The 72,089-nt window shown below is 45.5% G+C and overlaps 1 protein-coding gene across 1 annotated transcript; it reads right to left on the bottom strand.

The window, feature by feature from the left end:
* Positions 1 to 38,400: 38,400 nt before the first annotated feature.
* LOC309567701 (F-box only protein 44-like) lies at positions 38,401 to 66,846 on the bottom strand. The gene is made up of 6 exons (XM_082273141.1): positions 66,753 to 66,846; positions 62,970 to 63,223; positions 55,736 to 55,862; positions 47,846 to 47,941; positions 41,108 to 41,243; positions 38,401 to 39,499 (listed from the first exon to the last, which is right to left on the bottom strand). The coding sequence occupies exons 1-6, from the start codon at positions 66,779 to 66,781 to the stop codon at positions 39,317 to 39,319; spliced, it is 825 nt and encodes a 274-aa protein (XP_082129267.1). The 5' UTR covers positions 66,782 to 66,846; the 3' UTR covers positions 38,401 to 39,316.
* Between the last annotated feature and the right edge of the window lie 5,243 nt (positions 66,847 to 72,089).

Below are 72,089 nucleotides of genomic sequence, written 5' to 3'. Positions count from 1 at the left end.
GGAGGCTAGGATCTAAGAGACAACAGCCATTAATATTTTTCAGTGGCTGGACAGTATGTAAGCAGGTTGGTTAGGCTGCAATTTAAAATGGAGTGATGAGGCAGGTCTTAACTTGACCTATATATTACATATACATGCATAATTTGAGAGACAATAGCCACACAAATTGTGCAGTAACTGGGGAGTGCCGCTGCAGAATGCAGTAAGCATCATCTGCCACCTGAAGCTACATAAAAAAAAAACACTATAACCACCCCAAGTCTAGCTGTCTGAGCCCTGTTTCCAAGTGCAGCAACCACTCCCCTATATATTTTAGTGGAAATCTTCTAGCCTTTGTTGCCCAAGAGTGGCAGATTGCTATCCACAGGATTTATTTGCTGTATTTTTTCATTATATTTTCAGATTATTATTTTTTGTATTTTTTTGTATTGATGTGGTAGTTGGGCTGCAAATATGTAGGCACATCTGCAATTTCTCTGCTTTGCCAATATAATTTGCCATGGCTGCAGCAGCTAGTTGTATTAATTGTACAGTAAAGTAGTATGCACTAAAGCAGCCACACATTTATTACCCTATTACCAAAATTGCCTTTAAATTTAGGTAATTCCCATAAAAAAAAAAAAAAAATGCAGCCCTAAAATGAGAGGTAGAGGTTCTTCACGCATAGGTAGTAGGGTGTGAACAGGTTCTGCATGACAAAGTGGTGGTTGGACTACACTATCTAGATTCCAGTGTGCATCGGGTCTTACATCTGTGTTACTGTCTAATGTGACCCTTACATCTGTGTTACTGTCTAATTTGACCCTCATATCTGTGTCCCCATCAGGGTCTCCTTGCCCATTTGTGTCCCCATCAGAGTCTCCCTGCACACTTATGGCCCCATAAATCTCCCAACCTGTTTGTGTCCCCATCAGAGTCTACCCACAAATTGGTGTCCCCAGCAGAGTCTACCCACAAATTGGTGTCCCCATCAGAGCCGCCCTACACATTTGTATCCCCATCAGAATCTCCCCACACATTTGTGTCCCCATCAGCGCCCCCCTCCCCCGTATATTTGTGTCCCCATCATAACCCTCCATACATTTGTATCCCCATCAGAATCTCCCCACACATTTGTGTCCCTATCAGAATCTTCCCGCACATTTGTATACCCATCAGTCTCCACGCACATTTGTGTCAACCTCACATTTCCCCCTCATATCAGTGTCCTTTACTGCTGTAAAGTGTGCCTCTGAAACAACTAGTAACTAATGATTGGCTTTGGTGCAGATCTGCTGCACCTCCCGGCAGGCTGCATGCAAAATGACATTGGTAAAGGACACTTCCCCCTCTCATCTGTCAGGGGGGTGTTTTTGTCCAATGGTTTGACCATCCTGTTGGCTATGGTTACCATCTTATTTTTCTCCCCCTGGTGGAGACAACAGGTAATTTCACACAATACAAATTCATGGAATTGAATTCCGTGTTCTTATATTATATAAGCCTATTATCTTTTTGTAAATTTAATAATAGTTTAATCGAACCCCTATGGGTAATTATCCAAGAAACACTTCAAGCTATAGCATATAAATTATATCATAAGGATGTTTTTTTCCATCAGACAACTTGTATATGTTATTTTTTGTAACGATCAACAAACGATGATAAGTGGGGTACTCTGTATTGCTTTTATTGATTGTTAGTCCCTATTTATGTTTTGTTTAATTGTAAAGAAAACTTATTTTGAATTAAAAATATAATTTTGTGTAAGTTGTGCCTTAAAAATCCAGCCATTATTTTCTTAAGATGTTGGTTCCGTGATATTAGGGATGAGAGCTAAGGAGAAAAGTGGGACTTTAAAAGAAACATATAATATGTATATGTCTCCATCCCTGTATAATGTATGAAAGGTGTTTTTTTTGTTGGGACTTTAAATGAGGTATGCGCAGCATGACTAAGTAATGAGTCAGAAAATGAATCAATGTATCCATTTATTTGACATAAAAATAATAAAAACAGTAGATCAACATATTGGTATTGAATGGTAGCAAACATAACGAATACACTTAAACAGTATATCCATACATCTTATAAAGACAGTGAATAACAAAATTACATTGATCCATGTGTGAATCAAGGACAAATATATATGACATGTTAGCACACATATGCAACAAGCTGCACAACAGTATAGCACATTGCGACCAATGGTGGTAGGACATAAATCCATGTTGGGGAAAGATGATGAAAAATCAGGGTAATAAGTAAAAACAAGAAAATTTAATTGTATAGAACTGTAAAGGTGCATCCAAATATGCCCAACACATTTCATGGTTAAAGAACCCTTCCTCAGGGGAAGATGCATCCAAATCTATAAAACAATGCATAGATATGTAAATAAATATTGTACCTAAAATATAAAAGGATAATATGTAAGGAAAGGCGAGGTAGATGGGGGGAAAAGAGAGGAAAGAGAACCCAAGCCCTCACCCCCAAAAATACTCACATACCATGGAGTATGGAGACTTGGGGACCGCATGCTGCAAACTGCTCAAAACGCCTATTCCGGGAACTGTGGTATGGGGACCGGTCAAAGCCAAAAACGCACACAGTGAATCCCCAAAGAAATAAGGGATAAGATGAGAAGTAGGAGTGATGGTTCAATGGACTTCCTTACTGAAAACAAATAATAATGCGACTAAGTAAATGAAAATAATAGTAGTGAACAATGATGGAAATCCATCACCAGTGTGAATGAATCCATAAGGCAGAGATATGCAAACTGTGGCCCTCCAGGTGTTGCAGAACTACAGGTCCCATGAGGCATAGCAAGACTCTGACCTCCACGAGCATAACAACCAGAGGCAGAGGCATGATGGGACTTGTAGTTTTGCAACAGCTGGAGGGCCACAGTTTGCATATCCCTGCCATAAGGGAAAGGATAAGGCATAGGTGTGCAGTAAAAGATAATCCAAAGATAGCCCAGTAACAGTGTAAAATGAATCCATAAAGCATGGATCCTCAAACTACGGCCCTCCAGCTGTTGCTGAACTACACATCCCATGAGGCATTGTAAAACTCTGACATTCACAGTCATGACTAGAGATGATGGGAATTGTAGTTCCTGAACAACTGGAGGGCCATAGTTTGAAGACCTCTGTCAAAGAGGAAAGAAAAAGGCATGGGTGTGCAGTAAAAGATAGTACAAAGATATCCAGGCAGAAATGCTTACTTAGTATAGCTAAGTAGACAAAATTGAAGTCCAAATGTGCAAGATACAGAGTAAGTGCTGCCATAAAGACTGAGGCACACCAAGTGAGGGGATTAAATAAATGTGGTGTGCTGAAAGGGTCCCGTCCAGCTTCACGTAGGCGTGACTTAGAAGGGAAGAAGGAACGTCAAACACTAAGGCGGCGGTCGCCGCCCATAGGCTGACGTGCATCTCCCATGTGTCATCCTAGGTGGAAAACACACACGGAGGTGATGGGACATCCGAAGGGCATCACGTGCACGGCGTGACGCCGATGATCCAAAGTCGACAAACAAGCACACATTTCATTGTCAATTTTAAGAAGTCTTTTTCGATTTGACTTTACACTGTAGTATCTTACAACATTTATGAAAGAAATCAATAGATACCCACTCACATGAGGGAGGAAGTATAGAGGCACATCATAAATAGAAGGTGCTTCCGTGGTGCTGGTGAAGTTGGTACAAGGCTCGTGCTCTCAGAGAGCTTGAGAAAGGAGTGTTGCGGACTCTCTATGGACTACCGCTCACACTCTGAAACACGTTGCGTAATCTCCTCCCGGTGATCCACTTTGGGCGGGCGCTGCATGTCACGCCACGCTCCAACACTTGCAGACTGCTACAAGTCCTCCCACCATGGACCCGTGGGTCTGACCGCTGTTACAGTCTTTTCTGATGGCTCCCCGAAGTACACCTGCAAATCTGTCGTGGCACACACAGTTTGAGAATCACTGCCATAGAGGAACCATGTTTCTCTTGACTTCTTCTCCCTCTGCAATGCCGCTGTGGTTGAGTACCACCTGCAGTAGAGAAAGTAGAGTGCACCTGCCTACAAGGGTGTGCGGTGTTTTGGTGCACATGATTTCTACATTTTTTTTTTCAAAGAATGCAGTGAGGTGCTGAGAAGAAGCGGCAACAAATGATCGATATGCTCTAATCAGCCCAAGCTAAAAGTTATAATAAAAAAGAGAAAATGAATCACGTCTGTATCCAGTTATCTCAAAACAAACAATTCAGCCAAGCGCTCACTCCGAAGGGAAAGACTGGCGTGCTGCTCTCCTTAGGCAGGGAACTCCAACATGGGTGCTTGAAAGAAAAGTTAATATTTATTTGCATCTGCTGTTGATATAACCAGCTCTGATGAAGGGAGCTTGACTCCCGAAACGTGTTAACGGTCCCATCTACAAGGACATGTTCCATTCCATGTGTGGTGGATTCTTGTAATGCGATTTTAACACTCTTCTTGTCTGTGAGTATGCATTTGGCATTTTATTAAAATATTTTTTAAATGGTGATCACGGGTAATGCACTAGGTGTTTGCGCCTCCTTTTTCTTTTCTTTCCTGTATCCAGTTATATCAATAGAAGAATTTACAAATTTGCAGACACAACGACTATGGTAGTTATAGATATCCTCACTTTATAACAACCGAAACCCATAAAACCTTGTATAATAACTTCATTCCAGAGCTGTGGTAAGTAATGTGATAAATGATTAATGTTCACTGAGTTCCATGTTCAAAGTCCAAGCTCAAAATATACAGCATTATTGCAGTGTCAATGCACATCGGACTGGACAAGACAGAGATTGTCACACTCAGTGAGGTAAGTATCTATTGGTAAATGTACAGATCCAACTGATACAACTTGTGATTTTTGGGGCAGTCCAGATCACCAACCAGCCATTTTGGTAAAAGCAGTCTTTATTTTTCAAAAAGTAAAATTAAATTCGGCTTACTTTCAGCATGAAAACTAACAGTACAGTTTATATTAACCTCATGTACATAAATGGCTGGACGGGACAAGCGTCAATTTGGGAAGGTGTACACCATCCAATGCGGGAAGGTGTATATCCTCCTGCGTCAGCCGCTTGTGCGCGGCTCCTAGAGTGTGCAGGGGCGTACTCTGTGATTGCTGTGTGTCTCAGACACCGCAGATAAAAGAGTGGGATACAATGAAATTGGCCCTGTACCATGTGATCGTTGTGAGCGTAGTTGTAAATGTAGGCCACATGCCTGCAGCCAGTGGTGTATTTAGGTTTTGTGCTGCCCTAGGCCTGACTAAACTTGTGCACCCCCTAATTTAAATATGACCCACCCTTCCTGTAAAGGCCACACCCCTTCCTGTTTATGACCCACCCTGTCATCTGTATACCACAGACCATAACTACAGTCTATCAGTGCCCATCAGCATAGCTTCATCAGTTCCCATAAGTTCAGCCTCATCTGTGCAGCCTTATTAGTGCTGCCTCTTTACTGCCCATCAGTGCAGCATATCAGTGTGGCCTCATCAGTGGTCACCAGTGCAGCCCCATCAGTGGCCACCAGTGCAGCCTATCAGTGCCCATTAGTACAGCCTTATTTCACGGGATTAGTAAGATTACTCTTTTAAGATAATTGGACTTGTGTTTCCTGAAAACTGATTGTAATTATAGGATGAATTCACTTATTTGTATAATAAATAGGAAGTCCATAGTCATTATACAAATAATGAAATATTTTTTTTGCTGCCCCCCTGCAAAGTGCCGCCCTAGGCCTGGACCTTGTTGGCCTAGGCCAGGATACAGCACTGCCTGCAGCCTTTGAATAGTTTCCTTTCACACTATGGTGACATTGTACTGCTCTCTCTATTGATCAGAGACATTGTCTGCTGCTCTGATGACACCTTATGTCAGCGCCAATGTCTGTGATCAATAGCCACAGCAGTACAATGTCATCACAGTGACACTGCACTTCTCTGGTGATAGGTATAAAAGATGTAGCACCCTCCTAGTTAGGTGCTAGGTTCAAAGCATTTTTGTGCTCCTTCTGCTTATCAGGGGAGCCTGATCTATTAGGTTGCCTGTTGCATGTTCCCATGTGTGATTCACTGGGTCTGAGGGAGTGTCCCCACTGCATCCAATAGGGCGGCCTGTTGGACAGCGGAGGAAACCTAGCCAGTGACACATTGGCTTTTGTGAGAGTCCCAGTGGGAGGGCACTATTGCAGTGCATCCTGGGATTGCTCATAAAAGCCGGGGGGACATGTGACAGGGCGTCTTTGGCGGGAAGCAGAGTCCCAGGAGGAGGCTGACGGCTGTCTCTCCTCCTGTTGCAAGAGGAAGGTAGTAATAGGCGGTCAGCCTAGTGAACCAAGTGTGGAGCTGAGCTGCAGAGGATCCAGTAAAGCTGACAGTGAAGCCACTGACAGAGTCTTCTGGGGAAAACAGTGTCCGTGAGTACCAGGGGACTTGCCAAAGGGTCTGCCCAGGAAGGGGGACCACTCCAGTGAAGTCAGAGGCTAACGGGTCAGCTCACACAGTGTGTCAGAGTAAAGGGGGTGCTGTGTAGAACCCTGAAGAGTAGGGACAAAGGGGGTGCCAAGTAGGACACTGAAGAGTGATTCACAGTACAGTGCAGTTCACCTAATTCTTCTTCACTATAGTGGCAAGGTGAAGCAGCGGCCTTACCGCATTCAGCTAATCAGAAGTCCCAGCAATTGTGCATAATTGTTCAGTTGGAGTATCCCACTCATCCCCTCTCCCATCCCAGTTCTCAAATAAAACAACAAAAAAAACAAGACCTCTGGACTGTTTTCTGACTGATACAAGCACTTAGAATATGCTATACAGGCATACCCCGTTATACATACACTCACTTTATGTACACTCGCGAGTACAGACATACCCGAGAGTGTACGTAAAGTGCCTCGCAAGTATGGACATTCCCGCACCGCGCAGCCGCAGTATAGCCTGGAAGAGGCGGAGCTGCCGCCCGGAGTTGTGAGGCCACTAGTGAAGTCTAAAGATGTGCATATCCCCCTGCTTAACTACACTATGGAGATTTCTTTTTCAATTACATGCATACTATACTCGGCAGGAATATCCATCACCTCCTTATATGCTCGGATATCATTAGATGCCCATCTCTCTATTTGTTCTGGTGAGTGGGTTCACTATTGTTTGGAATACAGCACCAGCACTTTTCTATGAACTAATCCTTCAACACGGTTTTCCAGTTGAAATGTTAAGGACTATCATTTCACTCAGCATTTTATTTATTTGACGTGTTAAGTTGCTAATGCATTTATTCATTTCTATCAGCATTGTGTTGCACATTCTATAGATATTGGAGGGATACCTTTGTACCTATAGCCAGAGGATATATTTACCACTATATTTATAATCTTTTTACTATGTTTATTTTAGTTAACAATGCATTATTTACAGTGCCTTGCGAAAGTACTCGGCCCCCTTGAACTTTTCAACCTTTTGCCACATTTCAGGCTTCAAACATAAAGATATAAAACTGTATTTTTTTTTTTTTTTAAGAATCAACAACAAGTGGGACACAATCATGAAGTGGAACGAAATTTATTTCAAACTTTTTTAACAAATAAAAAACTGAAAAATTGGGAGTGCAAAATTATTCAGCCCCCTTAAGTTAATACTTTTTAGCGCCACCTTTTGCTACGATTACAGCTGTAAGTCGCTTGGGGTATGTCTCTATCAGTTTTGCACATCGAGAGACTAAAATTTTTGCCCATTCCTCCTTGCAAAACAGCTCGAGCCCAGTGAGGTTGGATGGAGAGCGTTTGTGAACAGCAGTTTTCAGTTCTTTCCACAGATTCTCGATTGGATTCAGGTCTGGACTTTGACTTGGCCATTCTAACACCTGGATATGTTTATTTGTGAACCATTCCATTGTAGATTTTGCTTTATGTTTTGGATCATTGTCTTGTTGGAAGACAAATCTCTGTCCCAGTCTCAGGTCTTTTGCAGACTCCATCAGGTTTTCTTCTAGAATGGTCCTGTATTTGGCTCCATCCATCTTCCCATCAATTTTAACCATCTTCCCTGTCCCTGCTGAAGAAAAGCAGGCCTAAACCATGATGCTGCCACAACCATGTTTGACAGTGGGGATGGTGTGTTCAGGGTGATGAGCTGTGTTGCTTTTACGCCAAACATAACGTTTTGCATTGTTGCCAAAAAGTTCGATTTTGGTTTCATCTGACCAGAGCACCTTCTTCCACATGTTTGGTGTGTCTCCCAGGGTGCTTGTGGCAAACTTTAAACACTTTTTATGGATATCTTTAAGAAATGGCTTTCTTCTTGCCACTCTACCATAAAGGCCAGATTTGTGCAGTATACGACTGATTGTTGTCCTATGGACAGAGTCTCCCACCTCAGCTGTAGATCTCTGCAGTTCATCCAGAGTGATCATGGGCATCTTGGCTGCATGTCTGATCAGTCTTCTCCTTGTATGAGCTGAAAGTTTACAGGGACGGCCAGGTCTTCGTAGATTTGCAGTGGTCTGATACTCCTTCCATTTCAATATTATCGCTTGCCCAGTGCTCCTTGGGATGTTTAAAGCTTGGGGAATCTTTTTGTATCCAAATCCAGCTTTAAACTTCTCCACTACAGTATCTCGGACCTGCCTGGTGTGTTCCTTGTTCTTCATGATGCTCTCTGCGCTTTAAACGGACCTCTGAGACTATCACAGTGCAGGTGCATTTATACGGAGACTTGATTACACACAGGTGGATTCTATTTATCAGCATTAGTCATTTAGGTCAACATTGGATCATTCAGAGATCCTCACTGAACTTCTGGAGAGAGTTTGCTGCACTGAAAGTAAAGGGGCTGAATAATTTTGCACGCCCAATTTTTCAGTTTTTTATTTGTTAAAAAAGTTTGAAATATCCAATAAATTTTGTTCCACTTCATGATTGTGTCCCACTTGTTGTTTTATATCTTTTATGTTTGAAGCCTGAAATGTGGCGAAAGTTCGAAAAATTCAAGGGGGCCGAATACTTTCGCAATGCACTGTATATCAGTTGTGCATGTAAATGGACTACTGGAATGCAGTACATGCATTGAGAAGTGAAAAAAAGGTATTGCTTCACTCTAAGTACATTTTCGTTTTACATACATGCTCCGGTCCCATTGTGTACGTAAAAGTGGGGTATGCCTGTATTGTCAAGTTGTTGCTATGGGTAATCCGTAACCAGCAGTGCCCACAGAAGTAGTGCTTTTTTTTTTTTTTATACATACTGTCACCGGAGCAAGCGTAGTGTCACTATGGTGACATTCAGGGCCGCTGATATGGGGGACCACCAGTCCTCTTGTAGGGGGCCTGAGCACACAGGGGGGCTCACACAGAGATTGGGGATTAGTGACAAACGACATTTGTGTCTCTCTTCCTCCAGCAGATAAAAGCTTGTCTCTCCCCCTCTCCCTGCTGCCAGCTTTCAGCTGCTGGAGGAAGAGAGACACAATTGTCATCTGTCAGTAATCCCCCTCCCTGTGTGCTCAGTCCTCTCAGTGCTGGCTCTAATATTATCTCTGCTAGGTGAGTTTGTTATATCTGCAACTTTGTTTCTCTCCCTGCAGTTCTTCCTATACTCCTTGTCCCAGCCTGTATATTTTTTTCATCTCTCTCACTCTTTGTCCTCCTGACACAGTCACAGTTAAGCAGCTGCATTCCCATGGGGTGAAGAATTTACTGTTACACCTGTTCCATAGCTGCCTTTAGCTGCAGTTTAGCTGCAGTTTAGTGGGCTTTATGTAGCAAGGCTTCCCACTCCTCTCCCCCGGACTGCTTCCTGATCTATGCAACTTTGCTTCTTCTCCAATTCACTGTCAGTTCCCTCTGCAAATGTGTGTATCAACTCCTTCTAGTTAACCATTTGCTAACTGATCTGGCAGTAGTAAACTTCATTTTTTATCTAGTATCTACAGGTAAGCCTATAATAGGGCTTACCTGTAGGTTCACCTGTGCCTGTAGGTTCAGTGAATATCTCCTAAAGGTAGCAACCAGTGATAGCACCGGCACATGTGTACTGTCCTCTCAAAGGATGACATACCACCCACTGAGAGAGTTGTGCTGTGACCATGACTCCCGCGTGAGTTACATCATTGCAGTTTGGCCAAACGACTGGAGCCCAAGAACCCAGAGAGGCTGGAGAGATCTGTTTTTTAGGTAAGTCTGTCATATTAATATTTCACCAAAGCACCCCCCCCCCCCCATCTTCCCAACAGGTTTTAAAAAAAGTTTAAAAAAAATATAATTAAGGGTTTATTCCCACAGATACCCTGGCTGTGTGAAGGAGGGGTTTGGGCTGGAGCCACCTGTCATTCTATGGGGATGCAGCCCCTGTATGAACACAGCCTCAGGCTTTAATTGGACAGGTGTGCAGGTGAGCGGCCCCCAAATGCACACTGTCTGTGTTCGGGCCGTACACCTGCATCTCCACACCTGTCAAATTAGGACCTGCAGTTGTGTTCTTACAGATCCAAGTGGCTCAAACCACATAAATGAACCCCTGACCCACACTGCACAGACCACAGCACCCATGTGCATGACCCCCAACACCTCCCCCACACACAGAGATTTATTTATCAACTCGGTTTTATCTTTTAGATTTGGCAGACTATTCTGTGAGTTATGTTGTATTCATGTCTGCTAATAATGATTTTATTATATTTTTATTGAAATATAGCTTTAATATTTTCTTGGGGGGGGGGGGGCCTGTCAGTTAGTCTGTACGCCCCCCCCCCCCCGGTTTCTATCAGCAGCCCTGGCAGGGGAGGGCTGGCAACCTTAAGCCTGGGGGGCAAGTCCGGTCAAGTGGCCCGTTGAACTACCGAATCAACTCACCATCCATGCCCAGCTTTTTAGTGGGACTGCGACATTGCGACAGACAAATCTGACACAAAGTGACACTTTTTGGGGACCAGTGACACTAATCCAGTGATCAGTGCTAAAAAATGCACTGCTACTGTATAAATGACAATGGCAGGAAAGGGGTTAACACCAGGGGTGATCAAGGGGTTAAGTTTGCTCCTAGGGAATGCTTTCTTACTGTGTGGGGGATGGATGTACTAGAGAAAATAAAAAGATCTGTGTTTCAGCTCAGCTGAAACACAGATCTCCATCTTCCTTTGACAGAACAGCCGTCTACCTTGCTTACAAAGGCAGACCGCCGTTCTGTCATTCTCCTGCATGATCGCAGGTGACCTGCTGATTGGCTCCCACTGTGTCGCGTCCCCTAGAACCCGTGCACAAAATCACGCATTGGTATGTGATTTTGCACAGCCAGGCCGCCCTGCCACACTATATATGCGGTGGGCGGTCTGGAAGTGGTTAAGCTGGATGGGTGGGTCCTGTAGTCCTTCACTAGTTGGGGGGATCGGGGGTGGGTGACACATGCTGAGCTCTGAGGGGCTTATGCTGGGACCTGTAGTCCTTCACTTTTGGGGGGATTACATCCCCAAAAGCAAAGGACTGCAAGTCCCAGCATGAACCCTGGCTGAGATCTACACATGTGACCTCCTCCTTTGCGGCCAGCTTACGCTCCCATGACACAAGGGGGAGCCCTAGGGGACCTCAGGGACCCAATACCTTTAAAGAGGTTGTAAACCCATGAAACTATTTTTTTTTTTTTGCTGCAACCTGAAAGAGAAACCCATAATGAGCTAGTATGCATTGCATACTAGCTCATTATGAAATACTTACCTTAGAACGAGCCCCCGCCGTGCCGCCCGCTTACCTGTATGATGGGCGACATGTCCAGTCGCCCGTCTTCCGGGATCGCGGCATCCGGCCATCTGATTGGCCGGAGCCGCGGGAGCCGACGGTCACGGCACCGGACTCTGAAGGAACGGCACCAGCGGCCGTTCCTTCAGAGCGCATGCGCCAGTGACGTCACTGGCTGCATGTAAGGTAAATATCTCCTAAATGGTACATGTTTAGGAGATATTTACAGTACCTATAGGTAAGCCTTATCATAGGATCACCTATAGGTACAAGTGTCAGAGGAGGGTTTACTTCATCTTTAAAGAGGTTGTAAACCCACCTCACAAACTTTTACCTATAGGTAAGCCTATATTAAGGCTTACCTATAGGTGCTATAAATATCTCCTAAACTTGCACCGTTTAGGAGATATTTAGAGTACATGCAGCCGATGACGTCATTGGCGCAGGCGCTCTGAAGGAACGGCCACCCCTGCCGTTCCTTCAGAGCTCAGGCGCGGGAGTGATGTAATCGCGCCTCCGGCCAATCAGATGGCCGGAGGACGCGAACCTGGAAGCAGGACGGTCGGACATGTCGCCGTCCTGTCGCTAAGGTGGCGGCACGGCGGGGGCTTCGTTTTAAGGTAAGTACTTCACAATGAGCTAGTATGCGATGCATACTAGCTCATTATACCTTTTTCTTTACAGGGCTTTTTTTTTTCTCGTTTTTTTGGGGGACTTTACTTCCTCTTTAAAGAGGAAGTAAACCCTCCTCTGACACTTTTACCTATAGGTACTGTAAATATCTCCTAAACATGTACCGTTTAGGAGATATTTACCTTACATGCAGCCAGTGACGTCACTGGCGCATGCGCTCTGAAGGAACGGCCGCTCGTGCCTTTTCTTCAGAGTCCGGTGCCGTGACCGTCGGCTCCTGCACGACGTCACCGCGGCTCTGGCCAATCAGATGGCCGGATGCCGCGATCCCGGAAGACGGGTGACTGGACATGTCGCCCGTCATCCAGCTAAGCGGGCGGCACGGCGGGGGCTCGTTCTAAGGTAAGTATTGCATAATGAGCTAGTATGCGATGCATACTAGCTCATTATGTGTTTGTCTTGCAGGGTCAAAAAGAAAAAAAAAAAGGGTTTACTACCTCTCTAACTAGCCTGTATACAGCATGTATATTGATGTCTAGCTGCTCCTGGCTCTAAATACTTGTCTCATACCTGTATAATACAGGTATGAGACAGGTATATAGTGGCAGGAACAGCTAGACATCAATATACAGACTGTATACAGTGCCAGGGGGTAAGTACAGGGAAAAAATGCTCCACATGTTGTCCACACATCACATGACACTTTTTTTTTTTTTTTTTGCCACTCACTGGAAATTCTTCTCCGAGTCCCGACCACGTCCTCACAGATACTGTCCACCGCAGCAGCCAGCAGGTAACTTCACTTTAAATCTGGATTGCCGATTTGCCGCCGTAAGTTTACCAGGCCAGGCCAGCCCTCTCTTCTGCATCGGCCCCATGTTGATGGATGGAGGGAGGAGCCGGAGGTGGGTGGGGCCGAGCGGCTGGGGCCAGTAATCGGCGCGGAGGACGGCTGACCACGGCGCTTTGCATGGGTCCTCCTCTCTGCTCTGGAGACCGTGACGTCACTGGTTGCTAGACGTTAAGCGGTGATCTAGCAACCAGGTCTCCAGGGCAGGGCAGGGCAGTCGCCGGAACTTCCAGGAAGTCACAGACAGTGTCAGCTGTCAGCGCTGCGTGTGACTAAGTGCCTGAGCGACGTGAGCGCCTCCCATTTTCAATCGAGTACCGACTGACACACAAGATACTGAGCGGCCTTTTCTGAGGGGGATCAGATCGGCCCAGGGGGAAATTGCCACCTTGCCCCCCGGCCCAGCCCGCGCCTGAGCCCTGGTGACATTGTTCTCCTGCAGCGGTAATCATATACAATGTCTGGCTGCTCTGATGACACTAAGTCAGTGTAGGTAGTCATTGTCTCTGGCTGTCTACACTGACATACTGTTTCATCAGAGCAGCCAGCCATTGTACGTGTCACCATAAGGTCTTGTTCATGTCACTCTTCAGAGAACATTTGAAAGATGGTGAGGAGGCATTGTATTGCCTGCTTTAGCCCCTTGAAACCTGCACAAGCATCCTGATTTGTTGTAATAGGTCGATTTTGGCGGGCGCTATGCCTGTTTAATGCAACAAGGGGTATAATTCCCAGCTGCAAAGCAAAGCATCATAGCCACTGCATGTGTGCATCTCCAGCTGCTGCCTCTACAGCTAAAGTGGGGGAGCAACTGGGTGGAAGTAAACCACTACTCAACCACAAGGTTTTACTACCCCCAACCTCATGTGTGAACAAGCCTTAAAGTAGTTGTAAGCCTGAAAGAAATAATTATAATTAAAGTGGATGTAAACCCCATTCATGAAATTTGACCTGGGCACATATATCTGTAGTGTTTACCTATCTCTCTCCAAAGCCCTAAATAATACACATCCTGGGAAATTAGATGTGTAATATATGCTCCTTGAAAGCCTAAAGATGCTCCTTGGATTTTTGGCCCCTCTATGCATCTAGGCTGTGAAAATGTCTCACACATGTGGTATCCCCATACTCTGGAGAAGTAGCATAATGGGGGAAATATAACTTGTTAAAATGACAACTTTGTGGGGAAAAAAATATATTTAATTTAATTTTCCAAAAAATTGGGCCAAAAAAAATGTATAGCTTCTTTTTTCCTTTATATAGAACTTGACCCCCAGAAGGGTAAATACTCATAATGTCAGGGGGTAGAAGAACAGGAATCTTTACTTACCCTATTCCCTATTCCCCACTTCATCCAGCTGCAGAGATGCCCTCTTCTGCTGGAAGCTCTGGTCTGTGAGTAGTTCCTTGGAGCCATGACTATTAATCCTGCATTGTTTGTAGAGGAAGCTGGAGACATAAGTGGCTTACAGAGGAGGCTGTGGGGGACAAGTCCCACTGCTGAATCCTGCTGGAGTGCAAAATAAGGTAAGTATTTACTAGTTATTCCAGCACCCCTAGACTTAATGAGCATTTACTCCCATGCAGTGCTGGGGGGTCCACTGCAAGAGTAGATTTTTTTTTCTAATTAGTAGATAAGCTTTTTTAAAAGAGCTTCTCCAAAATGTTTTGCAAATCTTAATTTAAAAATGTTATATGGAAGACATTGATTTCCATTAAAATGCAAATGCAGAAACCTTGAATTAGTATTCCATGTGAACTATCAGACCTAGTTGCTTATTCTATTGATATAATTCCAAAAGATGTGCATATTTGGGAACTCAACACAAGAACAGTGAGAAACCCTCATAGTGCGCACATCAGGTGTTCAGCCCCAGGAACTCAACACAGGAATGGTGAGAACAGTTCATAATGGTTATAGCAGGTGTACAGACCTGCAAACTCAACACAGAGATGGTGGGAACCCCTCATTATGAGCACAGCAGGTGTGCAGACCCAGGAATGCAGCACAGGGATAGTGGGAGCCTCTCAGAAAAGGCAGGTCATAGCAGTTGTGCTATGAACTCAGCGCAGGAATGGTTGGAACTTCTCATAATTGATACACCAGGTGTGCAGAACCAGGATCTCAGCGCAGAGATGGTTGGAGCTCCTCATAATGGATACACCAGGTGTGCAGAACCATAAACTCAGCGCAAGGATGGTTGGAACTCCTCATAATGGATACATCAGGTGTGCAGAACCATAAACTCAGCGCAAGGATGGTTGGAGCTCCTCATAATGGATACACCAAGTGTGCAGAATCAGGAACTCAGTGCACTCATAATAGATACAGTAGGTGTGCAGAACCAGAAACTCAGTGCAGGAATAGTGGAAACCTTTCATAATGAGGATAACAGGTATACAGACCCAGGAAGTCATCAAAGAAATCTCATCCTCAGAGTCCCAGAAAGATAGAAGAGACTGTCAAACGGTTTAACTCTCCAACCTCCACCAAGTACTAAGGCATAAGTGAACTATACCTTTAATTCATAAATAAGGAAATTGAAAAAACAAAGTGGTTACTGCAGTGGTGTATTTAGGTTTTGTGCTGCCCTAGGCCTGACTAAATTTGTGCACCCCCTAATTTAAATATGACTCAACCGTTACTGTCAAGGCTACACCCCTTCCTACCTAAGACCCGCACTGTCATCTGTAAACCACACCCCTTCCTCTTTAGGCTCTACCTTTTCCTCTTAGCACTCCACCTCTTCCTCTCTGTACATTAAAAGTGGATACCAAGTGCCTACTTGTATATTTTGATGTTTTGTATACCATTTCAAATGTTGTATCTATTATTTTAAGAGATAATAAACGATGTACTACCACTTGTACCTACATGTAAGCCTATAATAAGGCTTACCTGTAGGTACTGTGAATATCTCTTAAACGTACACTATTTAGGACATAGAGTGCATGCAGCTGATGACATCAGCACATGCGTTCTGAAGGTCTGGCTTACAGTGCCAGACCTTCGGAACTCATGCCTCCACCCCAAACTCGCTCATCCATGTCTTTAGGGATCTTGCTTTGTGCACTGGTGCGCAGTCATGTTGGAACAGGAAGGGGCCATCCCCAAATTATTTCCACAAAGTTGGGAGCATGAAATTGTCTGAAATGTCTTCGTAAGCTGTGGCCTTAAGAGTTTTCTTTGCTAGCACTAAGAGGCCAAGTCCAATCCCTAAAAAAACAACCCCACACCAAAATCCCCCTTCCAGAAAATGATTTGGTCCAGTGCACAAAGCAAGGTAAATATAGGTATGGATTAGCGATTTTGGGGTGCAGGAATTTGACTGGCTTGCACTGCACTGGCCTGAGTCCTAACCTCAACCCGATAGAATACCTTTGGGATAATTTAGAGCGAAGACTGCAAGCCAGGCCTTCTCGTCTAACATCAGTGTCTGACCTCACAAATGCGCTTCTGAAAGAATGGTCAAACATTCCCATAGACACACTAAACCTTGTGGACAACCTTTCTAGCAGAGTTGAAGCTGTTATATCTGCAAAGGGTGGTCCAGCTCAATATGGAACCCTTTAGACTAATGCCCCATACACACGTGCAGATTATCTGAAGACTTTTTCCTTCAGATTTACCTTTTCTATGTAGTGCAAGGGCCTGCCGGATTGCATACAAATTGAAAATGTTTAGGTTTGACCTCATATTATATGGTTTTGGTAAGTCTGCAGACAAAAGTCTTCAGATAATCTGCACGTGTGTATGGGGCATAAGACTGGAATGCCATTCATATGCGGGTAAAGGCAAGCGTCCCAATACTTTTGACAATATAGTGTCTTCATACATGTTGATCATATCCTGCCTTATTCTCTTCTTCTCAAAAGAAAATAAATTCAGTTCCTCTAATATTTACTGATAGCTCAGTTCCTCCATGCCTCTTATCAGTTTGGTTGCTCTTCTCTGCACTTTCTCCAGTTCTCCAAACCTTTTTTGTGAACTGGAGCCCAAAACTAAACTGCATATTCAGGATGAGGTCTTACTAAGGATTGGTACAGGGGCAAAAGTATGTCTCTCTGGAGTCTATACCTCTCTTAATACAAGAAAGGATTTTGCTAGCCCTAGAAAGTGCAGCTTGGCATTGCATGCTATTATTAGGTCTATAATCTGCCAGAACACGCAGGTCCTTCTCCACCATTGACTCCCCCAGCTGTTCCCCTCCTAGAATGTATGATACAGGGCCGTCTTTACCAAGGGGCAAACCGGGGCAACTGCCCAGGGCCCAATCTTTATTGAGGGGCCCAAAGCAGGTCCACTATCACCGCTATTTTCTGTCACTTGTAGCACAGAAGCACAAGTGACAGGGCGCTGCTCCTTCAGAACCTCCCTGCATGTCCCCGGATTCAGGGGCAGTGTACTGACAGTCTAGCTCTACATTCAGTGTGACTGTCCAGCACAGTGTCAGTGAGAGTGAGAGAGCAGAGCTGTCAGATCGGAGCTCTGATGTCGGGGATGGGCCGGCTAGATGTGGAGCTCCTCCTCCCTTCCATCCACAGCCAGTCAGCAGGCAGTATCACACCAGGGAGATAGATGCAAGAACAAGAAGGTATGGCTACAGTTAGAGCAATGTCACATGTAATGCTGGTGGGCTGCAGTGTGTTCCGGATATCTGTGTATTCAGGCATTTTGCAGGTTATCGATCAGCCTCCTCTCTCCTCACTCCTTATGTTTTATCTCCCTGAGCTGTACATTGCCTGATACACTGATAAGAAGACGCAGCAGCAACACCAGGAACACATGGCTGTTAACCAGTTCAGGTTCCAATCAGCTAGTTTGAGCTGTGTGTGCTGCATGGGTTTTTATTTTATTTTTGCAGCATTTACTGTTGGTTCAGGTTAGAACTAGTGTTGAGCGAACACGGACTGTATTATTCGTGTTCGTACCGAATAATTGGATTTTTTGTACCCGAACACGGACACGGACACTTTACTGTATGTTCGGGTAAAAATCCGTGTTCGGTCGTTTTATTTCCGGGTTTTGCATGCTTTGGCGCTCTTTTCATGGCGGGCTTTCAACAGCCAATCAACAATCGTTTAACTGGTGTGCCTTAAGCCATCCCAGCCATGCCTGCAAATGTCTCAGTAGCTGTGATTGGCCGTCTGAAGCATGTGACCAAGTCTTTATAAGTTCGAGGCAGCCGCAGCGGCGTCATTATGCTGCTTAGATTCAGGGACAGAGCACACATCAACGTGCTGGCTGCTGATTAGGGAAAGATAGGCAGGAAAAAACCATTTGTGTCCGGATAGAATTGAGGGACAGGTCGGAGTGTTTAGGCAGGGCGAGTTGTAGGCATTTTAGGGATAGAGTCTGCTGAATTATATAGGGTCAGTGTCTTCTACAAACTACAATCGATATTGCTGTGTGGGGGGTGGGGTCTGCACTCAATCCTGATCTACGATCTCTTCTCAATCCTGTTAGGGACAGAGTCTGCTGAATTTTAGGGAAACTGTGTTCTACAAACTACAATCGATATTGCTGTGTGGTGTGGGATTGGAGATAGGCAGGTGTCAGTGATCCACATCCATTTTTCTGTGTGTGAGCTGCAGTGAACACAATCTTTTTGGGCTGCAGTGAACACAATCTTTTTGGGCTGCAGTGAACACAATCTTTTTGGGCTGCAGTGAACACAATCTTTTTGGGCTGCAGTGAACACAATCTTTTTGGGCTGCAGTGAACACAATCTTTTTGGGGTGCAGTGAACAAAATCTTTTTGGGGTGCAGTGAACACAATCCTTTTTGGTGTGCAGTGAACACAATCTTTGTGGGGTGCAGTGAACAAAATCCTTTGTGGGGTGCAGTGAACACAATCTTTTTGGGGTGCAGTGAACAAAATCCTTTTTGGGGTGCAGTGAACAACATCCTTTTTGGGGTGCAGTGAACACAATCTTTTTGGGGTGCAGTGAACAAAATCCTTTGTGGGGTGCAGTGAACACAATCTTTTTGGGGTGCAGTGAACACAATCTTTTTGGGGTGGAGTGAACAACATCCTTTTTGGGGTGCAGTGAACAAAATCCTTTTTGGGGTGCAGTGAACAAAATCATTTTTGGGGTGCAGTGAACACAATCTTTTTGGGGTGCAGTGAACACAATCTTTGTGGGGTGCAGTGAACACAATCTTTTTGGGGTGGAGTGAACAACATCCTTTTTGGGGTGCAGTGAACAACATCCTTTTTGGGGTGCAGTGAACACAATCTTTGTGGGGTACAGTGAACAGAATCTTTGTGGGGTGCAGTGAACACAATCTTTGGGGGGTACAGTGAACACATCCTTTTTGGGGTGCAGTGAACACAATCTTTTTGGGGTGCAGTGAACAAAATCCTTTGTGGGGTGCAGTGAACACAATCTTTTTGGGGTGCAGTGAACACAATCTTTTTGGGGTGGAGTGAACAACATCCTTTTTGGGGTGCAGTGAACAAAATCCTTTTTGGGGTGCAGTGAACAAAATCATTTTTGGGGTGCAGTGAACACAATCTTTTTGGGGTGCAGTGAACACAATCTTTGTGGGGTGCAGTGAACACAATCTTTTTGGGGTGGAGTGAACAACATCCTTTTTGGGGTGCAGTGAACAACATCCTTTTTGGGGTGCAGTGAACACAATCTTTGTGGGGTACAGTGAACAGAATCTTTGTGGGGTGCAGTGAACACAATCTTTGGGGGGTACAGTGAACACAATCTTTGTGAGGTGCAGTGAACACAATCTTTGTGGGGTGCAGTGAACACAATCATTGTGGGGTGCAGTGAACTCAATCTTTGTGGGGTACAGTGAACACAATCTCATACTGAAGGTTTGAGGGTGCTGCCTGTTCCATACTCCCCCTACTCCTCATCTAGCCTTTTAGGGGTACAAACAATAGTAATTGGGGCCTAGTGTGGTTGTGTACGTGTGATATACATACACTTTTTTGGGATCATATTTTCTATTCCGCTATTTAATCAAAAACCTTTGGGGATCAGTTAAATTGGGGGATAGTCTGTGTTGGTACGTGTGAGAGAGATCCACCTTTCCAAGTTGTTGGGGTTCATCTCATACTTCTGAAGGTTTGAGGGTGCTGCCTGTTCCATACTCCCCCTACTCCTAGCCTTTTAGGGGTACAAACAATAGTAATTGGGGCCTAGTGTGGTTGTGTACGTGTGATATACATACACTTTTTTGGGATCATATTTTCTATTCCGCTATTTAATCAAAAACCTTTGGGGATCAGTTAAATTGGGGGATAGTCTGTGTTGGTACGTGTGAGAGAGATCCACCTTTCCAAGTTGTTGGGGTTCATCTCATACTTCTGAAGGTTTGAGGGTGCTGCCTGTTCCATACTCCCCCTACTCCTAGCCTTTTAGGGGTACAAACAATAGTAATTGGGGCCTAGTGTGGTTGTGTACGTGTGATATACATACACTTTTTTGGGATCATATTTTCTATTCCGCTATTTAATCAAAAACCTTTGGGGATCAGTTAAATTGGGGGATAGTCTGTGTTGGTACGTGTGAGAGAGATCCACCTTTCCAAGTTGTTGGGGTTCATCTCATACTTCTGAAGGTTTGAGGGTGCTGCCTGTTCCATACTCCCCCTACTCCTAGCCTTTTAGGGGTACAAACAATAGTAATTGGGGCCTAGTGTGGTTGTGTACGTGTGATATACATACACTTTTTTGGGATCATATTTTCTATTCCGCTATTTAATCAAAAACCTTTGGGGATCAGTTAAATTGGGGGATAGTCTGTGTTGGTACGTGTGAGAGAGATCCACCTTTCCAAGTTGTTGGGGTTCATCTCATACTTCTGAAGGTTTGAGGGTGCTGCCTGTTCCATACTCCCCCTACTCCTAGCCTTTTAGGGGTACAAACAATAGTAATTGGGGCCTAGTGTGGTTGTGTACGTGTGATATACATACACTTTTTTGGGATCATATTTTCTATTCCGCTATTTAATCAAAAACCTTTGGGGATCAGTTAAATTGGGGGATAGTCTGTGTTGGTACGTGTGAGAGAGATCCACCTTTCCAAGTTGTTGGGGTTCATCTCATACTTCTGAAGGTTTGAGGGTGCTGCCTGTTCCATACTCCCCCTACTCCTAGCCTTTTAGGGGTACAAACAATAGTAATTGGGGCCTAGTGTGGTTGTGTACGTGTGATATACATACACTTTTTTGGGATCATATTTTCTATTCCGCTATTTAATCAAAAACCTTTGGGGATCAGTTAAATTGGGGGATAGTCTGTGTTGGTACGTGTGAGAGAGATCCACCTTTCCAAGTTGTTGAGGTTCATCTCATACTTCTGAAGGTTTGAGGGTGCTGCCTGTTCCATACTCCCCCTACTCCTAGCCTTTTAGGGGTACAAACAATAGTAATTGGGGCCTAGTGTGGTTGTGTACGTGTGATATACATACACTTTTTTGGGATCATATTTTCTATTCCGCTATTTAATCAAAAACCTTTGGGGATCAGTTAAATTGGGGGATAGTCTGTGTTGGTACGTGTGAGAGAGATCCACCTTTCCAAGTTGTTGGGGTTCATCTCATACTTCTGAAGGTTTGAGGGTGCTGCCTGTTCCATACCCCCCCTACTCCTCATCTAGCCTTTTAGGGGTACAAACAATAGTAATTGGGGCCTAGTGTGGTTGTGTACGTGCGAGATACATACACTTTTTTTGATCATATTTCCTATTCCGCTATTCAATAAAAACCTTTGAGGATCAATTGAATTGCGGGATAGTCTGTGTCGGTACGTGTGAGAGAGATCCACCTTTCCAAGTTGTTGGGGTTCATCTCATACTTCTGAAGGTTTGAGGGTGCTGCCTGTTCCATACCCCCCCTACTCCTCATCTAGCCTTTTAGGGGTACAAACAATAGTAATTGGGGCCTAGTGTGGTTGTGTACGTGCGAGATACATACACTTTTTTTGATCATATTTCCTATTCCGCTATTCAATAAAAACCTTTGAGGATCAATTGAATTGCGGGATAGTCTGTGTCGGTACGTGTGAGAGAGATCCACCTTTCCAAGTTGTTGGGGTTCATCTCATACTTCTGAAGGTTTGAGGGTGCTGCCTGTTCCATACCCCCCCCCTACTCCTCATCTAGCCTTTTAGGGGTACAAACAATAGTAATTGGGGCCTAGTGTGGTTGTGTACGTGCGAGATACATACACTTTTTTTGATCATATTTCCTATTCCGCTATTCAATAAAAACCTTTGAGGATCAATTGAATTGCGGGATAGTCTGTGTCGGTACGTGTGAGAGAGATCCACCTTTCCAAGTTGTTGGGGTTCATCTCATACTTCTGAAGGTTTGAGGGTGCTGCCTGTTCCATACCCCCCCTACTCCTCATCTAGCCTTTTAGGGGTACAAACAATAGTAATTGGGGCCTAGTGTGGTTGTGTACGTGCGAGATACATACACTTTTTTTGATCATATTTCCTATTCCGCTATTCAATAAAAACCTTTGAGGATCAATTGAATTGCGGGATAGTCTGTGTCGGTACGTGTGAGAGAGATCCACCTTTCCAAGTTGTTGGGGTTCATCTCATACTTCTGAAGGTTTGAGGGTGCTGCCTGTTCCATACCCCCCCTACTCCTCATCTAGCCTTTTAGGGGTACAAACAATAGTAATTGGGGCCTAGTGTGGTTGTGTACGTGCGAGATACATACACTTTTTTTGATCATATTTCCTATTCCGCTATTCAATAAAAACCTTTGAGGATCAATTGAATTGCGGGATAGTCTGTGTCGGTACGTGTGAGAGAGATCCACCTTTCCAAGTTGTTGGGGTTCATCTCATACTTCTGAAGGTTTGAGGGTGCTGCCTGTTCCATACCCCCCCTACTCCTCATCTAGCCTTTTAGGGGTACAAACAATAGTAATTGGGGCCTAGTGTGGTTGTGTACGTGCGAGATACATACACTTTTTTTGATCATATTTCCTATTCCACTATTCAATAAAAACCTTTGAGGATCAATTGAATTGCGGGATAGTCTGTGTCGGTACGTGTGAGAGAGATCCACCTTTCCAAGTTGTTGGGGTTCATCTCATACTTCTGAAGGTTTGAGGGTGCTGCCTGTTCCATACTCCCCCTACTCCTCATCTAGCCTTTTAGGGGTACAAACAATAGTAATTGGGGCCTAGTGTGGTTGTGTACGTGTGATATACATACACTTTTTTTGGATCATATTTTCTATTCCGCTATTCAATAAAAACCTTTCTAGGGCAAGATCTTAAATTACAGAAATATGAGGAGACCGTCAAATAAGGGCCGTGGCCTGGGTCGTGGTGCTGCTGGTAGAGCTCCTGTTGCAAGGAGAGGACATGGTCGATCTGTGCCAGCTACACGCACAAGTGAAACACCTTCCTCAAGTGTGAGTAGGCGACAGAACCTGCATCAGTATTTGGTAGGGCATCAAACGCCCCTAGAAGTGATGAGGCCAGAACAAGTTGAGGCGATAGTAGATTGGTTTGCTGCTGACAGTGCCTCCAGTTCCTTCACATTGTCTCCCACCCAGTCTACTGCAGAAAGGTCAGAGTTGGCACCTGCAGCCAATGTCCAACCGTCTTTCACCTCACCCCCTTGCAAATCAGGCCAGCAGTCTGAGCCCCAAGCCATACAGCAGTCTCTTATTCTTTTTGAGGACTCTGTCAGCAGGGTTTCCCAGGGCCATCCACCTAGCCCTGCCCCAGAAGTGGAAGAGATTGAGTGCAGCGATGCCCAACCACTTATTTCTCAAGATGAGTACATGCAAGGATCATCGCAGCACGTCTCCGATGATGACGAAACGCAGGTGCCAACTGCTGCGGCGTTCAGCATTGTGGAGACCGACAAGGAGGGCAAGGGTGAAGACTGGGTGGAAGATGATGTGGAGGACGATGAGGTCCTCGACCCCACATGGAATGAACGTCATGCAGGTGAACTGAGTAGTTTGGAGGAAGAGGCGGTGGTCGCACAGAGCCACCAGCACAGCAGAAGAGGGAGCAGGGTGCAGAAGCGGAGCGGCCGTGCCCTAGACACTACGCCCGCTACTGCCCAACGCAGCAAGGGAACGAGCGCACCAAAGTCAGCTCAAAGGAGTTCTCTAGCGTGGAAGTTCTTTAGAAAATGTGCTGATGACAGGACACGAGTGGTTTGCACCCTGTGCAATCAGAGCTTGAAGCGAGGCATGAACCTTCTCAACCTGAGCACAACCTGCATGATCAGGCATCTAAGTGCAAAGCACGAGCTGCAGTGGAGTACACACCTTCAAAACCAAGAAACGTCTCTGGCTCATCCTGCTTCCTCTTCTGCTGCAGTCTCGGCCGCTCCAGCCACATCTGTAGTGATACCGGCACCTGCCACCCCGCAAACAGACGATCTGTCAGCAACACCACCACCTGGGTCACCAACAACCATCTCCACAATGTCCCGTGGAAGCGTTCAGCTTTCCATCTCCCAAACACTTGAGAGGAAGAGGAAGTACCCCCCTACCCACCCGCGATCCCTGGCCCTGAATGCCAGCATTTCAAAATTATTGGCCTTTGAAATGCTGTCATTCCGTCTGGTGGAGACGCACAGTTTTAAAAACCTTATGTTGGTGGCTGTCCCACAGTACGTCGTGCCCAGCCGCCACTACTTTTCCAGGCAAGCCATCCCTTCCCTGCACAACCAAGTGGGGGAAAAAATCAGGTGTGCACTGCGCAACGCCATCTGTGCCAAGGTCCACCTAACTACGGATACGTGGACCAGTAAGCACGGTCAGGGGCGTTATATCTCCCTAACGGCACACTGGGTAAATGCAGTGGCGGATGGGCCTGAGGCGGATAGCAATTTGGCGCATGTCCTTCCACCACCGAGGATTGCAGGGCGCTTCAGTTTGCCTCCTGTTCCTAACTCCTCCTACTCCGCTTCCTCATCCTCTACCGCCTCCTCATCCGGACAGCGTAACACCTTCACCACCAACTTCAGCACGGCCAGGGGTAAACGACAGCAGGCAGTTTTACAACTTGCCTGTTTGGGGGACAAACCACACACCGCGCAGGAGTTGTGGAGGAGCATGGAACAGCAGACAAATGAGTGGTTGCTGCCAGCGAGCCTCAAGCCCGGCCTGGTGGTGTGCGATAACGGGCGAAATCTCATAGCAGCTCTGGGCCTAGCCGGTTTGACGCACATCCCTTGCCTGGCGCATGTGCTGAATTTGGTGGTGCAGAGGTTCCTTAAAAACTACCCCGATATGTCAGAGCTGCTGCAGAAAGTGCGGGCCGTTTGTGCGCACTTTCGGCGTTCTCACCCTGCTGCTGCTCGCCTGGCAGCGCTGCAGCGTAACTTCGGCCTTCCCGCTCACCGCCTCATATGTGACGTGCCCACAAGGTGGAACTCCACCTTGCACATGCTGGAAAGACTGTGCGAGCAGCAGCAGGCCATAGTGGAGTTTCAGCTGCAGCACGCACGCGTGAGTCGCTCTGCGGAACAGCACCACTTCACCACCAATAACTGGGCCTCCATGCGAGACCTGTGTGCCTTGTTGCGCTGTTTTGAGTACTCCACCAACATGGCCAGTGGCAATGACGCCGTTCTCAGCTTAACTATCCCACTTCTATGCCTCCTTGAAAAAACAATTCGGGCGATGATGGAAGAGGATGTGGCACAGGATGAGGAGGAGGAGGAGGATGAAGAGGTAACATTTCCAAGGCTTTCAGGGCAGTCATTCGCAAGGGGCTCCGAGGGTGGGTTCCTGCACACGCAAACGCCAGGGACGCAATTGTCCAGCAGGGGCACAGTTCTGGAGGATGAGGAGGATGAGGAGGAGGAGGAGCTGGAGGAGGAGATGGAACCATGTTCACAGCAGGGTGGCACCCAGGCCAGCTCATGGCCATCACTGGTGCGTGGCTGGGGGGATACAGAGGACACGGACCATACACCTCCCACAGAGGACAGCCTTTCGTTGCCTCTGGGCAGCCTGGCACACATGAGCGATTACATGCTGCAGTGTCTCCACAACGACCGCCGAGTTGCCCACATTCTAACTTGTGCTGATTACTGGGTGGCCACGCTGCTGGATCCCCGTTACAAGGACAACGTACCGTCCTTACTTCACTCACTGGAGCGCGATCGCAAGATGCGCGAGTACAAGCGCACGCTGGTAGACGCCATGCTGCTGGCATTCCCATCTGACAGCGGGGCCACAGTGGAAGCACAAGGCAGAGGAGGAGGAGGAGGAGGTCGCCAACGCAACCAGGGCACCGCCAGCACCTCAGAAGGCAGGGTTAGCATGGCCGAAATGTGGAAAAGCTTTGTCAGCACGCCACAACAAACAGCAGCACCAGCAGCTCAGATGGAACGTCTTAGCAGGAGGCAGCATTTTACCAACATGGTGGAGCAGTATGTGTGCACACGCCTACATGTAGTGAATGACGGGTCTGCCCCCTTCAACTTCTGGGTCTCCAAATTGGGCACATGGCCTGAGCTTGCCCTTTACGCCTTGGAGGTGCTGGCGTGCCCTGCAGCCAGTGTATTATCTGAACGGGTATTTAGCACGGCTGGGGGCGTTATAACAGACAAGCGCAGCCGCCTGTCCAGAGACAATGTGGACAAGCTCACGTTCATTAAAATGAACCAGGCATGGATCCCACGGGACTTTTCCGTACCTTATGCAGAATAGCAATGGATGCCGACCTTACCCACCCATTGTTCCATTTTTGCTCTTTCTCACTCTTTTGGGGTGTACCCTCATTTAAAATTTGTGAAAAGAAGCAGTGTTGGCTACCTCGTCCTCCTCCTCAGGGCCAGATTAATGTAGGGGCTATTGGAGCTGCAGCTCCAGGCCCCTACCTTTTATATAGGCCCCGGGTTGGCCATATTCACTGTTACCGCTCTTCTGTCACTTGTAAACACAGAAGTCTGGCTTCTATGCTCGCTTCCCCAGGCAGCACCCTCAGAACCTCCCCACACAGCGTGAAGGCCGGACAAGGAGGGACAGTTGGCGATGCATGGATGTGTTTATGGGCTTCAGAGACAGCATCCCATGTTGAATTAGGCATGCATGGCTGCACCCTTCCTCCTCTGGGTGCATGGCAAGGCACGGCCCTAAGGCCCTTCAAAATCCTCAGCACCAAGCCCATGATGCTGTTAATCCGGCCCTGGTCCTCCTCCACCGCCGCTTCCACCTACACCGCCCATAGGTGTGCGCAGCCTATTGCATTAAGGTGTGCACCCCAAAGTTGAAATACACATGCATGTGTTTGCCAGCAGGGAGAGTAATGTATCGGGGCCATGTACCTGTAGGCAAGGAGAAATAGAGCAGAGCAGGTCCCAGGGAGATCTTTCCCATCTCCTCACTGGCAATGCTATGTGCCCTAGGTGATTAGGGTGTGCCCAGGCACACCCAGCACACCCTGTGCGCACGCCTATGTCACCGCCACATCCACCACCACCTCAACCTCCCTCCTACTCCATATGGGCCTCGTCCTTCAGAGATGAAGAAGAACATTGTTTTATTTTTCTGTTTTTTTTTGTTGTTTTAAGTTATTTCCCTATCCACATTTGTTTGCAGAGCACTTGCCATGCTCTTAATTACGTTTTGCTGCCATTTGCAGCACTCTAGCCCTTTCCTTTGGTGTTTTAGAGCCATTTTAGTGCCTTAAAGTTCGGGTCCCCATTGACTTCAATGGGGTTCGGTGTCCGGGAAAAGTTCGGTAAAAGTCCGGGACACGGACCCGGACTTTTTTTTAAAGTTCGGCCGAACCCGTCGAACACGGACATCTAGGTGTCCGCTCAACCCTAGTTAGAACCCATTACCTGTTTACTGAACTCCACTAATCTTGAGCAGTTAACTGTTTGTAAGACAATTTTTATTTTGGAAATTGGATGTGCTGCTGTCTTCTGTCACTTTTACTGACTTGATCCTGCACAGCTGGTTTAAATAGAGTGGAGCAGCCCTGCGATACTATACACTTTTACATCGGGTTCAGCTGTAAACTCAGTCCCTGACCATCTCTTGAATCAACCATGTCTGCAATCTCTGACCATCTCCTCTACCATGTCTGCAGTCTCTGGCCATCTCCTGTACTATGTCTGCAGTCTCTGACCATCTTCTCTGACCCTCTCCTGTACCATGTCCGCATCCTCTGACCCTCTCCTGTACCATGTCCGCAGTCTCTGACCGTCGCTTGTACCATATCTGCAGTCCCTGACTGTCTCCTGTAGTATGTCTGCAGTCTCTGACCATCTTCTGTAGTATGTCTGCAGGCTCTGAGGCTCTCCTGTAGTACGTTTGTAATCTCTGACCCTCTCCTGTAGTAGGTGTATTAATGTGCCGCTTTACAGTGGTAATATTGTGCAATTAGCTGTAGCAATCAATAATCAGTGGACAGTAGTGATCTGCTGTAATCTCTAGCAACCAATCAGTGATCAGCAATCATGTGCAGTAACCTTTAGCAACCAATTGGCAAGCAGAAATTCATAGTTGCCAACATTTAAAAAAAATTTCCAGGGACACTTTGCAGCACAGCTATCAATTACCACACCCACTTCCCTGAAGCTCCACCCACTCTGCATAATTAATCTCATCTACTTATCAGATTATAGAGTCTACTCAATAAAGAGAGAATTACAGGAAATTAAAAAGGGAATTTCAAACTTAAGGCCACAGTAGCAGAGTTGGAATAAGTCTCCCATTCAGCTGCACTACTTCTGCGTAACATTTATGGGCAGCCTTATGAACAGGCGCTTCCAGGGACAATATAAATTACCTGAGACAGGCTCCTATTTGCAGGGATTGTCCCAGGAAAAAAGGGACAGTTGGCAAGTATGGAAATTATGTATTGTAACCTCTAGCAATCAGTCTGTGAGCAGTAAGGATAGACTGTAACCTCTGGCAACCAACTGTAATCACTGCATGATCTGCTGCAGTAAACTGATTTTGAGTCTACCTGCTATTTTTATGTCCCAAGAACGGGGCCCAATCAATATTAAAGACGGCCCTGGTATGATACATGCATATGTTTAGCCCCAAGTGTATACCTTTACATTTATCAACATCCCGAACATATACCCAAATTCCTATATAATTTACAAATAAGGAAAAAAGTAAACGTTTGAAGCTTGGGGTACACCACTGATAACCTTAGACCTGGGTTTCTCAATTAGGGTTAGGGTTCAGCAAGAATTTTAATATTTATTCTAGTATTTATTGTGATTTCTAAGTCCCGGTTCACACTAGGGCGACCTTTGAGGCGACCTGGTCGCCTCACAGGTCGCCTCCCATAGGGAAGCTGCGGACCCGTTCTAATAGGAGCGACACAAGTCGCTCCGACTTAGAAAAAGGGTCCGGAGCTTCTTTGGGGTGACCAGGAGGCGACCGCCATAGACTTCAATGTTATGAAGTCCGTGGCAGCCGCTCCGAGGTCGCGGCGCGCTGCTCGCACCGCGACATCGGAGGTCGCGGTGTGAAGTAGCGTCGCCCGTATGTGAACGGGGCCTAAAAGTAACTGTTGTTATATCAACAACTTGCTGATCACAAAAATGTTCCATGAGCTGAAGATGTGAACATTATTTCAGGGGTTACCCAAGATTAGGGATGCACCGAAATGAAATTCTTGGCCGAAGCCGAAACCGAATAATTATGAAATGCTTGGCTGAAGGTCGAATACCGAATGCGGTGTTTCGCATTTTTTCCATTTATTTTGCCAATTTTTAGGGGGCACGCTGATGGGCACATTTTATGTTAGGGGGCACGCTGATGGGCACATTTTATGTTAGGGGGCACTCTGATAGGCAAAACAAAACATTTAAATCAGCGTTGCTCTTAACATAAAATATGCCCATTAGAGTGCCCCTTAACATAAAATATGCCCATCAGAGTGCCCCTTAACATAAAATATGCTCATCAGCATGTCCCTTAGCATAAAATAAGGGGCACGCTGATGGCCACATTTTATGTCAAGGGAGCACTCTGTTGGGCACATTTTTTTTCTTTTTTTTTTAAGGGGCACTTTATAGGGCACTCTAATGAGCATGGCAACATATGGCAAAATATGCCAGTCTGCACACTAATGCTTGTGCAGCTACCGTATTCTCCCCCAAATGTGCTCCACATACCTGAACTGCAGCCAGGTCGGAGCCAAAAGCCGCGAACAGGGGGGCGGGGCGTGCACATAGTGTCACGTCCTAGCTCGCTGGACCCAGTGTGAAGGAGCCGCAGTTAGGAGCAGGGGGCGGGACGCGCGCGTGACGTCACACCCCCTACTCGCGGCCGGACAGGACACCGGCGGCGTGTGAGCAGGGAGCCGGGAGCCGCAGTGAGGAAGGGGACTGAAGGACTCCTAGGTAGCGGGCTCGCGGTCCGGGCGGAAGCATCGCGCGGGCCGCCATTTAGTGACCGCCGCTGTAGTGCCTCCGGCTATGTTTACAGTGATGCTCAGGGATGGCGGGTCGCCGGTCGGGACATTGTTTGGTAGGCCTGCACGATATTGGAAAAAAAATATATTGCGATATTTTTTTTTCAACGATATATATTGCGATATTGAGGGACCCGTCAATCCAGCCTTTCTGACCATACAGGGTTAATGTATGTTACTGTAGGGAATGGGATTCAGTGCACACTGCAGCCTTGTACCATAGGGTTAATGTTAGTGACACTGTAGGGATTGGGAAGGATGCTGGGAATGGAAATCAGGAAGCATGCAGGCAGCCTTGTAAATTTTAATTGCAGATACAGGGCACTGGGCAGGTCAGGGTTAATATAGTAACATCAATTACTCAGTGACAGTCAGTCAGTGTCAGTGTGGACTCGATCAGATTATACAGTGACAGACATTCTCTCATAGTGGTGGTAGTAGTAGGCTGGAGGTGGACTAGTAGGAGCCTGGAAAGGAGCACAGCCGCATACATACATTGCGGCACATTCAGGAAGCCAATCACGCCGTGAGTAGCGGCACAGCGGAACCAATCAGGTGTGCAGGCACGCGTGATTGGTTCGCTGTGCAGTTAATCACGGCGTGATTGGCTCCCTGAATGTGCCATTGAAAAAACTAGGGAGGAGAGTAAGATTAACTGAATGTGTGGGGCAGGCTGCAGTGCACGAGTGAGTCAGTGTATGCTCACCGCTGAAGTGTCCTGGCTTCCCCTGCCTAACACGGAAGTCTGTGAGTCCTCCTCCGAGTCCCTTCCCCCTGCCTATGTAAATATCGTGACCTCGGCGATATGAATATCGCCTACGGCCACAGAACGATAGTCGATATCATATCGACTATCGTTCAGCCCTATTGTTCGGCACAAATTTATTCAGCCTTTTTACTTATTCGGCCGAACACCGAAAGTGCTTTTTTTGCTATTTTCGGCCGAACATTCGGTGCATCCCTACCCAAGATCCCATCATTTTTACTAAGAGTTCCTCCAAAGTAAAAAGGCTCAGAAACCCTGCCTTAGACCATTCAGAGTATGAATCATTAATCACTACTCTCTGAATATGGTCTTTTTAGCCAATTTTCTATCCATTTTCAACATGAATTTTCTAAGCCTGTAGACTTTAATATACACATGTTTGAGGAGCTGTTACATAGTTATTCTGGTTGAAAAAAGACACAAGTCCATCCAGTTCAACCAACCAACAGAGAAAAAAAAAAGAAAACCAACATCTTCAAATTGAAAACCTCCATCTACACTATCTGATACCCACAGTTGATCCAGAGGAGGGCAAAAAAACCCCAATAATGCATGAATCCAATTTGCTTCCGCTGGGGAAAAGAATTTCATTTTGAGCCCCAAAAAGCAATCAAATATTCCCTAGATCAACTATACCCAGGGCCGGATTAACATAGGGGCTATTGGAGCTCCAGCTCCAGGCTCCTTCCTCGATATAGGCCCAAAACACGGAGCAACGGCAGCCCGAAACTCGCTTACAATAGCGCTTCCTCTGCAATTCATGTCTATACACAGAAGCTCGGCTACTGTGTTTACATGTGACAGCAATTCTCTTTGGTGGCTGCAGTAAAACTTCCCTGCCCTGCACATGCACATTCCTTTGAGAGCAGAGGAGGGGGTGGGGAATTTACAGAGCCGTTCTGATCTGGTGGTGGTCTGGCAAGTTCTTCTTGAAGCCTGTATGGCTGGTGGAGACAGTAGGTGACATTTTGTACATGGATGTCAGTAGTGTATTAATCAAGCAATTGTGGAAGAAAGAGTAGAATATGGATAGGAGTTCTGATTTTTTTGGCACTTCTAGACAGACCCAGTGTTTTCTGTAAGTGTACAATACTATATATGGCAGGTCTGCCCTAATTCCACTGGTGGTGATCAAGGGAAGATGTACAGGGAGACCCTGACAGGTAATTTCTAGAGTTATAACTGAAAATTGTATTTATTGTGATATATATATATATATATATATATATATACACACACACACACACACACACACACACACTATATTCCATTCCGGAGTGTGTCTGCCTTTCTAAACCCTGAACTCTCTATGTAAGGCACTTCTGAACCCTGCACTCTGTACCTAATGCATTTCTGAACCCTGCACTCTGTACGTAACGCACTTCTGAACCCTGCACTCTGTACGTAAAGCACTTATGAACCCTGCACTCTGTACGTAACGCACTTCTGAACCCTGCACTCTGTAAGCAATGCACTCCTGAACCCTGTTCTCTACAAAGCATACTCCTGAAACCTGTTCTTTCTCTGTGTAGTGCACTCCTGAACCCTTCAGTCTGTATGTAGGGCACTCCTGAACTCTGTACGCAGTGTACTCCTGAACCCTGCACTCTCCCTTTGTAGTACACTCCTGAACCCTTCAGTCTGTATGTAGAGCACTCCTGAACCCTGCACTCTGTACATAATGCACTTCTGAACCTTGCACTCTATGTAATGCACTTCTGAACCCTGCACCCTTTACGTAACACACTCCTGCATTCTATACGTAGCGCACTCCTGAACCCTTCAATCTGCATGTAGGGCATTCCTGAACGTAGCACGCTCCTGAGTCCTGCACTCTGTACATAATGCACTTCTGAACCCTACGCTCTGTACGTAGCGCACTCCTGAATCCTGCACTCTCTCTCTGTGTAGTACACTCCTGAACCCTTCAGTCTGTATGTAGGGCACTCCTGAACCCTGCACTCTGTACATAACACACTTCTGAACCCTGCACTCTGTACGTAGCCCACTCATGAACCCTGCACTCTGTATGTAGGGAACTCCGAAGCCTGGCACCTTTTTGATGCATTCTGCATTCCCCCAGTGGGGGGTGAAGGTTATTGGGAGCGTATAGGAAAGGGGGGGTGTGATTGAGTAGCTGCACACATTCCTTGAGTGAAAAGGGTCGGGACAAGGGGTGGGCAAGAGTGGAGGCTGCCCTTGGCACTGTGGTATCATGTGAGGTGCACATGATAGCACAGTGCTATAGCTGCTAGAAAAAAATCACAGTCTTCTCATGGCAGGGATGGTTTCCCCTGTCCCCCCGCCAGGAAACAAAAGTGAGTGGAAATGTCCAAATTCGGCCTAATTAGCCATTTTCCCTCCCCAATGTCATGTGACTCGTTAGTGTTACAAGGTCTCAGGTGTGAATGGGGAGCAGGTGTGTTCAATTTGGTGTTATTGCTCTCACTCTTTCATACTGGTCACTGGAAGTTCAACATGGCACCTCATGGAAAATAACTCTCTGAAGATCTGAAAAAAAGAATGGTTGCTCTACATAAAGAAGGCCTAGGCTATATGAAGATTGCCAAGATGCTGAAACTGAGCTGCAGCAAGTTGACCAAGACCGTACAGTGGTTTACCAAGACAGGTTCCGCTCAGAACAGGCCTTCCCATGGTCAAACAAAGAAGTTGAGAGCACATGCTCAGCGTCATATCCAGAGGTTACCTTTATAAAATAGATGTATGAGTGCTGCCAGCATTGCTGCAGAGGTTGAAGGGGTGGGGGGTCAGCCTGACAGTGCTTAGACCATACGCCACACACTGCATCAAATTGGGGTGCATGACTGTCATCCCAGAAGGAAGCCTTTTCTAAAGGTGATGCACAAGAAAGCCCGCAAACAGTTTGCTGGAGACAACAGACGAAGAACCTGGATTACTGGAACCATGTCCTGTGGTCTGATGAGATCAAGATAAACGTATTTGGTTCAGATGGTGTCAAGTGTGTGTGGCAGCAACCAGGTGAGGAGTACAAAGACAAGTGTGCCTTGCCTACAGTCAAGCACGGTGGTGGGAGTGTCATGGTCTGCTACCGACACTGGGGAGCTACAGTTCATTGTACATCATAACACATCTCCAAGATGACCACTGCCTTGCTAAAGAAGCTGAGAGTAAAGGCGATGGACTGGCCAAGCATTTCTCCAGTCCTAAACCCTATTGAGCATCTGTGGGGCATCCTCAAACAGAAGGTGGAGGAGCACAAGGTCTCTAGCATCCAACAGCCCTGTGATGTCAACATGGAGGGGTAGAAGAGGACTCCAATGGCAACCTGTGAAGCTCTGGTGAACTCCATGCCCAAGAGGGTTAAGGCAGTGCTGGAAAATAATGGTGGTCACACAAAATATTGACACTTTGGGCCCAATTTGGACATTGCCACTTAGGGGTGTTGCCAGCGGTTTAGACATTAATGGCTGTGAGTTATTTTGAGGGCACAGCAAATTTACACTGTTATACAAGCTGTACACACACTACTTTACATTGTAGCAAAATGTCATTTCTTCAGTGTGGTCGTATGAAAAGATAGAATAAAATATTTATATTTAAGTGTACCCACTTTTGTGAGATACTGTGTGTGTGTGTGTATGTGTGTATATATATATATATATATATATATATATACACACACACACACACACACACACATACACATACACACACACTTTTTTTTTTATTTAAAAAAAATATATATTTTTATATAAAATCTGCATATCTAAAAAGTCTCTACGATACCTATTCCAAACACAGTATAGGAATATAAGAATAGAAATACATAAGATATACAGGGTTTAGAAAAATAAAGTGGTCTAAATTTTCCACCTTAGTTAAATTCCTATTCCTATTTCAGTCTTGGCTAAATAAAGAATTAGAAACAGTGGTGAGTGGGAACAGTAATTATTGAAGACTGGAAATATAGACTAATTTATATGGCACATTTATACTTCTCAATACGTATTTACATATTGAGACACCATTAGACACTATTGAAAAATTAGGACATTTAAACAAATGACATAATTAATATATCAAATCCCACCAGAATTATTTGTATTTAGCTCTATTTAATTGTATGAATTTTCTGATGATTGTATTTTTATTTTATAACTTTGCTAAGAGTTGTTGCTATAATATTGGCTGCAAGTTGGCTAAATGAAACAGTGATTTAGCGAAGACCAAAAATATAGACCAGTTTATTAGACAATATTGAAAAAAAGAATTTTAAATGCCAGAAATAATTATTATTTGGCATTTATAAACTACCAACAAATTATGTGTATTTACCTGTATTTAATTGCACTGAAATTCTTATGATATGATTTTATTTTATACTGCTTTAAGTTATTGCTATAACGTTGGCTGTAAATTGCCTAAATGAAGTATTAAAAATAGAAACAATAGATTAGCTAAGACTGAAAATACAGACCAATTTAAAAGGCAACATTGAAAAATAAGGAATTTTAAATGACAGAATGAATTATTATTTAGCATTTATGAAATCCCAACAAATTATTTGTCATTAATTGTATTGATTTTATAATGATTTAATTTTTATTTTATAACATTGCTTGCATTTTTCATAACCTTGGTTGTAAGTTGAAATAGGAACTTAGTAAATGAGCTAAGACTGAGAATATAAACAATTATATGGCATAGTTATACTTCTTTAAACATATGTACAAATCGCAACACCATTAGTCAACAAAGAAAAATAAGCAATTTTGAATAACAGGCATGATTATTATTTATCATTCATGAAACCCACCATAATGATTAGCTGTATTTAATTGTATTGATATTCAAAACAATTTATTGTTTTTTTAGAGTTATTATATCCTTGGCTGTAAGTTCTAAATGTAGGAAATGTAAGACTCATTGCTTGTAAAAGCAATAGTTCATTAAAACTAAACCGGGTGGATAAAAAATAAAAAAAAAAAAAAGATGATTTTCTTTTTTTTTTTTTAACTAAAAAAAAACAGATTTTTTTTTTTAAAACAGATTTCTTTCTATTAAAATCAGATTTTGTTGATTTATATCAAATGTATTTTATAAAAAAAATATTTTGGAGTAAAAATCTATCTAAAAATAGTTTTCTATTTAGGATACATTAAAATATAGTTTATTCTGAAATGGAGCTTAGTTATGTAGCATAAGGCTGTATATCCTGCAATATTTACATTTTTGGTAAACTCATTCAATTAATCCAAGCTCTGCAAGCTGAAATCACATGCACTGCATTGATGCATTCACACAATTTCACACCAACTACCAGTAAGAATGAATCCTTACATTTAAAGAGCACCTGTCATTTCAGAACCATCATGGCAGCGCCTGTTAGCGGGCATCCACTCACCTGCTGCCACCATGTCCCTCACCTCGTTGTGTCACTGCTGCATCACCAGCCGTCCCATTAAAGTGAATGGGACTGTCAGTAAGTCAACAGCGGGTCAGAGGAGGAGCCACTGTGAGCTAAAGATGACAGTTGCTTTTTAAAAATTATGATTTAAGTCAAGTTGATTAAAATCAAGCCTTTTTACTAGTAATTTAAATCATGATTTAAATCGTGATTTAAATGGACTTGATTTAAATCAAATCCACCTTGTAACTCAATACACACTGAAGCATCTACAGGTGATATGAAATGCATAGCATGGGGTCTAATTGTTTGGCTGATAGAAGGTCAAAGTTCCCAAATGTGTTCCTATCACTATGATGGAGAGGAGGAGGGATACTTGCTACTCCGATGATGTGAGGAGAAAGCTGCAGTTCAGAAAGGTTAGGCGCTTTATCCACACAGTCCTGGGACTGATCACTGCCCCAGCCTGTTAGCAGAAATTATAGATGGCCAGTTGGCCACTTGCAGTAAGAGGGAGACATGAACATACAGTAAGTCACTCGGTATGCATGCTCCACATGTTTTTATATGCGGGAATTACTATTTTGTGTTTGGGGTTAATTCAAAATTCTACAGTATGCTAGTGTACTTTGCGTTCTCTGTTCAGTTGTTTTGCTTCTCCATTACGGTCTAGTAGTAGGCTGGGGAAGGGACATGACCTATAGGGGGCTCTTTCACATGGGCAGCCAGGGGGCAGTACATGAGTAGAGTGGTTTTACCACTCCCCAGCCATCCACCTACATTTTACCAATACAGCCGTATATATGTGGATGTTCTGTTTTATAGCGACTGCAATTTCAAGCCAGCCTGGAGAGTTTGACAGGTAGCACTGATTGTCCAACTCGCCCATTGAGGTTAATGTGTTGCATGCTGCAACTGTGAGCCAAATGCTAAAATCCCCCTTGCAATTAAAAAAAATCAGACATTTAAAGGCAGCAGGATCACCTTCTGAATGCATGCCAGCCACTGCCATGCCGCCCTTTGAAAAATGATCCACCATGGATAGGGAATGACAGAGTTATACTTGGGATTCAAGGATAATGACATTGGCATGTGAGGTCCTATAGTAATGACACACTGACGCTTGGAGTCCCAGAGCTTTGACACAATGACACTTGGGGGGAGCGTTCATTACTAAAACTGGTGCAGCCCTGCATAGAAACCAATCAGTTTCCAGGTTGTATTGTCAAAGCCTAATTGAACAAGATGAAGTTAGAAGATGATTGGCTACCATGCACAGCTGCACCAGATTCAGAGTGCTCCAGTTTCAGAGAATCTACTCCTATGAGTTACAGGATAATCAAACACTGATGCTTGTGATCCCAAAGCAATGATCCGGTGACGATTTGGGTCTCAGAGCAATGACACATTGAAACTTGGGGTTCCAGAGCAATGAGACAGTGATGCATGGGGTTCCAGAGCTATGACACATTAATACTTGGGGTTCCAGAGCTATAACACAGCGATGCTTGGGGTTCCAGAGCTATGACATAGTGATGCTTGGGGTTCCAGAGCTATGACACAGTGATGATTGGGGTTCCAGAGCTATTACACAGTGATGCTTGGGGTTCCAGAGCTATGACAGTGATGCCTGGGGTTCCAGAGCTATGACACAGTGATGCTTGGGGTTCCAGAGCTATGACCTAGTGATGCCTGGGGTTCTAGAGCTATAACACAGTAATGCTTGGGGTTCCAGAGTTATGACACAGTGATGCTTGGGGTCCCAGAGCAATGACACAGTAATGCTTGGGGTTCCAGAGCAATAACATAGTGATGCTTGGGGATCCAGAGCAATGGAAAAGCGGTATTCCAGGTTGTGAGAAACAACAGAATGACAGTTTTAGTTCCAGAGTAATAGTAGAATCACACTTGAGATTTGCAAAGGCCAGGCAATATTTATAGTTCTATGAAATTACATTTGGGATTCCAGAACAATGACAGAATTACTCTTAGGGCTCCAAGGCAATGACATGATGATACTTCAGTTTTAGAGCAAAGGCACAGTGATGCTTGGGGTTCCAGATCAATGGTATGGTGATGCTTGGGGTTCCAGATCAATGGCATGGTGATGCTTGGGGTTCCAGATCAATGGCATGGTGATGCTTTGGGTTCCAGATCAATGGCATGGTGATGCTTGAGGTTGTAGAACAATGACACAGTGACGCTGGGGGTTCCATATAAATGGCATGGTGATGCTTGGGGTTCCAGATCAATGGCATGGTGATGCTTGGGGTTCCAGATAAATGGCATGGTGATGCTTGGGATTGTAGAGCAACGACACAGTGATGCTTAAGATTCCAGAACAAAGACATGGTGATGCTTTGAGTTCCAGAGCAATGGCAATCCAACACTGTAGGATGTGAAAATTGACAGAATGATACTTAGTTTTTTTTTTATCAAGGTCAAAGAAATATGCAGGGTCCCAGTTTTAAGTTGGTGAAGCTCTAGAGCTCACAGGTTTACTGTAATCTCCAACACACAGAGATGACATCATCATTAACAGATTTCGTGTGTCAAACACCTGTTCTCATATTCAGTAAGATCTTCCGGTTCTATGGTGACACTGCTGTTGGTGACTCGAACTCCGTACCAGCCGGCCCAGAACTGTGTGTCCTGCCCACCGTGCTGGAAATATATATAGCGTACTCCTGGCCCGTAGCATCTAAACCTACATGTCATCTTATAAAAGAACAGAAAGAAATACTGAATAAAGAATGAAATGAAAAGGTAAAATGAAAGCATTTATCTTTAGTGATCGCACATTATAAACACATTATACAATAGCTAAAATGCCCTTCTGAATGTCCCTTTCACATTTCACTTGCTGTCTGTTACAAATGACTGTATATCATATACAGATATGCAAATCCCTCTCTGTATGTCAGAAATGACAGTCAGAGCCTTTGAGAAAGTCCATCGGGCTCTATGCGTGAGGTGGGCCGTGATGTATGTAACCACGCTGGACTAGGTGGAGCTGTGCCGCTTATAACGCTGCAAAGCGCATATAGACCTCCTTTAATTAGTGAGTTTCAGTCAAGCAGGTGAGAAGACACCCATAGGTGGGGTGAAGGGCACTGTGGTGATCAGAGGCAATTACTGAAGAGTTTCTGGTGTATGGGACTGCACCCCTTTTTTTCACGGACATTGAATCATTTATTGATGGACTGTATATATATATTTAAAATAAAAGATGGATTCACGTAAATTTATTTTATATATATATATATATATATATATATATATATATATATATATATATATAGATGATTTTCACACTGTTTTCAGATATTTATATATGCACTATAATTTGAATGCACTTAATTGAAGGAGAGCACTGCACTTTTTTGTGACTACAGTATATACTCGAGTATAAGTCGACTCGAATATAAGTCGAGGCACCAAATTTTACCACAAAAAAGTGGGAAAACATATTGACTTGAGTATAAGCCTAGAGTGGGAAATGAGGCAGCTACTGGACCCAACTGGACAACCACGAGACACAAAACAGGGGCTGCGGGCATGGTACAGGAGATGCAGGGCTGTGGGCATGGTACAGGAGATGGTACAGGAGAGGGTACAGGAGATGGCAAGGGCATGGTACAGGAGATGGTACAGGCATGGTACAAATGATGATGCAGGCATGGCACAGGTGATGGTACAGGCATGGAATAGGAGATACAGTGCTGCGGGCATGGTACAGGAGAATGTCCTGTACCATGCCCGCAGCACTGCATGAAGAAATGCAGGGGCTGCGGAGGAGTCTCACTTACCTGTCGGTGAGGCACCTTACATTTAAATATGGAGCCGCCCGGTGCCAACACGTCACCGCGCATGCACCGCCAATACTCGGAAAGCCCGTACACGTTCGGCTATTCCTGGGCAGATGGCGCATGCGCTGTGAAGTGTTGGCCCCGGGCGGCGCCGTTTTTAAAAGGTAAGTGAGACCGTGACTCGAGTATAAGCCGAGGGGGGCTTTTTCAGCATAAAAAAGCTTATACTCAAGTATATACGGTATATAGATTTATTGCATTTTGTACAGGGGGGGTTGCATAGTGGTTCTAGCTGCTTCCTATAGTGTATAGAGTTGAGTAATAGGTGATTTATACATAGGGATAGCGCAGAATTTTTTTTCACATTTAGTCAGATTTAATTCTGCAGGAATGCTGCGATAAATCTACTACAAGGATAAGCCACCTAGGTATTGTATTGCTGCCCATCAGCCTGAGGCTGCATTAACTGGCAGTATAGAATCTCATGGCTTTATAAGAAGTTGTAGCTTTGTCATACCTGCCGCCAACAGGCGTCGCTCCACTGCTCTATGAACACTTTTTCTGGGGCAAATTCCCGTATGGGCGTCTTCTTTTTAGAAAGTAGTCGAACCACCAACTCATATTGACAGCCGCAATCCTTCCTTGCTGCATACCTAGGGAGGGAGGGAGGGAGAGGTTACTGAATGTTAACATGAAGCTTCTCCTCTGTAAACACACAACAGTCTCCAGTTATATAATGTGACTTTTTGGATTTGGCAGGAAAGCTGCATTTGGATGGTTGCAGAGAGTGAAGTAAACTGCAAATCAGACGCAAATTACAAATAAAGAGTACATAAATGTTCTTAAAAATTCCATCACAATGCACGCAGGATCTAATCAGTGTTCCAAAAGATTGGGAGGGATCACCAATGTTTGAACACTGATTATATATTGTAGAGATTGCATAGGCGTAAACAAGTCCGTTATAGCAATGGTACTACATATGTTGTAGAGTAGACTATACAACTCTTCAGGCAGAGTAGGGGTTGGCAACTCGTCAATCATTACCAATCGTTAGCAGGTGAGTGGTAGATCGTGCCCTCAGCTTGCTGACCCGCTGTCCACAGAGCATCAAACACAATGCAATCCTATATATAGTCAGTGGGACTTTTTCTGTAAATGCTGCTGAGCTTGTACCAGCCACAGACAGAGCAGGCGGCTTCATCAGTCGATATCTCCTCTGTAGTTCTGGCAGCAGTCCCAGGTGGAGTCACAACTGTACTCCGCCTTTTATCTCTGCTATTAGGATCTGGAGAGGCGCTAGCAGCAGATAGTAGCCCACAGTAGGGGACAATTAGTCCCCAGTGGGTTCCTGCCAGCATGAAAAAATTGGATTTTTGTACCTACCATAAAATCTATTTCTCCGAGTTAATTGACGGACACAGCGCTCCATAAATCATAAATACTGAGTTATTTTGCCTCCTCCAGGAGTAGGACTAGGCAGAACAAATAACACCTGGCTACGCCCATGGGCCGTCCTCAGCTTGGTATATAACCCCCCTCTCTGCTCTAGGTAATCAGTTTAGTAGCAAGCAGTATTAGAAGTATCAGAATTCCATAGAGGGGTGGGTGCTGTGTCCGTCAATTAACTCAGAGAAATGGATTTTACAGTAAGTACAAAAAATCCCATTTTCTCTTTCGTTCATCGACGAACACAGCTCTCCATAAATCATAACTACTGGGACGTCCAAAAGCAGCGCCAAAAGCAAAATGAGGGGTGGGGAAAATAACCCAAGGCTAAATATACAGTAAGTGCCCTTAACCAGGACACAGGAGCCTCAACCGGGTCACAGGAGCCCCGTCTGAAAAAATAAAAGTTTAAAGAAAAACAACCCTCAAGAGGGAACAGCCCCTCTTAAACAGCAGTGTGCTTTGTGGCCAAAAGAAGCATTCACAGATGCCAAAGTATCTACCTTATAGAATTTTGTGAAGGTATGCACCGACGACCAAGTGGCAATATATCTGCGAGAGCGCGTAGGGGGGTCCTTGTCCCACAAGTAGGTCTTCATAGGGCGTCCGATCTCTCACAAATAAGGAAGGGGGGCCCAGTTCTCGCAAGAAATGTAGGAGCTGTAAAGCCTGCCAATGGGAAAGCGAGAAGCGGCCACCAGACGTCATCAAGTGGGTTAGGGATGGCCAGGCTTCGGCATCAGGAAAATGGGAGGCCTGGAAGAAACCATCTTCCAGTAATTCCTGGAACCTGTTCCTCTCATAGCCAGGAGGGAAAGATGGATTGCCCAGGATCGGAAACAGCGGGGAGTGTAAAGTCAGATAGACCTCTGCCAAGGCTGACCAATGGATGGTCCAATAAGGGGGTGTAGTTTCACAGAGTGGGAGAGAGCTCCATGACACCAAAGGGCTCCAGGAAGGTAGATCGGATATAGGGACAGCTCCATAGTTGACCAAAGCTTCAAGTGGGCGTGTCTGTACCAGTCCACCTACCGGTTTAGATGTGTGGCCTGATAATAGCGCCTGGAGTCCGGCACTGCCACACCACCATGGGCCTTAGGCAATGTAAGGGTACGTTTGGGCAGTCTAGGCCGTTTCCCGCCCAGATAAACTTAGTAAATACCGAATCAACTTTCTTGAAAAAAGTTGCCGGAATGAAGACTGGCAGCATTTGGAACAAGTAAAGGAGTTTTGGTAAAATGGACATTTTCAGAATGTTACAGCGTCCAAACCAAGAATGCAGACCCGTCGCCAATTTGTCAAGTAACTCCTGTATGGAACACAGAAGGGGAGGGAAGTTCAGCCTGAACACGTCAATCAGATTCGGGGGAAGAAGCATGCCCAAGTATTTCAGGCCAGCCCTTTTCTTGGTGCGCCTGTAACCACAAAAAGCAAGTTTGACCTCCGAAAGGATCCAGTAGCTGCCAGATACACCCGAATCGCACGAACCACATCCAAGGTATGCAAAGCAAATTCCTTAGGATGAGCCGGCTTGGGACACAAAAAAGGCAACACAATATCCTCATTCAAATGGAAGTCAGGGACAACTTTGGGCAGGAATGATGGACAGGGACGAAGAACCACTTCATCCCTATGGACCACCAAAAAGGGACTGCAACAGGATAATGCTGCCAATTACGCTACCCTGCGGGCCGAGGTAATAGCCACTAAGAATGTCACCTTTTGGGATAACGCAGACAAGGGAATCTCCAGAATATTCTCAAATGGAGGTTTCTCAGAACCAAAAACACTAAATTTAAATCCCATGGCGGCAAAAGAGACCATATAGGTAGAGCCACATGTAAAGAGTGCTTGGCTAGGGGTCACTGAAAGAAGACTGCCAAGGCGGACACCTGGCCCTTGATGGTACTCAAGGCCAACTTCTGAACAACGCCCCATTAAAAAAAGGTTAAGATCCGAGCCACAGAAAAGGATCGAGGATGAGCGCCAATTGACTCACACCAAGAAATGTACGCTTTCCACGTACGATGGTATATCTTGCTGGAAGGGGACTTCCTCGCCTTCACCATAGGGATCACTGATCCAGACAAACCTCTATACCTCAGTACTTGACTTTCACTAGCTAAGCCATTAAAACCAGCGACTGTAAAGCAGGATGGTAGATTAGCTCTTGGGACAACTTGTCTTCTCTGAGAGGAAGCCCCCAAGGGACGTTTACAGCCATCAGGATGATTGGAGGATCTTCGCTCTTAATTCCTCACAGGAACTGCGGAAGAATCCTGAGCTGAGGACGATACTGGTCTTACAGTGGCCCTTGAATGCCTGCGGCATCTGCCAGAGGAACCCATGATCTCGCCACGAACTTTGGTATCCTCCTGTGGAGCCGAACCTGCTAAAAGGAGCTGCATGTAGGATTGTGCAAACAGAAATGTCTTGAAGGTGGACACCACCAGACTTGTATACAAATCGGGAGAGAGAACTATCTGTGTGACAGCAGCCGGTGAATCACGGCCTGTGGTTCCTGAAATTTGTCCAGAGGAAGGACCACCCTAGTCAGAATTAAAATCAGGCCTAGGTATTTCAATTCCCTGGACAAGGATTGGGGGAACCTTAGGTAGTTCGGACATTACCTGAACCTTTGCAGGAATTAAATCCACACAAGGAGACTTGGTACCTAAAAAGAACAAACTTTCCCCCTTTCTGGGTACCCCCAAAAGAAACATTTCGCGGATCTCCTTGATGCTTACAAAAGAAGTCCAGGGGGCCGGAAACCAGCGAAGATGTCCCCCCACCCCAATAATGGGTGAGGACAGACCTTCATGCTGAAGTGGTCTGGTCTGCGGGTCTGGAGAAGCTAGCTCTAGGCTTACCAGACCAAGGTTGCTTGGAACCTTCCGGGGATGATTTGAAAAATCTATTTCCCTTAGTCTCAGTCTCAGAACATTTTCTATGGGCCGAGAAGGAGGGCCCCCATCTGCTACGAGGCTCCTTCTCTTTTCTGGATTGTGGCAGGAAGGTACTCTCCCCCCTCGTGATACCCTTAATGATGTCATCCAGGGTAGCCCCAAACAGGCGATCACCTTGAAACAGTAGCTCAATGAGAGCTTTCTTGGAGGCTTGGTCTGTGGACCAACTCTTAAGCTACAGCACGCGCCTAATGACCACCGCTGAAACAGAAAGCTTGGACAGAACAGGAGCTGTATCCAAAGCTGCATCACAAAAAAACTGAAGCCCATGGACCAACTGGTCTGCTAAATCAACATAAGTGATGAAGACCTGCTCACCCCCCCAGGCCCTGGCACAAAAGCTTGGCCCATTCAGTTAGGGTCTGAGACACCAGTGCTGAGGCAGAGACTGGCTGCAATGCCGAACCAGCCATAGTAAACATGCTGCATGCCACAGCCTCGGCTTTTCTGTCAGCCATGTCTTTAAAGGACGTGGGATTCCTCTACTGGGATAATGGGTGCTTTATTCAGCCTGAAAACAGAAGGGTCCACCACTGGTGAATTAGTCCACTTTTTTAAAAGTGACTCCTCAAAAGGGTAATGTTCAGCAAAACATTTGGGAACCACAAAGAATACTTTTGGTTGTTACCATTCCTTACAGGAAACCTGTCAAAATAAGGCACATAAGGAAACACCTTTGGAGTACAAGGATCAGGAGGTGTGATATTAAGCCCCCTGGACGGGCCACGTCCACGGCAGCATCAGGCTCAGAATCAGATGAGACAGACTGAACAGGGGAAGGCGGAGGATGCTTCCTCCTGGGCCTTTGCCCACATGCCACTTCCACCCGGGACATTAAGTACTGCAGTACCGCCGTCAGCGCAACCATGGGAAGCTAGGGTTCCGAGGAACCTGCCACCTCCATGAGGGGGGTCAGTGGGGGAGATGTGACCCTATGGCTCCATAAGGGAAGAAAGACCTTGCAGTACAAAAATGTACAAAAATGACCTTCTGGCACCACTAAAGGATCCCCTTAAGGCTCAGGGTACCTATCAGCAGAGAAAGAGATAACAGGGACCCCCAAGGACTCACCCTACCGACCAGAGGAGCGCCGAGAATTCGAACCCAGCATCATCATGGACGCCATCCCTGTTCATATATCCTGGTAACAGAAAGAGGCAAATGCACAGAGATGTGTGCAGGAGAAGCGGAGATGGAGTATTACACAACAGGCTCCTTAAGTCTATAAGTAGCATTGGCTTGGTGGTCATGTTGCCCTAAATCATGGCCTATGTTGCCTTTTGAGAAGTCCAGCCCTGGTGATATACTGTAATTCAATATCATAAATAGGAAAGGGTTGGGATTTTAGATGACACATATGACACAGCTGGTAAGAATGATATACAGCACCCATTTTTTTGTTGCATAGAAATATGTAAGAACATGACATGTTGCAAGCTATTAAAAGACTAAAAATATATGAGCTGACATGTAGTCCCCAAGTCCAGGTTATAAAAGTCGGCATGGGGGATCGGGTGGACGTTTCCTCTGCACATCGGCGCCACGCCTCGTAACGTTGCATGACGTCATTCATGGGGTGCCACTATGCCGGCTGCGTTGTTCCATCAACAGCGTGCTCTAGGTATCTCTCTCTGCCACTGGCATCCACCGCCCGATGGGAGATCTTTTTAGTACACTAGCATGACGATGGGGGGCACATTGTTTGGCGACTTAGTGGTATGTATACAGCGCACATGTTTGGAGTTTTGGGTTTGGTTTTGGCACCTCTTATTTGTGGGAATTTTTATAGACTTTAGTTGGATCTTTTTTGTTTTTACCCAGGTCCCTCAGTGTGTCTGCCTTGGCCCCTTCTTCTCCTCTCTCTTGTCTCCTTCTTAGTGTTTTTTCCTGGCTTTTCTTCTACTTCATTGCTTGGTGCATACTTTGGGGTTTACTTTCTTGCTGGTTTTGCCTCACCACTGTGCACAACCCACCTTCCTGGTTTTTGGTTTTGTGGTACTTGTATACTCTTTATTCACATTCCTTCCATATCCAGTATTGGACTCTTTATTCCTAGATATTATGTTGTTATGCAAGCAGCACTATATATTCTATTAAAGTATACATTATTTACACATTTTTTTAATAGGAATCATTCCACCCTGCTGCACATATCATTATCTACCTTACAACTTCAGGCCCATTTACTCCTGGGTGTGCTGTGTGCTTTGCCTTGATCGCCCGGCTTGCGCTCCCTCAGCTCCTGGGATGGATACTTATGGTCACATCCAACTTCCAACAACATATTTTCAAAACCAGAGCTGTATTGTAAATTGTTTGGGGATGTGGTTGTCTTTTTTTTCCCTTCCCCTCCCCCTTTTTCATTTATTAGATAACATAGGCATCTCTCTATATACATATATATTTTTTGCAGATATGCATCACACGCCTGCTCCTGAGGAAGTGGAAAATTGGTCCATGAAACACGTTGAGCCTGTTTGATGTAGCAATCATACTACTAAACGTTTTACAAACCTTACTACTCTATAGAATTGTGCTATGTTGGTTTTTTATAACCTGGACTTGGGGACTACATACAGTATCAGCTCATATATTTTCAGTCTTTTCATAGCTTGCAACATGTCGTGCTCTTACACATTTCTATGCAACAATAAATGTGGTACTGTATATCATTCTTACCAGCTGTGTCATATGTCTCATGAAAAGTCCCAACCCTTTCCAATGTATAATTCTTTAGGGATGGAGGCGCATGGCATGTATGGCCTTAGGCCTCATTTAAAGTTCCACATTCCCCCCTTCTATACATTGTAATTCAATATCAGGGAATACATTTTTTTTACCAGTCTCTGATGACAATGTCCGGTTGAAAAGTGTCCATAAATTTGCCGCTGTACCCCATTTTCTTCAGGTCAATCAGCTGAGATTTCTTGCAAGTCCTGGAAAGATCAAAATGTTCAATAAATTTTGGCAGGCTCTTCGGCAGCTCTTAGGGTGTCCTGAACTCTGACATAGACGAATGTCTCCTCCATCCAGTATCCATAGGTGTGCGCAGCCTATTGCATTAGGGTGTGCACCCCAAAGTTTAAATACACATGCATGTGTTTGCCTACATGTATATGGCCCCGGTACATTACTCTCCCTGCTGGAAAGTGAAATAGAAGTGTGTGGCACTTCTCTTATGGCAGAGCAGGTCAGGGGGAGATCTTTCCCATCTCCTCACTAGCAAACAGAGCGATAATGCTAATGTGCCCTAGGTGATTAGGGTGTGCCCAGGCACACCCGGCACACCCTGTGCGCACGCCTATGCCAGTATCCATACTATGGAGATTTCCCCATATGTACTTCCCGTTTTGTCTGACCACTGTCACCTTGACAGGAGGTAAGGAAGAATAACGGAGATACAGATATAAAAAAAAAAAAAATCCTGACAGGGATTCTAACCTTTCCCCACTCCATACAACTGCTTTAAAGTGGGAATTTCTCAATCAACACCTCTCTCAATCATTATGCTGCTAACATTAGTAAATTGATAGAAAAGTATATCATATTTACTTGTGTTAAACTTTTTTTTTATTTTTTCAGTTACTTCCTGGTTTCCAGGCCTGGCAAATGATGTCATACATTCCAGGAGTCTTCAGAAGGGGAGGAAAGGAGGAGGTGTTTTCTCAGCTAAGCATACCCTCCTGGCTGCATGCCTGTGTTCTAAAATTTTGTCTGACCCATGAAAATTCCGGACCTCGTCACTTCCGGCTGGTGCGAGCCCCTGTGCGCATGCGCACAAGACATTTTCAAGGTCCGATGAAATTCTAAGACTTAGCGAACAGCTAATTGAGAGGAGGAGGGGCTGAGGTGGGATGCACACACAGCCGTGGTCAAATTGCTGTCACGGGCGAACCAAAGGTGCTGGAGACCCCAAAATGGTATCGCAGGTAGCCAAGACGCTCCCCTACAGCTGATAAAAATGTGGGGTCTCGGGGATGAAAGGGCGCGGAGCAGTGACCCAGAGGTCATACATTAATGCTTACATTACTGCCTAAGCTTAACTAGTCCTAATTAACAGTGGCGTAGTGTGGGGGGTGCTGGGGGGGCCAGCCGCACCGGGCGCAAAAAATCCGGGGGAGGGCGCATCCCGCGTCCCCGCCAGTGTCACTACGCGGCCGATTTAGGGTTTTTATTAATGGAACACCGGCCGACCATGCTCCGGAGACGACTTAAATTTAAAAAGGCGCCGCCCGGCACCAACATGTCACAGCGCTTGCGCCGCCACCGCTGGGGAAAGGCCGTACATGTTCAGCTATTCCTGGGAATAGCCGAACGTATACGTGCTTTCGCGAGCGGCGGCGCATGCGCAATGACGTGTTGCTGTTGGGCGGCGGCATTTTTAAATCTATGGCGCTCAGGAACAAGTAAGTGTGAGACTCCTCCACAGCCGCACTACCTTCCATTATGCGGGGCTGCGGGCATACTACAAGAAATGCAGTGCTGCAGAAATGGTACACCTGTGCCATCTCCGCAGCACTGCATCTCCTGTAGTATGCCCACAGCCCTGCATTACCCTCTACAGTACCCGCAGCCCTGCATTCTCCTGTAAAATGCCTGCAGCCCTGCATTCTCCTGTAAAATGCCTGCAGCCCTGCATTCTCCTGTAAAATGCCCGCAGCCCTGCATTCTCCTGTAAAATGCTCGTAGCCCTGCATTCTCTTGCACCATACCCGCAGCCCTGCATTCTTCTGCACCATGCCCACAGCCCTGCATTCTCCTGTACAATGCCCACAGCCCTGCATTCTCCTGTAAAATGCCCGCAGCCCTGCATTCTCCTGTACTATGCCCGCAGCCCTGCATTCTCCTGTACAATGCCCACAGCCCTGCATTCTCCTGTAACATGCCCGCAGCCCTGCATTCTCCTGTACAATGCCCACAGCCCTGCATTCTCCTGTACCATGCCCGCAGCCCTGCATTCTCCTGTACAATGCCCGCAGCCCTGCATTTTCCTGTACAATGCCCACAGCCCTGCATTCTCCTGTACCATGCCCGCAGCCCTACATTCTCCTGTACCGTGCCGCAGCCCTGCATTCTCCTGTACAATGCCTGCAGCCCTGCATTCTCCTGTACAATGCCCGCAGCCCTGCATTCTCCTGTACCATGCCCACAGCCCTGCATCCTCCTGTACCATGTCCGCAGCCCTGCATTCTCCTGTACCATGTCCACAGCCCTGCATTCTCTTGTACTATGCATTCTCCTGTACCATGCCCGCAGGGGGGGTCAGTGTAGGGGGGTCAGTGTAGGGGGGGTCAGTGTAGGGGGGGGTCAGTGTAGGTGTCAATGAAGGGGTCAGTATAGGTGTCAGTGAAAGGGGGGGGGGGTCAGTGTGGTTGTCAATGGGGGGGTAGTAAAGGGGTCATTGTAGGTGTCAATGTGGGGGGGGGGTCAGTGTAGAGGGGTAAGTGTCAGTGTAGGGGGAATCAGTGTAGGGGGGGTCAATGAAGGAGGGGCAGGGAAGGTGTCGGTGTAGGGGTAAGTGTAGGTGTCAGTGAAGGGGGGGTCAGTGAAGGAGGGGCAGGGAAGAAGGGTCAGTAAAGTAGGGCCAGTGTATGTGTCACTGTAGGGGGGTCAGTGAAGGTGTCAGTGAAGAGGTCAGTGTAGGTGTCAGTGAAGGGGTCAGTGTAGCGGGTTCAGTCTAGGGGGGTGTAATGTTCCGGTACCTTTGGTACCCTAAATTACTCTTTTCACAAGTGTATGCGCCCCACCATTCTCTTTTGGAAAGGTGCGCATACACCTTTAAGACTGAAGCTGTCATCACTCAGCGCCGGACTAGATGGCTATTTAAAGCGCCGGTTCTCACTCACATGTGTTCGTTCAAACACCCTTACCTGGATGCTAACTTGGCTTGAAGCTTTCGTGCTTGCAAGCATACCTCGCTGACGGAACCTCGCTGCGCTGATCCCTGCATCCCGCTTCCGGATCATCCGCTCCTCCTGAACCAACCTTCGGCTGTATTGCTATTAGTGCTAAGTACCCCGCAGGGGAACCCTCTATAAACTTATACTAAGCTTACACTATCTAGCTCTGCATAGTAAAGACTATTTATCACATCTGCATATCTAGATTGCTAGCTCTTAAGACTACTGCTACTTATTCCTGCACTGGGTTGATCTCTCTTGTATGTCCACCTGCTACTCTGTCATCTGCTACCATACATGATTGCTAAACCTACCTGCATCCATCTGCTACTGTCTTACCTTCAAGTGTCTGTCACCTACCACCTCCACTCAACCTGTTTCTTAAATCTTCATCACTGTGTTACTACATACATAAAGTCACTCTAGGAACCAGCTTGTTGAGTGTGTGTATTTAATAGCTGAGTTAAGACCTTCCACACATGATGAGTCATTGAGGTTGGGAATGGTATCTCAGCATCTCTCTTACATGACTACTGAAGTGGAATATTTCTGCAGCTGAAAATCCACACCATACATGAAACGCAGGAGCGTTACAGGGGGCCAGTCTAGGGGGGGTCAGTGAAGGGGGGGCAGGGAAGAAGGGTCAGTGAAGGGGGGCCAGTTTAGGTGTCACTGTAGGGGGGTCCGTGTAGGTCTCAGTGAAGGGGTCAGTGTGGGGGTGTAAGTACAGGGGTCAGTGAAGGTGTCAGGTAGGTCAGTGTAGGAATCAGGAATGTCAGTGTAGGGGTCAGTGTAGTAATAAGGTAGGTCAGTGTAGTGATCAGGTCGGTTAGTGCAGGAATCTGGTAGGTCAGTGTAGTGGTGAGGTAGGTGTCAGTATAGTAATCAGGTAGGTTAGTGTAGGAATCAGGTAGGTCTCTGTAGTGGTCAGATAGGCCTCTGTAGGTGTCAGTATAGTGATCAGGTAGGTTAGGGCAGGAAACAGGTAGGTCAGTGTAGTGGTCAGGTAGGTCTGTGTAATTGTCAGTATAGTAATTAGGTAGGTCAGTTTAGTGATCAGGTTGGTCAGTGTAGTTGTCAGGTAAGTCTGTGTAGTGGTGAGGTAGGTCAGTGCAGGTGTCAGTAAATGAATCAGGTAGGTTAGTGTAGGAATCAGGTAGGTTTGTGTAGTGGTCAGATAGGTCTTTGTAGGTGTCAGTATAGTGATCAGGTAGGTTAGTGCAGGAAACAGGTAGGTCAGTTTAGTGGTCAGTGTAATTGTCAGTTAGGTTTGTGTAGTGGTCAGGTAGGCCTGTGTAGTGGTTAGGTAGGTCAGTGTAGGTGTCGGTATAGAAATTAGGTAGGTCAGTTTAGTGATCAGGTTAGTTAGTGCAGGAATAAGGTAGGTCAGTGTAGAAATAAGATAGGTCAGTGTAGGTGTCTGTGTAGTGGTCAAGTAGGTTTCCGTAGTGGTCAGGTAGGTCTGTGTAGTTGTCAGGTAGGTCTGTGTAGTGGTCAGTATAGTAATCAGGTAGGTCAGCGTAGGAATAAGGTAGGTCTGTGTAGGTATCAGTATAGTTATCCGGTAGGTCTGTGTAGTGGTCAGCTAGGTCAGTGTAGGTGTCAGTGTAGTGGTCTGTATAGTGGTCTAGTAGATTTGTGTAGGGCGCACAACTTACTTACTTACCTTGCCCCGGGTGCTGACAACCCACGCTTTGCCACTGCTAATTAAACTTGTGCTTTGCGGCTAGGCTGTTACCAGCCTGAGCTCATTTTTCTGGACTATACTGGTTCTCCTAATCTCAGTGTGTTGATTGCTCTGCCTGTTACTGTTGAGGAGGTTCCAGTAATCAGACTGTGAGGGACAATCTCTAATCAAGTTATGAATATTTATCTGAAGCAACCAATCCTTGACCTCTTTGTTTAGAGTTGTTTTAAGGAGATGATGGAAGTTTATAGCACCTTCTCTCTTCACCCCCTGGGTTTTTGCCTCGAGAGGATGTCTGCATTGAATATCTCTCTCCTTGGCCCTTGCCTCAGCCTGGGGGCACTTGCTGAAGGCCAAGGACTTTAGCTACCATGCTGGATGAGATAGCAGAAGAGAGCTGGACTAAAGGGTGGCTGTCTTGAAGGAGCAGAGAAGCTAGGTAGAAGCTGCTGGACAGTTAGAGAAAGATTCATTGCATGAACATGAGCATATATTTAAGCCTAGGTTCATGCATATGTGATGCAGAAAACGCAGTGATCCCTGCAAATTTCCTGGACCGCATTGCAATCGCACTGTGGGTGTCAATGCAAAGTTAACAACACCCCAAACACATTATGGTTTGCCTGCACAGGATGATGGATCATATGGTACAAAACAACCATGCTATTTGATTGCGGTGTTGCTCCAAAAAAGTGCCTGCAATTTTTTGGCACAATGCAGTGCTATTTGAGCTTGTTCAAAATGAATGGGCTCGGATCGCACCACACTGAATCGCATGTAAATCGCACAGCAATGGGGCGCGGTTTCTATGTGATTCACGTTTGGGTTAAACTTCGTGTACAACATGAATTTAGGAGCTTTTGTACTTTTTTTTTTTGCCAAAGCTCCTGAACTCAACTCAATAAAAGCCAATGTGTCAATGTACACTAAACCTTTAGTAGAGTTTAGGAGCAGCAGGGTTTAGGGGAAGTTAAACGTCCCTCTCCTGAACGCAGAAGAATCACATTTAGGAGAGGAATTTTTTGGCAAAAAATACAAAACACATGTAAGCATGCCTAAGCCCTAGCCACATTTAATGCTTGATTGTTTATTAATTTCTATGGCCTGTATTCTGGCCAATAAAATGAACAAACGTCCAATTGTTAGATGCAGCTTAACGCGGTACCAGGTTTACGTGTGTTTTTGCCGTGTTTAGCATTTTTCTTCTGCCAGAAGAATTAACATCTAGGGGAGTTCCAGTGTACATGTAGCCTTACAGCGTGAACCAGGGTTTACTGCTATCAGAAGGTCAGGGGGCCTACTTATTAGAAAAAAATGCACTGCAACTGCTGCTCCCATAGGCGGACCTAGTACCGGCATGGTGAGTGCCGCCAGGTAGTGGGAAGGGGGAATCAGCAAATGTCCATTGGCTAATCTCCCCTTCATAATAAGAAACTAGAAGTGAAAATGTCAGTTCTAGGTCTGGCTATCACTTTCCCTGGCTGGTGTGGCCAGGGAAAAAGCTAATGGAACGTGATCTGTGTTCCATTAGCTTCAATAGAGGGCAGATGGGACATTAGAGGACTTAGTGAAAGCCAGACTAACCCTAACCACTGATTCCTCAATAAAGAGAACGTGTTATTAAAAAAAGCACCTCATAAGGGACCTTTTTGTGATTAGGATAAAGTTTAGTAAAAAAAAATAAAAAATTTGAGTTTTGTACTGAAATGTTGATAAACCGTTGTGCTAACATTGTGTGACATAAAACAATTGGGACTCCTGTCATTTTATTCTCCAGAATGTCTGCTATCAGAATATATTTGGTTTGGGGTTTTAAGTCATCTTCAGGTCTAAAATAATTTTTTAAGCATTTGTACAAAAACACAAAAACACCTCTGACAGTGAAAGGGTTAAAGGGCCTACTACTACTTCAGAATAACTATAAAGGTGACAGCGTTGTATACAGGTGTGCAAACAATATTTCATAATACAAAAACCCCATGAAGACGTCCAATGACGAAACGTATGTAGGGAGGGAGTTGGAAGTGCCGCCATCATACTGTGTCGGGTCAGCTCGCAGCAGCGGTGGTGTTGGAGCTAACCCATGGATGTTTACATGCCGGTTATACTTGTGTCAGTGGAGACACTTTTAAATGTGAGTGCATTATCTTTTTATTAAAGTGGGAACATTTTTAAAAAGGTTTTATGCTATGCTGAGTTCTCTCTTTTGTTGGATTTTTCCTCGCCTGAAACATTGATTGAGAGGAATAGAAGATTGTTTAGAATGGTCTACCAGGAAGCTTGCAGATGATTACTCCCTTAGGGAAAACACTAGTTTGCTGGTTTATAACATTACCAGCCATGTGATCTGGTGAGTGATTTTGAACATAAGTGGTGGCGGGCAACTCACTTGTGATGATAGCACATGAAGATAAGAGGAACATATTTTTTTTTTTTCTACGCTAATTTTGCACATCGTTTTTTGGATCTCATATTGAGTTTGGATTTATATGAATGTTTACGATATATTGGACTGTGAACACAAATTATTTGTTTGTTTTTACACCAAAGTATATGTGGGAATTTTTGGAGCACTGCAGGACTTTTTGCTACATTTTTTCCTACATAATGTGTTTGTTGAATCACTTTATTGATACAAAATTTGTCACTATTATTTTTGTTATTTGTTATTATGATACAAGTATGTTTTAGTTTATAATATTAACACTTTAATGATTCTAAAGGTTTTATATTATAAAATATTGTTTGCACACCTGTATACAGTGCTGTCACCTTTATAAATTGTATCTGTGATTGAGAATTCCTCAATAGGATAGCAGCAGCATCACATTAACATTAATTATCACCTAGGCGCGGTCATCTTTTGCATTACTTCAGAATAACGTTTCCTATTTTTGGGCATCCTACACCCCCAAAATTCTTTTTCTCAGGATTTCAGCAAAAAAAAAAGAATAAAAAGACTAAAATGACTGTCACCCAACTTATTTTTCTCTCTACCGTACACCAAGGACCAGACCTTGAGATGGAAACATTAGCCTGCCACACTACTTCACTACTTAGGGAGTCATTTCACACCACCCCAAGAGGAGGAGAGTTTAATAAACAAAAAAGAAAAAACAAAAAAAAGGAAAGGACGACTTTACCCATAGGAAGTCACAAAGTATTTAGTGACCGTCTCATCTGGTAAATTTTCTCCTAAATCTCCAGGCAATTTTTCAACCTTCCAAAGATCACCACCGTTTTCCTCTATTGTCCATGAATTAAATTTCTCTATAACAGGAAAAAAAAAAAACAATAGGATACAATTAACGGGTTTGTTTTAGATAACTTTGGTTATTGGGAAGCTTTGCCAGTTAAAGGGTGCCTGGACATGCAGAAGGGCACTAATTTAACCAATACAATACTGGGCACTTTTACCCTTTTCCTGCCCAGGCCAATTTTCAGCTTTCAGCGCAGTCGCACTTTAAATGACAATTGCGCGGTCATGCAACACTGTACCCAAACTAACATTTTTTTTATTTATTTTTTTTAAATCAAGAGAAAAATGTATTGAGAAATCGCATGCATAAACAAACAGTGCAACAAGAGAAACAAAAAAAACTAATAAAAACAGCCACAAGGTAAGGCACATAATGTGTTACAGATCTCAGCCACAGAACCAGTATACAGCATAAATCAGAGAGCAGCCTGAACCAAAAAATCGTAGCAAAGGAGAACAGTCATGCATCAAAGATCAAAGCAGCTCCCCCAAAACAGACCACCAGAGGCACACCATCCCCCCATCACCTAAAGCAGCAGACGGTCGAGGACCAGGTCCGTAGGAGCCATCCCCAGAGAACTCAGCCAGACTCCCCAAACTTTCTGGAACTTAGCCGGGGCACCTCTATGCAGGTAAATATACTTTTCCATGCGAAGGGTGGCGCCCAGCTGCTCCAGCCATAGCCGATATGTAGGAGGATCCCGATCAACACAATGTCGAAGAATAAGCAGCCGAGCCTGAAACAGAGCTCGCGCAGCTGCCTCTCGCAAGTATCTATCATCTATAATGTGATCCAATATACCCAAGAGGCAGTGCTTGGGATCCACAGGGATCGCCAAGCCCAGAACTCTGTTTATAGTGGAAGTCACAGAGGTCTAGTACCGATGCAGTTTTGGGCATCTCCATAACAAGTGTATTAGGTCCCCCACATCTCTCTCACATCTATTGCACATATTGTCCGATCGGATACCCATAGCATACAGTTTCGCCGGGGTATGATGTACTCGTAGAAGGATATACAACTGGGACACCTGATGGGAAACATTAAGCGAGCACTTTCTAACTGACCCCAAGGCCTCCTCCCATTGCTCAGCAGGTATCTCCCACACATCTCCACTCCACTGGTCACACGCCTTACAGGGATATCTGTCCAGATATAACCCCAATAAGGCTGCATAGCAGGCTTATATAAAACCCTTAGTAGAAGTATACTGCTCCATAAGGAAAAATACCGGTGTGGAGGACAAACTGGAGTGGGACAAGGAAGGCTGAGCCCGGAATGCATGCCGAAGCTGCAGGTAGTAGAACTTCATATCATTTGGTAAGGAGAACCCAAGTTGCAGTTGCTCAAAGGGCACTAGCGCCCCATTGAGCAGAATGTGTTTAATGTGGGAAACCCCAAACGGCAGCCACCTTCCAGCCTGATCCAGCTTGTCCAACTCAGGGTATGTGCGATTATGCCATATGGGACTATAAGAAGTGTAGCCGGTAACCTGTTGTAACTGTCTGGCCTTATCCCAGACTTTCTGAAGAAGTCTATAGGTAGGGTAAAGTTTGTTGGATTTAGCGAAGAGTTGAGCCTCCAACCCCTCAGGAATGCCGTGTGCACCTGTGAAATGCCCCATCAGTGTCAGAGCAGGGCCACCCCCCGTCCTAAACATTTTTTTGATTTTATTCACATTATAGAGCTTTCTTTTGATGTTTTTCCTTTTTAGTTACTTTTTTTTCTAAATAAATGATAAAAGACTTAATTTTTTACATTTTTTTCTTTAAATATTTTCACCAGTGCAGTACAGCAATATTATATAACAGGTGTGGCAGTAATTAGGGACACTGACTGGTGACAGTACAAAAAAAAAATATTTTTTTTTCATTGATTTTACATTTTTTTTAATGATTTTTTTTAACACACTGTGACCAGAGCAATATAATGTTACCATAGTAACATTGTACTTCTCTGGGAAATTGATCAGGATTTTATTTTTTTTCTTTACATTGTACTACTCTGGGGAATTGATCAGGTTTTTTTTTTCTACAAATTATGTTTGCATATAGCAGTGCATTACATTGCTATAAGCAAGCATTTTACTGAATGAAACAAATTAATTCAATCTGTTTTGCTTTGATTAGCTGTGATTGGCCAGAGCTAATCATGTTGTACAGATGGTCTGTGATTGGCACTGTCTATATCATGTGATCACATTGACCAATCACACCTAACAATGAAAGGAAGCCATCTATTGTTTACAACTGTCATGTGACCTGCTGTGATATGTCACGGGATCACATGATATCGGCAGTGAGTTGGTACTCGGATGGGTCATCGGCCAAAATCCGTGCATGGTGACAGATCGGCACATCCGCACACACGGCACACGGACGCCGCCCCCCCCCCCTTTTGGGTATGGCTACACTTATATTGGTGGTCCCCGGAAAATTGTCTGCTAACATTGTTGGTCAGTAAAGAGATTTCTTACTTTAGTAGTCAGTGGGGAATGACCCCCTTTAGATTGGTGGTCAGTGGGAGAGGAATCCCATTACACTGGTGGTCAGTGGGAGAGGGATCCCATTACACTGGTGGTCAGTGGGAGAGGGATCCCATTACACTGGTGGTCAGTGAGAGAGGGATCCCATTACACTGGTGGTCAGTGGACCCCTTACAAATAGATAAAAATTGGTGACCATTGGTGTCAGAAGTTAAAGTTGCTCATCCTTCAAGGAACCCCTAGCAACCTCTGGAGAAGCTCTAGGGTTCCACAGAACCCTGATTGAGAAAGGTTGGTGTATAGTAGGAGCACAGATATGCCTGATGTAATACCCCTTTCTGGACACTGGATGGCACCAGGGTTAGTGGAATGAGTTAGGCCCAGGACGACTTGGAATTATTGACAGTGCAGTTGCCACAAGAGGTCTCCATAGGTAGGATGCCAGTAGTATGCAAGGGGCACACAGTTAATTCTAGCTCTGTCCTTGCCAGCACAGGGGCACCCTGAGTAGAAGGCTAGTATATAAATAATGGAGTTGAAGAAATGCCTTTCTCTGATGGAAAGCAGTGTGAGGAGCAAGTTACAGTAGCAAGTGAGCTGAAAGTATCACTAGACTCCGTTCACATGTTGCAATTTGGAAGCATGAGCAGAGTCGCTGCGATTCTGCCCGTGGTACCAATTCGGGTGCCAATCCCTGCATAATGTGTGTTTGCCTGCCATTATCCTTTAATGGCACCCCGAAACCAATGTGATTCTGCTATGAATACTGCATGGCAATCGCAGCAAATCTCGTGAAGTTTGTCGCCCAAAAAGGAACGTAGACCTGGCAGAGACCTGCAGCATGTCTGCACATGTGTGGGATCTCAGTGAAAGTTAGCAGTTCAGGAAAAAAAACAGTGCAAAAGAATTGTGGCTGCCAGTAAGACAATGGCAGACTCCATGGACTAGTAAGTAGGTGTATCTGGGAGCGGACTATGGGCATCTGATGTTGAAGACATGTCCACTGCTTTCTAGACTGTCTCTATACTCCCCTAGTGTTGGTCTCAGATTTCATGCATCATACTCCTGAGACCAGAAGAGAGTATTTTGGGAACTGTAGTCTTCTGAAGAGATATTACTTCTGAAGAGATATTACTGAACTGCTGAATTGCTTATGGATTACACCTCCCAGTAGGCCAGGAAAGAATTGTGGGAGAGACCTTAAAGGGATCTGCTGACCAGGCCAACGCTCTCTTTCTTCCATCATGTGTCCACCGGCTCACTGCTGAGAGAGAAAGAGGACTGCGGCCTACTGCACACCACCCAGCCATCTGCAGACTCAGCCCAGGTGGGACGGATGACGCTCGCTATATCATGAACATCCCTGCAGCCTCGCTGATGGTATCAGAGCCGGTGAGACTCTCTGAATCAGCAGAGCGCAGCCATCTCGGTAGCTTGCAGTGTTGAGAGAGGAGAGTTGACTTTGTCTGGTCTTCAAGAAGCTATAAATCGGTCATCAGGATTGGTGAGCGGGCACTTGCTCAGTACAACACTGTATACAGACACCCTACATCTGGATGAATCAGCAGATTACTTCTAGTAAGAACCAGCTACTTTTCCTTGATTGTCTCACACCGTGCTGAATTTGGGAATTCCTTGTTCTTTGAGCTCCAACTCCCGGTGAAGATCACAGCAAGGCCTTGCATTCTAAACATTGCCATTCTATTGCTTTTAAGGGGACACTCAACTGGTATCTAAATTACCTAATTTCTCATTAGGATGCAGACATTATAGGCCTGCCCGGGGTTCCCCTTTAGTAGGAGTATTCTGCATAGCAATTTATAGCTTTTCCTGAGGGATCCATTCACTATTGTCTGATACTGTGTACATTGGTGTTATTTACTTACTGTTAATCATTATTTGACTGCTTTCTTACTAGTATTATTTCAACTGAGTCCTGGCGGTTTATCTAGGGTGTAGTTGACTGATACCCCTTTTTAACCTTCCTTTTAAGTAAAGTAAACCTGAAAGAGTTGAAGCAGATCTGCATTGTGTCATTTAAAGGTATACACAGCATATCTGTACCTAGAGTGTCAGGAGGACTGGACGGTTCACAGGGTCAAGGCAGCACAGAAGAACATGCAAGTACAAGCAACCCCCAAGGGGGCAGTGCTACATAGATTTCTTTATTCTGACACAGAGACAATTATCAGGGCTTAGAAACTGAATTTTTGATAGGTAGTGTAAATCCTCTTTAAGTTATGTCCCCTGCTGGACTACAGAACACCCCCCATAACACAAGCCTTGCATCAGCACACACCAACACTCGGTGTCCTGGTGAGCACCCATTTTTTCACCCACTGATGTGCATTGCATTAAGGGCTCTTTCACACTGGCAGCTAGGGGGGCAATAACAGGCGGCTGAGCCTAAGTTGTGGATTTGCCAGCCACCAGAGTTCTAACCGTAGCACTGCCCCCTTGAGGATTGCTGGATAATACACTTTCGGGTCCCCCTGGGTTACCGTTAGCAACATTGGCATTCACAGATTAACACTTTACTTCTTTGGCTCAGTCAATGATCATTGCAGGGGTATGTAGTTGTTTTATTTTAAATAGGGATGGGAGAAGGGAATAGTGGGATACTCCATATTAACTATTCACAATGGATGAGGACTCTTATCTGGAGATGCAGGCAGGCTGCAGATTCACCTGCCACTAGATGAATTTAGGTTAAGTCTCTGTACAGATGACTTAGTTGTGTAGATTATCTTCAGGATACCCTCCTAGAATCCCCTTTCACTCCACAGACTGACACCTGTCCTCTGACTATCCTACACCGGGGTGGCCCCCCCTCAGGTCAGGCACCTAGACACGATCCCCTCTACTCACATTACTGTTTTTCGAGGGTCTCCACTGTCTCTACCCCTCCAGTCAGTTCTCCTTGACCTCTGGGTTCAGTTCCTTTCCTTTGTTCCCCAGTCTGACTACCTGTGACCACGTGCCACTGCTACAGAGGAGGAGGTAGCTGCCACCCTCCCTCCGGGACTCTGCTCACCAGCCAAAGACCCCGCAGCACATGTGCTCCTGGCATTTATACTGTATCCCATAATGCACCGAGACAGCCAGTCTCTACCAATCACTGGGACTGTATCAAGGCCTGTGTACCCATTGGTCATGCCTCCCTATTGGACCAGTGTGAAACAATATGAAGTCCCAATGAATCACACCCTGAGCACACAGAGCAGACCTAACTCACAGGTCCTACTCTCTGGTAGGCAGAAAGCAATATAGATTTCTCTGCTGCCCCTCTGATAGGCAGACAGAGCCAAAACTATACTCTCTCACTAGCACCTACCTAGGAGGGTGCTGCATAACATTTTAGTCTGACGGGACTGTACACATGCTGCAGCAAATTTAACTCGGGCTGCATAGTTTTACTGTCTGCATCAGCTATCAAGCTCACCAATTGAGATTAATACAATTGTGAGCCAAACGCTTGACGCACAGTTGTAGAGCGGTCCCACAATGTAAAATTGCTGTTTGACAATTCAAAGAAAAAATAAAACTCTAAAGAGGCCTCCTGAAAGCCTGCCAGCCACTGCTATACTGCCCTCTGAAAAGCAATTCACCGTGAATCGCTTTTCAGAATGTGGTAAGTATTAAAGCCTGTCTGAAAGAGCCCTACAGTATTGCAGTGAGTAGGAAATTGTGTTTCAACCCCCCTGTAAACCGCAACCAGAAATACTGGGGGTCACATTTCATATACAGATCATTATATTGTGTTACCGATCCTAATCTGGCTTAGAATACTGTGACTGTGTGTACATACTCTTATATTATGGTGCAGTTCTTGCCAGTGTTCACAAATGTTTGACACAGATCAGCCCCTGCTGCAGCCTCTAACCTTGTGGCTTGCTACAAATTTACAATGTTGCAGTCTGATCACTGTGGGAGAGGAGACTGAGGAAATGCTTCCTTCTGCCTGCAGCAGACTAATGACATCATCTCAGCTTAGACAAAGTCACTAACTGGAGCTCAAAGATGTTTCTTTAATGATAAAAGGTGGATCTTGGAGTTTTAAAGTTACTGAGAAGCAGTTTGTGGCCAACCATTGGGGCCGCAGGGGCGCAGCCCCCCCTATTTATGCGTCTGCCCCCCTAATCTACATGCAGGGTGCCGGAAGCATGGATTCCAATGGGGTTTTTTTTTTTTAAGCACGTGATTAGAGCCAGAGGCTCTAATAGGCTTCAAAAAGGGTGGGCTTGGGGCGCAGAGCACTGCGTCCTGAGCCCACCCAGTTGTGTGACAAAAGCAAATGAATATTTGCTATTGTCAAACGGATCCTCCTCCTGGCCAATCAGGAAGCAGGTCCTGAGACCTGTTTCCCGATTGGCCAAAAGGAGAAGCCATGCCAATAGCCGAGGAGGAGGGAGGAGAGGCAGGGGACTGAGGAGAAGCCACCGCCGCTGCTGCCTGCCTGCCCTCCACATGTTCAGGGTGAGTGAGCTGGCAACCGGGGGGGGGGGGGGGTATGGTGTGGGCTGGTGTGGTCCGGGGGGGGGGGTATGGTGTGGTCCGTCTAACGCTCCCCCCCAGCCCATGGAGCACCAGCCACCACTGCTGAGAAGTCCACTAACATGAGAAATCGCTCACCCAGTGCACATGGATTTTGGAGCAGGTTCTTCTTGCAGCTGGACAGGTAGTAGAAGATCTTCCAGTCTTTAGGATGTTTCTTGCAGTCTTTGTTGATGTAGCCAGCACGCTGACATTTTAGCTTCCAAAGCGTTACAGAATCGATGACTTCTTTCCACTGACTACAGACCAGCCGACATCGAGAGATCAGATCCACACCCGGGACCAGAGCTAGAATCTCCAGCAATACGTCTTCTGGTAACATGCTCCACGGGCTGCAAGAAAGGAAAACATGATATTGATGATGGTTCATAAAATACGACAACATAATGGGGTAGCAGTGCGGCCATACAGTTTCGGGGTCCGGGTTTAAATTCCCACCAGGGACACTTATGACCTCCTTCCAATGACGTCATATATATGATCATGGTGACATTTCCTTTTACGAGTAGACTACTCTTTGGATGATCCAGCAAAGCTGCAAGAATGTGACAACAGATGATAATCCTGGGTGTCAGCTTTCAAACCAAACCTGATTCCACTCCACCCAACATCTGTGAATTCCTTCCAGAGCGTCAAAGAATGTGATTAACTATTACCTGTCCTGTTTTATGTCCTGGGGCATCTGTACAGATCACAGGGCCCTATTTGTTTGATGGGACCCCGCTACCAGGGGCAGACTGGCAACATTTGGCCCAGGGGGCAAGTACAAACCAGAGGCCCATGGTGCAGTGACTCAGCCCCCCTTCCACTCTCCCAATCCTCCTCTTGACCCCCATTCCAAGCTGCTCCGGATACTCACTACTTACTGGCTGGATCCGGGTTCCCGACTTGGCAAGCAGAGGGAGGTTGGAGGGAGCTGGGACAGCTTGGTTGGGGCTGGCTGGGGTGGAAGAGTCTCCAGTGGGGCATGGAAACGGCCTCTTTCAGACACAGTTTACACCATCCATGCTGGGGGGGTCTGCACTTTGTCCTTGTCATAATCCTGCACTCAGTAGATCAGCGGCAGGGACTTTTTACTTCCCTTTACCAGGAATCCTTTAGGCATGTCTGTTGCAGAAGTGGTGCAGCCTTTTAACGGGGCTTCAGAGGGGCCCAGGGGGCAATTGCCCCCCCCCCTACCCCCTGGCCTAGTCCTCCCCTGCTCCCTACTGTCATTCATCCTAACATTAGGAGTGTCTACATGAAGGACAGATAGCAGGAGAGCTGTCAGCATTGTCAGTGTATTACTAGGGACTGGGGCTGTGACAGAAGTTGTCAGGGAATACGGGGGGGGGGGGGGGGGGGGCGGGTGGGGGTTGGCATCAGCACAGGGAATTAACTTTTAACATTAAGAGATGTATTTATTAAAAATTGCATAGGTGTTCATCCATCAAAACTGCATGCAGATTCGTTCTGTGTGAAAGGGCAAAACGTAACCACTTCTGGACCGGAAGGATTTTCCCCCTTTAATGACCAGGCCATTTTTTTGCGATTCGGCACTGCGTTAATTTAACGGACAATTGCACGGTCGTCCGACGCTGTACCCAAATAAAATTGATGTCCTTTTTTCCCCACAAATAGAGCTTTCTTTTGGTGGTATTTGATCACCTGTGTGATTTTTATTTTTTGCGCTATAAACAAACATAGAGCGACAATTCTGGGAAAAAAACAATATTTTTCACATTCTGCTATATAATATTCCCGAAATAAAAAAAAATCTAATTTGTTTTCTGCTACATATTTTTGGGAAAATAAAAATTGCAATAAGCGTATTTTCATTGGTTTGCGCAAAAGTTATCACATCTACTAACTACGGGAAAGATTTATGTCATTTTTATTGTTTTTTTTGTTTACTCATAATGGTGGCGATCTGCTATTTTAAGCGGGACTGCGACATTGCGGCGGACAGATCGTACCCCTAACTGACATTTTTACACTTTTGGGGGGAACCAGTGACATTACTACAGTAATCAGTGCTAAAAATATGCACTGTTACTGTACCAATGACACTGGCAGGGAAGGGGTTAACCATGTGGGTGATCAAGGGGTTGAATATGAACCTAAGGGAGTGTTTCTAACTGTATGGGGAGGGGCTTGTGAAATGACGATAGAGACCTGTGATCCTATATAGAAGGATCACAGGCGCTCTGTGATCATTCCAGAGAGAAGAACGGTCAGCTGTGTTTACAGACAAGTGTGTCTTGCCTACAGTCAAGCATGGTGGTGGGAGTGTCATGGTCAGCACTGGGGAGCTACAGTTCATTGAGGGAACCATGAATGCCAACATGTACTGTGACATACTGAAGCAGGGCATGATCCCCTCCCCTCGGAGACTGGGCTGCAGGGCAGTATTCCAACATGATAACCACCCCAAACACATCTCCAAGATGACCACTGCCTTGCTAAAGAAGCTGAGGGTAAAGGTGATGGACTGGCCAAGCATGTCTCCAGACCTAAACCCTATTGAGCATCTGTGGGGCATCCTCAAACAGAAGGAGGAGGAGCGCAAAGTCTCTAACATCCACCAGCTCTGTGATGTCGTCATGGAGGAGTGGAAGAGCACTCCAGTGGCAACCTGTGAAGCTCCAGTGAAATCCATGCCCAAAAGGGTTAAGGCAGTGCTGGAAAATAATTTCAAAATATTGACACTTTGGGCCCAATTTGCACATTTTCACTTAGGGGTGTACTCACTTTTGTTGCCAGCGGTTTAGACATTAAAGAGGAAGTAAACCCTCCTCTGTAACTTGTACCTATAGGTAAGCCTATGATAAGGCTTACCTATAGGTACTGTAAATATCTCCTAAATATTCACCGTTTAGGAGATATGTACCTTACATGCAGCCAGTGATGTCAGTGGCGCATGCGCTCTGAAGGAACGGCTGCTCGTGCCATTCCTTCAGAGCTCCGTGCCGTGACCGTCGGCTCCCACGCGCGTGCGCGGGAGTGACGTCACCGCGGCTCCATCCAATCAGATGGCCGGATGCGGCGATCCCGGAAGACGGGCGACTGGACATGTCGCCCGTCATACAGGTAAGCGGACGGCACGGCGGGGGCTCGTTCTAAGGTAAGTATTTCATAATGAGCTAGTATGCAATGCATACTAGCTCATTATGTGTTTCTCTTGCAGGGTGCAAAAAGAAAAAAAACATTTTTTTGGCGGTTTACAACCTCTTTAATGGCTGTGTGTTGAGTTATTTTGAGGGGACAGCAAATGTACACTGTTAGAGCCCATTCACATTAGCGCGACTTGTCAGGCGACTTGTCAGCCTGACGAGTCGCAGTCGGTCGCGGTCCATTGATTAGCACAGGACCCGTTCTAATAGGAGCGACACAAGTCGCTCCGACTTAGAAAAAGGGTCCTGTACTACTTTGGGGCGACCTGGAGGCGACTTGCATAGACTTCCATTATGTGAAGTCTTTGCAAGTCGCGCTGAAGTCGCGGTGCTCGTGACTTCACAGGTTGCCCCCCAAAGCCGTGTCGCGCTAGTCTGAATGGGCTCTTATACAAGCTGTACACTCACTACTTTACATTGTAGCAAAGTGTCATTTCTTCAGTGTTGTCACATAAAAAGATATAATAAACTATTTACAAAAATGTGAGGGGTGTACTCACTTTGGTGAGATACTGTATCTGTCTCTACCAGGCCCTACCTTCATACCTTGGCACCCCACCCTGCCCTCTCGCTCACTGTGTCTGGGGGTGGCCGTTCGTGAAATGCAGTACTGTATATAATCACCTCCTGCCTGTTTACAGGAAACCAAGGGGCTTCCTACCAATATGTGGCTAGGCCTAGGAATCAATGAGTCAGCTGTAGGCCTCACCTCTGCTGTGTGGTCTGCTGGGCCCCCATGTCAGCTGTCACCTCCCCAGCAGCCGCTCTCCCTCCTCTGTCAGCACGGTACAGATGGCCGATGGCACTTTTCAGATGGCCGATGGCACTTTTCCCACCAAGAAGAGTTTCTGTTTCACAGTGTCAGCCTACAGGAAGAAAAGAAAAAAAACTTTCCAATAATGATACAGAAAAGACCGAACATTCCGGCTGAGAAAGTCCCCTTGCCTAAAATGCAGGGCTTGACGTAGGACTATGGGGGTACACTAATTAAAGTGGAAGTATGGGGGAAAAATGATTTAATGATGCAGTCTTTCACTGACATTAACACAGCAGATTTTGTTTTTCTGAGCCCCCCCCCCCACTGTAACATGGTTTTATTATCTTTTGATCCTGCCAGTAAAAAAATGTTTTGTTTTTGGATAGAACAGGAAAGGGTTATACCCCCTGTCAGGTTTGTTGCTGCCGTCTGTGTCCCCTTAGGGAGATTTCCCTTCACTTCCTGTTTCGGAGACAACAGAACACAAGAGAAGAAACCACTCTTGGAAAGTTGTCACACCTTCCCTGCCAGTGTCATTATTACAGTAACCGTGCATATTTTTAGCACTGATTACTGTAGTAATGTCACTGGTCCCCCCAAAAGTGTCAAAAATGTCAGTCAAGGGTCCGATCTGTCCGCTGCAATGTCGCAGTCCCGCAAAAAATCGCAGATCGCCGCCATTACTAGTAAAAAAAAACCAATAAAAATGACATAAATCTTTCTCGCAGTTAGTAAACGCAATAACTTTTGTACACACCAATCAAAATATGCTTATTGCGATTTTTTTTTTACCAAAAATATGTAGCAGAAAACAAATTGTCCTAAAATGTTAAAAAATTTTGATTTTTACATATTTTTTTTTGAGAATTTCAAATAAAAGAATGTGAAAAATATTGTAATTTTTTTTTAAATTGTCGCTCTTTTTTTGTTTATAGAAAAAAAAAAATTGCACAGGTGATTAAATACCACCAAAAGAAAGCATTATTTGTGGGACGTCAATTTTGTTTGGGTACAGCGTCGCACAACCGCGCAATTGTCCGTTAAAATAATGCAATGCCAAATCGCAAAATAGGGCCTGGTCATTGAGCAGCCAAATCCTCCGGGGCTAAAGTGGTTAAACCCACTTGGTGCCTTAAAGCGGAGTTCCACCCATTTTTTCTTCCTTTATTGTGTGTTTTAAGCATTACAAGCGCTTTTTACATTTTTTTTGTAATAAAATACCTTATTTCTTTTGCCTGCTGCACTTCCTGGTGCATCCGCCTAGGCGATTACATCACTAGGCAATTTGCAAGGGTTCCTGGAATAGCGGCGTCATGTATCCCAGGAGGCCTAGTGAATTGACAAGTGACGAAATCTTGCGTTATTTCCAGACCGGAAATGACGCGCCTGGGAGGATCAGGATGTCATGATTGAGATGTTGCTACAGCAACAGGGCGGAAAATCGCCGCCGACGCTGCCATTGCTATGGCAATGTGTCAGAAGGAAGGCGCGCCGCATGGTGATATTACTGCCAAAGTGCGAGAACGGGAGGTGCATGATGGGTAGCCAGCAGCACCTAACCCCGGAAATAGATACTAGAAGGCTTCAGGCGCCCACAGTGGACATGGATCCAGCCAGCTTTTGATATCAAGGCGTTCTTTAATTAAACTGAAACAAAAAGGAATACACTATAGAGACTAGCTAAATGTGGCATATAAAGTTGTTTAAATTACAGCGGAGTTAAAAAAAAAAAAATTTTGATTTGGGGACTGGAATTCTGCTTTAAGTGCATTGAATTAGCCACAGAACCTGTGTAATTCATATGTGTCCTGGACTAAAGGGATGAGGTGGCAACCCTACTTCAAACAGGGACACCTGTTCCAGCGACCAAAAAAAAAATGTAAAAATTAAAATTTTTCATCCTTTTAGGCCAATTTGTATTCTGCTACATATTTTTGGTAAAAAAAATAAAAATAAACTGCTATAAGCGTATTTTGATTGGTTTGAGCATAAGTCATAGCTTCTACAAACTAGGGGAAAGATTTGTCTTTTTCATTTTTTTTTATTTTTTTTTTACTAGTAATGGCGGCGATCTGCGAATTTTAGCGGGACTGCAACATTGCGGCGGACAGATCGGACCCTTGACTGACATTTTTGACACTTTTGGGGGGACCAGTGACATTACTACAGTAATCAGTGCTAAAAATATGCACTGTTACTGTAATAATGACACTGGCAGGGAAGGGGGTTAACCTAGGGGTGATCAAAGGGTTAAGTGTGAGCCTAGGGGGTGTTTTCTAACTGTGGGGGGGGGGGGTGGGTTTGGCTTGTGAAATGATAATAGAGGCCTGTAATCCTACATAGAAGGATAAGTCCCCGTTCACACTAAGGCGACCTGTGAGGCGACCTGGTCGCCTCACAGGTCGCCGTAGGTCGCCTCCCATAGGGAAGCTGCGGACCCGTTCTAATAGGAGCGACACAAGCCGCTCTGACTTAGAAAAAGGGTCCGGAGCTTCTTTGGGGCGACCAGGAGGTGACCGCCATAGACTTCAATGTTATGAAGTCCGTGGCGGCCGCTCCGAGGTCGCGGCGCACTGCTCGCTCGGAGGTCGCGGTGCGAAGTAGAGTCGCTTGTATGTGAACGGGGCCTCACAGGCGCTCTGTGATCATTTCAGAGAGAAGAACGGTCAGCTGTGTTTACAATAGCTGACCGTCCTTCTCTCTCAGCGGGGAGCCATCGCAGGTGCCCGGCGGCCACTGGTCCCGTGCATCGGGATGCTCGCTGCCTAGTGGGGGCGGGAGTATGCCGGCAGAGGCGCACTCGCCATCCAGCACCCTGCCTGCTATTGAAGTAGAGCTACGTCGGTTCCTGCAGGAGAGCCAGCCTGCCGCAGTAAAACTGTAGTGGGCGGTTGGGAACGTGTTAACCACTTAAGCCCCGGAAGATTTTACCCCCTTCCTGACCAGGCCCTATTTTGCTATTCGGCACTGCGTGATTTTAACGGACAATTGCGCGGTCGTGCGACGCTGTACCCAAACAAATTTGACGTCCTTTTTTTCCCCACAAACAGAGCTTTCTTTTGGTGGTATTTGATCACCTATGCGATTTTTTGATCATGCGCTATAAACAAAAAAAGAGCGACAATTCTGCAAAAATAACAATATTTTTCAAATTTTGTTATATGAAATTCCCCCAAAAAAAATGTAAAAATCTAAATTTTTTAACATTTTAGGCCAATTTGTTTTCTGCTACCTATGTTTGGTAAAAAAAAAATCGCAATAAGCGTATTTTGATTGGTTTGCGCAAAACTTATTGCGTTTACAAACTAAGGAAAAGATTTTTGTCATTTTTATTGTTTTTTTTAAAATCGGCGATCTGCGATTTTTTTTTTTGCAGGACTGCGACATTGCGGCGGACAGATCGGACCCTTGACTGACATTTTTGACACTTTTGGGAGTACCAGTGACATTACTACAGTAATCAGTGCTATAAATATGCACTGTTACTGTAAAATTACACTGGCAGGGAAGGGGTTAACTTTATTGGAGAAGGAGGGGTTAAGTGTGTCCCTAGGGGTGTGCTTCTAACTGTGAAGGGGTGTGGCTAGTGGTGTAACTACAGAGATATACGATCCTACATAGCAGGACCGTATGATCTCTGCACTTACACAAGGGAGAATGACAGGCGGCTTTGTTTACATTAGCCGTCTGCCTTTCTCCCTCTGTAACGGACGATCGCGAGTGACCGGCGGACATCGGGTCCGCCGGTCACACGCGCGGGGATCACAGTGAGCGAACTAAGGCGGGAGCGCACCTCCGGCGGCGCGCGCTCGCCCCCTATTGGCTCGCAGGCGAGTGAAGTACCCATACGTCACTTTGCCTGCACGGGGCTGACCGCCGCAGTATATGTACTTGCGGCGGTCGGCAAGTGGTTAAGATGGTAACTAAACTCTCTTGGTGCCTTATATCAGCCTCAGAATCTGTGTAATTATTATGTGTCCTGGATTAAAGGGATGAGGTGGCAACCCGAGTTCCCGCATCGCACTCGACACGCAGGCAGATCACACTGCCATATGCTAACTGCTGGGAGGGTCAATACAAAGTTAATGACACCCCTAAATTAGTTTGCATATCGCAGTGTGAACTGTCAGTGGGGACAGGAACACCCATGCGATCCGATTCTGCTGCGGACCAAAAAAAGGATCCTGTGCGACTTTGGTCCGAATGCGATGCAAATTCAGCCATACAATCTGTATGGCTGAACTTGCATCACACAGACATCGCATGTGATTTGCATAGCAGTGTGCTCCGAATCACATGTGATGTCTGACATCGCTATAGTGTGAACCGGCACTTACAGCGTCTTATCTGCATTAAATTAACCTCAGGACCTGTGTAATTAACCACTTTAGGATCAGAAGGTTTTACCCCCCTTAATGACCAGGTCATTTTTTGAAATACGGCACTGCGTTACTTTAACTGACAATTGCTCATTTGTGTGACGCTGGACCCAAATAAAATGTCTTTTTTTTTCCCCCACAAATAGAGCTTTCTTTTGGCGGTATTTCATCACCTCTGCGATTTTTTATTTTTTGCATTATAAAAAAAAAAAAAACGACAATTCTGAAAAACAATATTTTTTACTTTCTGCTATAAAACATTCCCAATAAAAAAAAATACATTTTTTTCATCATTTTAGGCCAATTTGTATTCGGTTACATAAAGTCCCGAAAAGTGTATAACGATTGATTTGGGCAAAAGTTATCACGTCTACAAACTAGGGGAAAGATTTGTCATTTTTATTAATTTTTTTTTACTAGTAATGGCAGCGATCTGCGATTTTTAGCGGGACTGCGACATTGCGGTGGACAGATCGGACCCCTAACTGGCTTTTTTGAGGGGACCAGTGACATTACTACAGTAATTAGTGCTAGAAACATGCACTGTTACTGTACTAATGACACTGGTAGGGAAGGGGTTAACACCAGGGGTGATCAAAGGGTTAAATGTGTTCCTAGGGGGTGCTTTCTAACTGTGGGGGATGGGCTCACTGAATGAACACAGCGACCTGTGTTCCTAAATAGGAGGATAAAAGTGTTCATCACTGACAGAACAGCGGTCTGCCATGTTTGCATCAGCAGACCGCCGTTCTGTCTCCATGGTGAGTGATCATGAGTGCCCGGTGGACATTGCTGCCGCCGGACTCGCTGATTGGCTCTCCCTCTGGCGTGCGCCCACACTAACTGCTACAGGAAGTGACGTACATGTACGTTGTTTCACGTAACAGAGCTGACCTGCCGCAGTATAATT

This window comes from Pelophylax lessonae, assembly GCF_965119305.1.
Source record: "Pelophylax lessonae genome assembly, chromosome: 12".
NCBI lineage: Eukaryota > Metazoa > Chordata > Amphibia > Anura > Ranidae > Pelophylax > Pelophylax lessonae.
This window is presented reverse-complemented; position numbering and strand designations above follow the sequence as displayed.

Excerpts from the sequence above, each read along its gene's own strand:
- LOC309567701 (XM_082273141.1), bottom strand. The coding sequence starts at position 66,781 with ATGGGGGCCCAGCAGACCACACAGCAGAG. Across the intron at positions 55,863-62,969 it reads CCAAAATCCATGTGCACTGG|AGAAATTTAATTCATGGACA; the intron begins GTGAGCGATTTC and ends TTCCTGTTATAG. Across the intron at positions 47,942-55,735 it reads TACTTTGTGACTTCCTATGG|GACTTGCAAGAAATCTCAGC; the intron begins GTAAAGTCGTCC and ends TGATCTTTCCAG.